General features: G+C 45.1%; 4 protein-coding genes across 4 annotated transcripts; 2 read left to right on the forward strand and 2 right to left on the reverse strand.

The window, feature by feature from the left end:
• The first annotated feature begins 19,866 nt into the window (after positions 1–19,866).
• On the forward strand, positions 19,867–20,688 carry LOC128136270 (uncharacterized). Its single transcript, XM_052775520.1, has one exon. It carries the CDS (start codon positions 20,065–20,067, stop codon positions 20,686–20,688), a length of 624 nt encoding a protein of 207 aa, XP_052631480.1. The 5' UTR covers positions 19,867–20,064.
• Positions 20,689–21,513: 825 nt separating this feature from the next.
• On the forward strand, positions 21,514–22,545 carry LOC128136271 (protein NYNRIN-like; the record flags this gene model as incomplete). Its single annotated transcript, XM_052775521.1, is given in 1 exon segment — positions 21,514–22,545. A coding segment is annotated over 1 exon segment (990 nt), but the record flags the coding sequence as incomplete, so codon positions are not given.
• A 21,172-nt stretch (positions 22,546–43,717) lies between these two features.
• On the reverse strand, positions 43,718–44,745 carry LOC128136272 (protein NYNRIN-like). The gene is given in 2 exon segments (XM_052775522.1): positions 43,718–44,280; positions 44,283–44,745. Coding segments are annotated over 2 exon segments (846 nt in total). The 5' UTR covers positions 44,608–44,745; the 3' UTR covers positions 43,718–43,759.
• A 572-nt stretch (positions 44,746–45,317) lies between these two features.
• Positions 45,318–46,158, reverse strand: LOC128136274 (ribonuclease H-like). Its single transcript, XM_052775523.1, has one exon. The coding sequence runs from the start codon at positions 45,943–45,945 to the stop codon at positions 45,571–45,573; it is 375 nt and encodes a 124-aa protein (XP_052631483.1). The 5' UTR covers positions 45,946–46,158; the 3' UTR covers positions 45,318–45,570.
• Positions 46,159–72,089: the final 25,931 nt, after the last annotated feature.

Below are 72,089 nucleotides of genomic sequence, written 5' to 3' on the forward strand. Positions count from 1 at the left end.
CTTTCTCTAGGCTTCTGTCAATACAAGTCTGCCACATTCTGCAGCTGGATCTGAGTATAGTCTTGCATTGATATTGAGTCTCGCGCTGATATTGTATGCTGTGGTGCCCAAGGAGAGTGTGTGCGCACGCGCACGTGTGTACTTTTGCTTTCTTAAAAACCAAAAGGCACATGGGGATGGGACCACTCTAACATTTACGTCCTCAGAGCCTTCAGTCCATTCCTTGGTAGAGGAATCCCAGCTGCCACCATCCCAATAATGACTGGGGTAACTCACTACTCAAACCCTGTGCCCCTGTCACCCAGCACAGGCACTCTGCCCCTTCCTCGCTGTGCATACTTGGGTTTCCAATATATCACCCTGTGCCAGGGCTTTCAGTTTATCCAAGAGCAACCGGGTCTCCAGACTTTCCACTTGTGCTTGGAATTCCCTTGTTTTCATTTGATCACTTTCTAAGGTCTCCCCCTGTAGCCAAAGGCAGGTTAAAAATAACCTGATACTACTTAGATCTCATTGCCTCTGCCCCATTCTACCCCTTGCTTCACTAAACATTTCTTAACATCCACAGGAGTGGGGCACTGGGGCAATTCCTTCTCAGTTTTTCAAATCACTGGGGGAGTCATTGTTGTGGTTTAAATCCAGCCAGCAAAAAAGCACCACGCAGCCACTCACTCACTTCCCCCCGAACCATCAAGGGTTTACAATCAGACTGTAATTTGGAATATGCATTCTCCAAAAACCCACAACACCTAAGAAGGCCTGTGTTTCCTTTTTATTAGTCGGTGGAGACATAGCTGCTATTTGGTTGATCACATCCATTGGGATCTGACAACGTCCATCTTGCCATTTTATTCCTGAAAACTGGATCTCCTGTACAGGACCCTTGACCTTACTTTCTTTTATGGCAAAACCGGCTTTCAGAAGGATTTGGATTATTTTCTTCCCCTTCTCAAAGACTTCTTCTGCCGTGTTGCCCCATACAATGATGTCATCAATGTATTGCAGGTGTTCCAGAGCTTCACCTTTTTCCAGTGCAGTCTGGATTAGTCCATGGCAAATGGTGGGGCTGTGTTTCCACCCCGGGGCAGTTGATTCCAAGTGTACTGGGCGCCCCCCAAGTAAAAGCAAATTGTGGCCTGCACTCTGCTGCCAGAGGGATTGAGAAAAACGCATTAGCAATGTCAATTGTGGCGTACCACTTGGCTGCCTTTGATTCGAATTCGTATTGAAGTTCTAACATATCTGGCACAGCAGCACTCAGCAGTGGCGTGACTTCATTCAGGCCACGATAGTCAACTGTTAGTCTCCACTCTCCAATAGACTTTTGCACTGCCTCTCCAGTCGACGAATCAACTTGTGGATGGGAATCAGGGAGTCTCGGTTAGCGCGATATTGCCGCCGGTGCACCGTTGTGGTAGCAATTCGCACTTGTTGTTCTTCAACCCTCAGCAACCCCACAATCGAAGGCTCTTGAGAGAGACCAGGCAGGGTAGACAGCTGTTCAGTGCCCTCCATCTCCAAGGCAGCCCTTTGGGTCCTTAAAATACCCTTTACTGAGGTAGTCTATGCCAAGGATGCACAGAGCCTCTGGGCCGGTCACAATGGGGTGTTTATGCCACTCATTCCCAGTTAGGCTTACTTCAGCCTCCAATACAGTTAACTCTTGGGATCCCCCTGTCACACCAGAAATACAGATGGGTTCTGCCCCTTTATAACTTGATGGCATTAGAGTACACTGTGCACCGGTGTCTACTAAAGCCTTGTACTCCTGTGGGTCTAACGTGCCAGGCCATCGAATCCACACAGTCCAATAGACCCAGTTGTCCCTTTCCTCCACCTGGCTGGAGGCAGGGCCCCTCTAATCCTGGTCAGAGTATCCATTACCCACTTCTTGTAAAATTGACTTAGAAGCCCCTTCAAGAGGATCAGAAGTAAGATCAGCCCTTCTACTCTGTTTGGAAACTGGAGTGGCATTTTTCCTGGTAGAATCCCCTTTTGTGGTGGTTTTTCATCTCAACTCACGTACCCGTGCTTCTAGGACCGAGGTAGGTTTTCCATCCCATTTCCTCATGTCATCTCCGTGGTCACATAGGTAAAACCACAGGGCACCTCGTGGTGTGTACCTTCTATATTCCCTCTCTTGGGCAGAGGAATGCTCACTCCTAATAGCCGAGACACTGGTCCTTACAGGTGGGCAATAGGACATATCCTCTTTCAATTGCTGGAAAGCCCGGGACAGCATCTCCACAGCCGAAATGCAGGCTTGTAGGGAAGAAGAGAGATTTTCTTCATACTGCCGGAGTTGGCGAGCCATTTCATCCACCGTCGGTGCCTCTTCGTCTTTCCAGGTCGGTATTGCCAGTGGGTTGGCATAGGACGATGGCGCGCTCTGTACAAACTTCCGCCACATGGGTCGTGTGCGTTGGACTTCGTCTGGATCTTTGGGTAATTGTGGGTTGTCCGGGTCATAATAAATCATCTCTAGCACGGCTAATTCCCTCAAATATTGGATACCTTTTTCCATGGTGGTCCACTTGCTTGATTGACATATAACATCTTCCTTGAAGGGGTACCTTTCCTTCACTCTTGACAGGAGTCGCCTCCAGAGGCTGAGGGCTTGTGTCCCTTTTGCAATTGCCTTGTCAATGCCACCTTCCCTGGCAAGCGATCCCAGCTGCTTGGCTTCCCTACCTTCTAATTCCAGGCTACTAGCCCCATTGTCCCAGCATTGGAGGAGCCAGGTGATAATATGCTCACCTGGATGACGGCTGAAATCTTTTTGCATATCCCGCAGCTCACTCAGGGAGAGGGATTGGGTAATTACCTCTGGTTCCGCCTTTTCCTCCTGTTCCCGTGATGACCCTGGTTGATCTTCATCCTTTGCTAAGCAAACTGATTTTTTTCTTTTATAATTCTTCTTCTGTATTGGGGCAACTGATACTGGTGTGGGTTGGTTTGCTGGTTCAGCTGCAGTGCCGATCGCTGGGGTTGGAGGGGCCGCAGTGCCTGTTGCCTTGCTGTTAGATCCAGAGACCTTCTCTTCCCCTTGAGGGTACTGAGTGGTGTTGAACAGGGCTCGATAGGCATGGGCAAGGCCCCAGCACATTGTAGTGATTTGTGTCTCCCTGGAATTGTCACCGTGACAGCATACTTTTTCCAAATGTTCTACTAGTTTTTCAGGATTCTGCACTTGTTCAAGGGTGACATTCCAAAACAGTGGAGGTGCCCACCGCCCTAGGCATTTGCCCATACTACCCCACACACCCTGCCACTCATAATTATCCAGCCTCGGGGCAGATCTCTGGGTGATCTTCTTAAATAGTTGTTTAAGCCTAAACAAGACCTGAACCACATTCAGGAACATGCTAGTTCCTAGCAATAGGACCATGCTGGTCTCCACATGCCAAGGGTATTGAAAGTTTTCAAAATTCTCAAATGCCATTGTAATTAGACTGGAGCTGAAGGGAAAGGGGAGGAAAGGTGTCTCGCCCATAGATTGGCTTTCCGAGGAGGAAAGGTAAAGGGTGTAATTATTTATAGTTTCCCACAGATGGCTCCCGAAGTATAGAGGTGACGACAATGCTGAGTGCAAATAGTGGATTAGTCCCAAGACCGATAATTTTATCATACCATAAGCCAGTGTTACACAGTACATCAAAGCAAAAACCTTAATCCACCTCCCATGGGTGATAAGCATCAGCACAGGGACTACATACAGCAAGTGAGGTGATACCTCACAAAACTCTAAAAATGAGCGCCACAACTCTAATGGCCAATAAATCAACATTGTGACCAGCGACTATTAAACTAATATAATGAATGCTTGTAACAAATTTGTTTTAACAAGCTCTGGTCAGATCTGTCGTTATCTCAACCCTTCGTGCCCCACGTTGGGCGCCAAAATGGATTGTCGTGGTTTAATCCCAGCCAGCAACTAAGCACCACGCAGCCGCTCACTCACTCCCCCCACACCCAGTGGGATGGGGGAGGAAATCGGGGAAAAGAAGTAAAGCTCGTGGGTTGAGATAAGAACAATTTAATAGAACAGAAAAGAAGAAGAAACTAATAATGATAATGATCACACTAATAAAATGACAACAGTAATAATGAAAGGATTGGAATATGCAAATGATGCACAATGCAATTGCTCACCACCCGCCAATCGACGCCCAGTTAGTCCCCGAGCGGCGATCCCCCTGCCCCCACTCCCCCTAGTTTCTATACTAGATGTGACGTCACATGGTATGGAATACCCCGTTGGCCACTTTGGGTCAGCTGCCCTGGCCGTGTCCCATCCCAACTTCTTGTGCCCCTCCAGCTTTCTCGCTGGCTGGGCATCAGAAGCTGAGAAATCCTTGACTTTAGACTAAACACTACTTAGCAACAACTGAAAACATCAGTGTTATCAACATTCTTCTCACACCTAACTCAAAACATAGCACTGTACCAGCTACTAGGAAGACAATTAACTCTATCCCAGCTGAAACCAGGACAGCTGAGTCGCTTTTGTAACCCCCCCCCATGAGTCGCCTGTGTGCACTAGACATGGTGAAACTCGTTTGTGAACTATGAGCCGGACAATCCATACAATTCACCCTGTGACCTGAGTCACAATTCAACCACATGTATGTCATCATTGACCGATGTATTGGTATAAGTTTCATCTGTGCTATGTATTCCTCAGTTTCTGGGTGAACCCTTACCTGAGAGAGAGATTTTACAATCATTCTTTTAACACAACTAACGGCAATGCATAGTACAATAATAGAAATGATAATCACTACTATCCTGTGATTTCCTTTTCTCATCCCTTCATTCTACATTTACCAGATTCCCCTCTGGGACCAACATCTGCACATCTTCAGCCTCCCCACCATCCTTAACACACTTCCTTTTACATTCTTTTTCTTTCCCTTTCCATTAATACTTTCTGCTAATACATTCCATCAGCATCATCCATCAACAATCTACATTTTTACAGTTTTCATGATCACGTCTTAAAATGAAAAACGAATCAACATACGCAACTTCACCCCATTTATCATCCTTCTACAAAACCACATCAATTGTAAAATAGTATTATAATTCAGCCATCCATTCTCTGGTCATTTTCTCCATCCTCCAATTCATACATCAGCCACCATTGTGCACAATAAGCTTTTAATTTATCTTTCTTTAGGGGATCCCCTCCAAACTTTTCCCAATTTTTCAGGATGCATCCTAAGGGAGAACCAAGGGGAGTCTCCTGGGAAGCAGCATTGCCCATATCGGTACCGATTCTAAACCAGCATTCCGTACACCAAATGAGGGACGTCTCCCTTCATTACAGAAACGATGTGTAGAAACAAACCCAGTGTTTCATACACCAAAATGAGGGACGTCTCCCTTCGTTACAAATCAATGTGTAGGAACGAAATTATGCTCCTGCTGCGTATCTTTCCTGATGCGTCTTACACAGAGCCCAAACGGGACAAAATGTCCCCAAATGCTTGCTACTCCCCAAAAGACATTTCCCTCTTCCCTTATTTATCTATCAGAAAATACCTCTTTTCCAATAGCGTTGCACCATTGTGTCGCTTACTGCCCAACCGCAGGAGAGGAGCCGATGGAGTCCCCGATCAACAGGTCAGTGCACGCTGGAGTCCGCTCGGTTCCCTTCTCCCCATCGGGTGCAGCAAGACGATCCAGGCAAGGCTGTCAGTGCAGTCCCATCCGGGTTGCCAAAACTGTTGTCCCAAAAGTGGGGTCATTTACCTGGTGTACATCAGGAGCTCTCCCCCCCATTACCATCCACCCTTTCTGTGTGACACCTCAAAGCCAGTTTACAATTCACGGGCCTATTGGCTGATTCTTATAGTTCGAGTGGTCTTTTTGGCATTCACTTCAGGTTTTTTTCTTATCATCCCCACGCACATGTTCTTCTGAAGTTAGCATTTTGTTCTGGTTTTCCATTTTTGCAGACAGTGTTGCCTGTGTCTTGCAGCACCCTGCAAAGCCCAAAGTCTGCCCCAGTAATACTGCATGGTTTAGTGATCCTGACTGGGAGACTGTTGTACATCGAGGAGTTAGTGATCCGCAATGCAGTTAACCTGAGTAGGCCCAGGCCTGTGCTGCCCTGTGCTGCACATTACAGCGTGACCTTCAGGCCTGTGTTGTGCTGCACATATCCCTTGGCCACAGGATAAACTCAGCCAGCTCACTGTACCAGAGGAGCCTGCAGGCAGCTCCAACTTGGTACCGGCGATTAGGCCACCTGTGTGGCCTTCCTTATATCTGAAAGTGCAGCAAGAAGTTCTCATGCAAACATCCTTTATGAACAGAGTTGTTTTCTTGTAAGGAAATTATGTAATAGCTTGAATGACCAAAAAGGAGGAGCTTCTCTTCATGGATGGGATCTGTGCAGCATGCCATGGGGAAATCCATCTGAGGTCCATCCAATGCGGCATGAATGCATGGTTCCCAGCATCTGAAGGGATGTAAGATTTGCTTGCTATCTCTATTCCTCTTCTTATTCTGTTTCATTAAAAGAGTTATTTTTTTAAGCCATTTGTTGTTGGGCCTTTCTTATTAAGATCTAGAAAGAACCTTATACCATGTCTCTCTCTCTCTCACCTCACCCCACACCCCCCTCCCCACTGGTGTAGAATATTTGGCATAGTCGGCAGGATCTCAATAAGAAAGGCCATTTTGGAAGAAGGATAGCAGAGAGCAGGAAAAGCTCGAATGGGTGCCAGGCTGGCCCAGCAAGTAGATGTGGGGGCCAGTTGCAGAGTTTTTAGCCTGGGTGACGCCGTCCGGTGAGTTGGGAAACTGAGAAGGAATTACCCCAGCGCCCCACCCCTGAGCATATTAAGAGATATTTAGAGAAGCAAGGGGTAGGAGGGGGCAGAGCACAAGATATAAGTAGCATCTGGTTGTTGTTAACTTGCCTTCGGCAACTATAGGAGACCCTAGAAGGTGAATGGGAGAAAAACCAGGCAATTGCAAACACAACTGGAAAGTCTGGAGACGCAATTGTGCTTGGATAAACTGGAAGCCCAGGCACAGGGGGCTATGCCAGAGACCCAAGTATGCACAGTGAGGAAGGAGCAGAGTGCCTGCACTTGGTGATGGGTGCATAGGAGTCAAGTGGTTAGTTTCCCCAGTGATTATGGGGACAGTGGCAGCTGGGATTCCTCTACCGAGGAATGGACTGAAGGGTCCGAGGATGAAAATGGTGGAGTGATCCCTGTCATCCCTTTGGTTATTAACAAAGCAAAAGGACCCCCCCGGGGCACCGCAGCATGTGATATCAGTACAGGACTACACTCAGATCAAGCTGCAGAATGTGGCAGACTGTATTGGCAGAAGCCTGGGGGGCGATTAGGACAGTGGTTACTGCGAGTGTGGGACCAAGGAGGGTGTTACTTGATCATAAAGTAACTCCCGAAACACACGAAGTCTGTTTAGAGAGGAGACATTGCTTTATTCTGCGTGTGATAATAGATAAGCGTTTGTTAATCAAATCTTGCTTATGTTAGTAGAAAAACCAGATGTCGGCCTTAAAACAGGAAGGAGGGGGTCTTGCATTAACTACAGATAACTGGTAATGTAAACAATGTTTGTGCAAGCCTTGTGTTTATACAAAAGGTAATAAAACATGTATGTGTCAAGTGAGGGGCCCAGGGTGGTCACAGGAGGAAGACTTGGGGCCTATAAAAGGTAATAAAACACGCATGTGTCAAGTGAGGGGCACAGGGCAGTCGCAGGAGGAAGACTTGGGGGCCTTCATCCCAGCAATCACCAGGAGGCAGAAAAAGACCCCCCTAGCAACAGATCGGCGCAGATGCGGAGTACACCAAGGAAGATACGTATACCGAAAATGACACATATACCGGAAATAGAGGACTATAAGAACTGTGGCTACGGGAAGGGGGGTTGCGAGCCGTTGGTAGAGCAGTGGCTCCCCGGCCGCCCAGCGCTGTTTTGCCTATTTACCGCTTGCTTAATAAATTACTTCTAATTATTCACCACAGTCGGCTCCTGGACCTTTGTCCAAACTTATAACATGCGCAGGGTGCAAGGTGGAAGATTTCCACAAATCGAGCACACCTACTGAGGTTTTCAGTCCATGCTTGTACACTACAGTTAAAACACCACGCCTATCTAATACATATGTTCCACCTAACAATTGCATATTCATTATGTTGAGTAAGCATGATGTGTTGTTCTCTTGAGCAATCATCCCAGAGTCTTCTACGCCTGCGTGGGGGTCTCTGGTGGTCGTTTGGTCACCCGTCATCTGAGGACACCAGGGTCTTTGTTTCTCTTGCCAACCCCTTGTTTCTCAATGCTGAAGGAGGATGTATGTCCTTAATTAGCAAGTCTGTGACTCTTTAAGCATCCTCTATTATAAGCAGAATCTTAAACTAGATAAGCTTTACCTTGAGTACACATAATCTAAACAGTCCTTGAATAGCAAACATACCACACTTCTCATGTTTTAGGTTTTTTTCTTTAAACTGTCACCTCCTTATTTGTTAATCAGTCTTTTGAAGGCTTGAGACAACAAGGGGATGGTGGACAACTGAGCCTGCCAGAAGTTAAGTGTCTGGGAGCAGTTTCCCAAAATTCAGTGGTGATGCAACACTTAAAAGGGGCCTGGGCAAATGGAAATGTGATTTATTCTCTTTGGGAATGGTTGCAGGGGGCAGTAAAGCTACAGCACCCCTGCCCATTTGGTTGGAATGATAGAACGTTGGCATGGAGGTTTATAGATAAGAGAGGGGGCAGTATTTGAGAGAACTGGCTATTCAACAGGGTGTTTACAACCCTGCCTTCACTAGCCCCAACTTAGAGGTATTCACCTCAGGAATTCAGTCCAGACTGTTAGCTGGAGCACCTTTTAATCTTAAAGCAGTGATCCTGTCACTCCTGGGAGCTGCCCAGGGAAAAGCGGTCAAGGATGTAATTCTTGTGCTGAGGCAGTTAAGAGAATACCAAATCAAAAGGGAAGAGAGGAGATTACACTTTGCACATAAACTGCAAAAGAAAAAAGTTACCTGAAAGGAAATGTTCATAGCTTTACTCTGGTCTGGAGTCCCAAAAGTCAAAATTGATGGGAAACCTACCCCTATTTATGGGAAAAATATAAGCAATTAAAAGGGAAAGGGAGATCACAGAAAGGAATTTAGAACGATGGATAAACCGATTACACTCTCTGCTCCCCACTGCTTCAGTGAATGTATTGGGTTGATGTGGTTGATGCGATGTTTTGGTAGCGGGGGGGGGGGGGGGGCTGCGGGGGGGGGGGCGCTTCTGTGAGAAGACACCAGAAGCTGCCCCCATGTTGGAAAGAGCCAGTTCCAGCTGGCTCCAAGACAGACCTGCTGCTGGCCAAAGCTGAGCCAATCAGCAACGTTGGGGGAAAAACCGCTGTGCAACAGCAGCTGGGAGAGAGGAGTGAGAACACATGAGAGAAACAACTCTGCAGACACCAAGGTCAGTGAAGAAGGACGGGGAGGAGGTGCTCCAGGCGCTGCAGCAGAGATTCCCCTGCAGCCTGTGGTGAAGACCATGGTGTGGTGGTGCAGCCATCCACCACCACCACCCCCCCACCCCCGGGCCAGTCTGAGATCTCAGGATAAGTCATGCATGCTTTGGGAAAACCTCCCATTGTGCTGTTATCTTGATTACAAGTGCAGAGACTTTTGGGCGTCAGGCACTCTTTGGCCACACCTGGGCCAGCTGGTGCCTGAATTGTATATCAGAATGACTCAGCACAAATTGTGGCCAGAATGTAAAATAATGACCAAAGCCAATCATCTCAAGACCCTATAAATAGCGATCTAAGGAGAGACCTTTGGAGCTCTTCAGGACTGCAGTGGGCTGTGTGGCCTGGTATCTCCCCTGAGCTGGGACGCCTCTCAGGGTAGATTTTGTGGGGATTGAAAGATCATCCGTCGATGATTTCGCGAGGACTTAAAGGCCGGATTTCACGAGGTTTACTGACCATCCGTTGATGAATGCCAGCACACAGAAGTAATTCGTGAAACTCACGAGAGGGAAATTTTAATCATAGGTTAACATCTGTGTGTGTGTGTGTGTGTGTGATTTGATTTAACCTCCATCTGTGTGCAACCCTGCTGTAAGTTTTGGGTGATCCTTGCCATTTTTGAATCTTTAACTAAGTTGCAAATTTGATTGTAACAAATTCCATTGAATCACTCTGTTAAATTGGCTCATAATTAAGTACTGTTAAAGTCATACAATCTAATCTTGTGATCTATCTCAAAAATATTAATAAATCTTAAATTGCTGCTAAACCACAGCTGTGTAACAAAATCCCATTCACGACACATGGTGATGCAGGCTGTCCCCCTGCAGCCCATGGAGGTCCATGGTGGAGCAGATATTCACCCTGCAACCTGTAGAGAAGGATGTAAGATTTACTCGCTATCTGTATTCCTCTTCTTATTCTGTCTTATTAAAGCAGTTATCTTATTAAGCCATTTGTTGTTGGGCTTTTCTTACTGAGATCCAGAAAGAACCTGTGAGAGACTGAAAGAGTTAATGTCTCAAACATTGTGGTGGGGCAAGTTCTGCTTAAGGATGAACTCTGCATAACAACGAACCCTGCATAGCAACGAACCACAGGTGAAAAGAAGCCAGTCAGCACAGATCAGCACAGGACATCAGCAACAGGACAGGGAGGGCGTGCAGGAGGGTGTGCAGCTCCGTGTTCTGATACGCTGTTCTGATATGCTGAGCAGGGCAGCTCACCATGCATGGCCAAAGATCAACCAATGGTCACGTCTGCAGGTGTTACCGAAAAAGCCGGTCGAGGAAACGCTCTAAGACTCGATTTAAGAGTTTTAGAAAGCAGGCATTGTTTATTGCAGCGCTGGGCGCACACGTGAATCGTTTCGCAAAGGTGGCGCCCCATGTTCGAAAACTAAACAGTTCTTATCTTTACATTATCTACATATTCATTAGACATCCGAGAACTACTTAACATATGCTAATCTATCTGACGCATGCTCTTTCTTATTCCAGGAAAAGAGTCAGTGGTCTTCTGAGGGTCCCTGGTGGTCGTCGGTAGTCCCTCTGGGCTGTCCTCTGCATGAACCCAGACCTTTGAGCATGCATCCTTCTAAGCAGGCACTGTTTATCTAGGCTAGACCCTGAGGAGCCAGTTAGAAGCAGTCTGATTCCCTTTACTCTCTTTCTTATCTATTACAGAGTCACCAAGTCTATACTTTATAGCCTAAACAAGGTTGCACTAAAATTCTTCAGCGAGCATCTTATCTCTGCTAATTTTGCAGGGAGCAGTTTTTGCAGAAAAGCAGCTGCAAGCTATCAATCCCTCCTTTTCTTTTGAAGGTATAGTGCTTTTAAGCTCTATCCTTCATTTTAGAATGCAAGCAATGATATGTAAACAGTTTCTTTGGTATAACAAATCCAGTCACTAGAGGTGAGTTTACTTCAAATTTCTTCAAATCCCCAGAATGTCGAGGCTACTATTCTTTAGTAGCCTCATGTTAATGGAATAAAGGTGTTCATTAACATCCATTTAAGGCAAGTTACCGTGATACATATCACAATTATAACAACTACAATGACAATGAGGCTCTGCAAAAGGCCTGCCAGCCAGCTAGTCAGTGAGAATCCTAGTCTCTGGAGTATTTTGTTCAACCACAAATTCTCTAGTTCTGCTCTTAATTCTTTGCTACTTTGTGCCACTTGTTTGATCTTATCCAGTTGTTCATTTAGGCCCCCTGTTACATTTGGGATATGAATACAACATGAATCATTTTGCAAATTTAAGTATCCACAGACCCCGTGTTCTTTGAGGAGGAGTAGGTCGAGGGTCAAACGATTCTGCAATGTCATTTTAGTATTGGCTTGCACTTGTATGTTTAAATCTCGTAATCCCTCTTCTGTAGCATTAGCCAAGCTTTCTACCTGTAAAGTCAGGTTATGGAGGGTCATCCGATTTTGATAGCTGGTAATACTTGGCAAAAAGATGGACTCTAATACCCACCCTACTCTTGTTCCTACACCAGGTGGCTGCCAAGGGTAATTTCTCCTAGTTCTTGTCCTTGTCCACCACCTGGTTTGCAATGGAGATCTCTTCCATATGGGACATAAAGTCAAAAGTCCTAGGGTCCACTGCTTACTGCTACCTCTCACCAGTAGATGGGTAGTCCACTCACCATCATTACTGACCCACACGGTTGGTCCAAGGCCCTCCACCAAACCTTTTGTACAATCTATTTTTGGCCAAGTATCATTGTTAGTTAAAGGAGACCAGGTATCATTCAGTGGGGTTGTATAGTTTCTACAAACGCATCCTAGTCTAAGTGCCTTAGCTACAGGATATAGTCGTCGTACCTCGGGGTAGGATGTGCTGCAGTTATAAACCTTAGTACAATTCCAATTCCACCTTGATTGCCAATTTTGCCATCTATCTTGGTTAATGTTTCCATAAATAATGGGTGCCTGAGGAGGATCATTAGGTGCCCCTGGGTTTCCTGAGAATTCTAGACACCATATTCTACCCTGAATTTGTTCCCATTTTCCCTTTTGGGGAGCATACCATACTTTTGGTAATTGACATCCCCATGGGATGTTGGTACACTCATTTCCGGAAGGTCTATAGATTGTTTCTTTTGCCCATGCGGGTCCAGGTTTTGTGATATTACACTTAGAGATTGTACCATTTTGTTTTTGATAATTTAGAGAGTAGTTCCCTTCCTCATTTGTCCATCTTAAGTTACTCGTATCACCAGCCCACATTTGTTCCCAAGCTCGGCTTAAATTTACCATAAGAACTCCCCAGGGAATAGGATCTTCAGCTGACTTTGGCAAGGGCAGGCATGCAGTAACGGAGGTTAAATTTTGAACTCTTCCAAACCCTTGTATTAACCATAAAACCAAGTTATTTTCCAATGAGTCTATCTTAACCACACATACCATAAAACATTTCTGGTTTTTGTCCATTTCTGGACAAAATTTAACCTAAACATGATTAGAATCTAAGCTTTGCCATAGTAGAATAAAATCCTAACATGTCCTTTTACTAAATTTAAGCCTGAGTGGTGCAAGTTGCTCAGTACTCCAAGGAGCAGGAGCCTTCTTTATTCTGGAGTAGTGAATCCATGGTCCTTTCTTGTCTAGTTTCACAGCAGTATAAGTGGTAAGTAGAATCTGGAATGGCCCCTTCCTCTTCTCCTGTAGTGGTTCTTCAGTCCACGATTTTAGGTACACCCAGTCTCCTGGCTGAAAAGGGTGCGCTGGGGAATCAAGACTTAGAGATTTATTTCTTACCACATTCCTTTTCATTTCCTGCAAAACTCTCCCCAATGATATTAAATATTTACGCAAATCCAACTGCCCCCTAATATTCATATCCTCTGGAAATTTAGGAACTTGGTACGGATGAGCATAAAGCAATTCATATGGACTCAAACGATGCTTTCCTTTTGGTTGTATTCTTACTCTCAATAGAGCCAAGGGTAATGCCTGAGTCCATATCATTGATGTTTCCTGGCATATTTTACTTAATTGCAATTTCAAAGTCTGGTTCATTCGCTCCACTCTGCCACTGGACTGTGGTTGGTAGGGGGTATGTAATTCCCAAGTAATTTGTAAAGCTTGACTAACCTGTTCTATAATTTTTGCTATGAAATGAGGACCTCTATCTGATGAAATTCCCAATGGAATACCATATCGTGGTATTCTTTAAGCAAAATTCTAATTGCTTCCCTTGCTTTGTTGGTACGACATGGAAAGGCTTCAGGCCACCCTGTGTAAGTATCAACCATTACTAACAGATATTTCAGCCCTCCTTTTCTTGGTAATTCAGTAAAATCAATTTGCCAATGTTCCCCAGGGACATAACCTTCCTTGGTTACTCCAAATATTATTTTGTTCTGAGTCTTAGGGTTATTTCTTGCACAAATTTCACATCGTTCAGTAATGGACCGAACAATTTCGGTCATGTTCCGACGGATTACTGATTTTTGTAAATGTTTTAATAAATTCTCTGTACCCCAATGTGCGCTATTATGTTCGACCCTTGCTAATTCACGCATTAAAATGTAGGGTACTACTATTTGCTCCATATTAGTTACTGCCCACCCATCCTCCCGTACCTTTGCTTTCAATGTCTCAATTAAATTTCTATCTTGCTTATCATATTGGGGAGGCTCCTTTAAGATTATGTCTCTTTCAGGTACTATTGCTAAGACTTCTTTGCCTTTTTCTGCAGCCTCTTTGGCAGCCAAATCAGCTAAACAATTGCCCTTCTCCTGGGGAGTTTGTCCGGTCTGGTGTGCTTTGCAATGAATTACAGCGACTTCTTTTGGTTTCTGTACACTTTCCAGCAACTTCAAGATCTGCTCAGCATGCTCAGTCCTGGTTCCCTGAGTTGATAACAGTCCTCTTTCTTTCCAAATAGCTCCATGTGCGTGCAGCACCCCAAAGGCATACTTTGAATCAGTCCAAACGTTCACTCTTTTTCCTTCACTTGGCTCCAAAGCCCTAGCTAGGGCTATTAGTTCTGCTTTTTGAGCTGAGGTTTTTGGTGGCAGTGCCTTTGCCTCCACCACTGTATCAGTAGTAGTTACAGCGTATCCCGACAGCCGCGTTCCTTCCCTCACAAAACTACTTCCGTTGGAATACAATTCCCACTCTGGGTCAATCAAAGGCATGTCCTTCAAATCCGGCCTACTAGCATACGCTTCTTCCACAGTGCGCAAGCAATCATGCACAAGTTCCTTTTCAACCTGTTGAGCTGATAGAAAAGTTGCAGGATTCGCAACTGCCATTGTTTTTAAGGTAACATCATCCTGTTCAAGTAACACAGCCTGATACTTCAATATCCTGCTCGGGGAAAGCCAATGTCCACCTTTTTGGTCCAGAACCGTAGCAACCATGTGCGGGACATAAACTGTCATCCTCTGTCCCAATGTTAACTTTCGTGCCTCTTGGATTAATAATACAGTAGCCGCCACTGCCTTTAGGCATCCTGGCCATCCTTTACTGACATTATCCAATTGTTTGGAAAAGTAGGCAACAGCTCGTCTACTGCCTCCCAATGTTTGAGAGAGAACTCCCAAAGCCACAGCTTGCCGCTCATGTACAAACAGTTCAAAAATTTTAGTTAAATCAGGCAGTCCCAAAGCTGGAGCTTTCATTAAAGCTCTCTTTGTTTGTATAAAGGCATTCCTGGTGTCGTCTGTCCATTCCAAATGTCCAGGTGGCAAGGACTTCAATAGTTCATATAGAGGTTTTACCATAAGTCCGTAATTTTCTATCCACAGACGACACCAGCCCACCATTCCAAGGAATGTTTGCAATTCATAGGCACTTTTAGGTTCTGGAAGTTGACAAATAGCTTCCTTTCGTTCTGTACCCAATCTCCTTTGTCCTTTCAGAATTTCAAATCCCAAATAAGTTACAGACGTTTGCACTACTGAGACAAGGGGAGTCAAAAGAATCTCAGTAGATATAATAAAGGGGGATGAAAGATGATGTTTAGCGCTTACATTGTTGAAATTAGCTGAGGCAGAGACAGTCCTTGATAAGAAGAGCTGGTCCCAAGAACCAGCCAATGAGGCAGAGACAGTTCCTGATAAGAAGCAGGAGCTGGCCCCAAGAGCCAGCCAAGACTGGTCTTGCGGCTGAGGTGAATGCCAAGAAACCACTGAGCCTGCGCAAGAAAAGAGGTTACTAGCGGTGATGAAGAGGAGTCGTCTATCTTCATCTCTGCGACCACCAGACGACCACCATAAAGAGGCACTGCGCAAGCGCAGTTGAGAGGAGACTATGGAAATGACCTCTCGGAACTCATTTTAATATGAAGCGGGGATAGGTCATGCATATGTATAGGCGTATTGTGAATATGTAACACTTGATTGTATAAATTTGAAGCAAACTGCCGAGTCAGGCGCGCACGACTTTGGTGGGACTACCCCCTGTGCTGCCCAGCGCTGAATGAACATACCTACTTTACAGTCTCACTGATTGTGGAGTCTGTTTTCCGCACGTCAGTTTTGGCGAGCCAGCCAGGAGACTGTCTGCTCGGCTGCGGGAGCGACTGCGGAGCGGACGCCCCTAGGCGCGCCCCGAGCACTTTCCTCGGAGGAGCCTCCGCTGCCAGCCGCTCACCGCGGGAGCAGACAACAACCTCCTGAAGCCGCGACCAAACGGTATGTGTCACAAAGGGAGCCTGTAAATCGTACGGGCCGGGGCAGCTGGTAAATCGCGCAGAGACGTCTGGCGTGCAGCGTAGTCCCCGTATGGGAGGAGGGTACCCTGTATGGTAACAAGGGGGGGATTTGCTGACCGATAGAGCGGCCGCTAGCGATCTTGGGGGTAGATCGAGCAAATCCAGGGTGACCGCTACATCCCAGAATTGGGAGCCAGGACGGACCTGTCGATGACTGGTATATAAGAGGCAGGAGAAGGGTAAGCGCACCCCCTCGCAATTGCGCTTGGTACGTTTTTGCAGCTGCTGAAAGGTTGTCAACTGGAGCGATGATTGTATGATGTGAATGTTTGGAAATTTTATGTTAAAGATTTTGTGTGGGTGTGTGGAAATGATATGTTGAAATTTATAGGTGTATGTATGTTTGTAAATGTGTGAATGTCTTTACGTATTAATAGGGGTGATTCCCTGCTTTGTATGTGGGCTTGCAACTGGACTATATAATAATTGGCATCCGGCTTGGGTTTTGTTGAAGTGTAAATCTTGTGGGAGAAGGTGGTACTGTACATCTAGCAGACGGAAACCAGACTGCCTTGAGTGTTTTCCTCAAATTCCACACTTTTATGATTGGGAAAGAGCTCACCAAGAATCCGAAATAGTGAGATTGGTGTGTGTAAGGGAAAATTTAATTCCAGAAATTTGGGACGTGTGGGAGGAAAACTGGGAGAAGACTATAAAGAAGTGTAAGGAACAATTTGCATGGAAGCTTATTAAAAGGAGAAGCCAAAATCAAACTTAAGAATCATTAGGAGAAGTTATAAAATGGGAAACAATCAAGGAGGAGTATTGAGGAAGAGTCCTCTGGGTTGTGTAATTGCCCACTGGAAAGATATTGTTGGGACCAGAGGTATGGAAAGTAAAAAGAACCTTATTAAATATTGCAATCAGTGGTGGCCGTTGTATAAGTTAGAAGGTGATGCTAAGTAGCCACTTAATGGGTCAATAGATTATAATATTCTATTACAACTAATGCTGTTTTTAAGGAGAGAAGGAAAACGAGATGAGGTTTCGTATGCAGACATGTTCTTCACCCTCCGAAACCATCCGGAGTGGCAAAGGGACTGTGGAATGGTACCCCCACAGGACCCCATGGTGCTTGCACTTGAGCGAGAAAACAACAAGGAGCTTAGGGGTAAACTGAGGCGGTGTTGTTCGGCATGTAATATTGGACAAAGATGTACAAAGACAAATAAAATCCATCAGGTACCAGAACAAGATCTAACTGATTTGTTTAAGCCTCCCCCTCGACCACAGGAACAGGATGCAGACTCGGATAGAACTCCGACCCCCCCGAACAGACAAGCACCTCTCCGAGAGGCGGTGGGGCCGGATGGTGGGACAATGTTAATCAAAGTACCCTTTTCTACTGCTGACCTAGGGGAATGGAAAAAGGTTGCAAAAGATTATAGGAGTGATCCGATAAGTGTAACTAAGCATTTCCAATTTATTGTAAAACAGCATAACCCTGATTGGAAGGATATACAGCTATTATTGGAATAGATGACTGAGACAGAGAAACAGCTGATTTTAAAAACAGCAGGGAACCTTGCTGAAGATCATGATAAGATTACAGGAGGGGACATTAAGGAATATTTCCCTCTCCAAGACCCAAAGTGGGATGTTAATAGATCTGCACATATGGAAAGATTGCAGGGGTATCAGGAGTGAATTACAAAAGGAATGGAGAGAGCAATCCCCAAAACTATAAATTGGTCAGCTTTATATGCAGTCAAACAGAGTCCTTCCGAGTCTCCATCCGAATTCCTGGATCGACTGAGGGATGTGATGCGCCACAGCACACCGCTGGATCCTGGGTCAGAGGTAGGAGTACAACAATTGGTCTCCCTGTTTTTGGGTCAACCTACAGGGGATATAAGGCGCAAACTTCAGAAATTACGCCCTACAGAGGGTAGGAATTTAGAAATATTGTTGGATGAAGCATGGAGAGTATTTAGTAACAGAGAAGAAGGATATAGGCAAGGGCAAAGGAAATTAATGGCTGTTATCCAGGAAGAAAGAGGAAGAGGGCCTAGACGAGACTTGCCCCGACTGGGCAAGGATCGATGCGCTTTGTGTAAGAAATTCGGTCATTGGAAAAAGGAATGCCCAAGGAACAAGAAGGAGGATCAGAGGGCTCAAACAGGAGGAACGGTAGCCCATGTGAAGGGAGATTGACGGGAACCTGGGGAATCTACCCTAGCGGATCCACTGGTTATAATTAAGCTAGGGAAAACACAACAAGAGGTAGAATTTTTGGTAGATACAGGAGCAACATACTCGGTTCTGAATCAAGCTTTGATGCCCCGGGAGATGATTATGTCATGGTGAAAGGAGCGACTGGCCAAAGTGAAAAGGCATATTTTTGTAAACCTTTAGAATATAAATTAGGAAAACAGTGGGGCATTCATAAATTTTTATATATGCCCAACTCCCCAAAGGCACTTTTGGGAAAGGACTTGTTGGAACAATTGGGAGCAAAAATTGTATTCGAAAAGGGAGAAATTACTCTGGAGGTAAAAGATCAGCAATATATTCAAATATTGAGCCTAACCTTAACCAGTGTCCCCCTAGAAGGAAGCATTAACGAGGACATCTTAAACCAAGTGTACCCAGGGGTATGGGCTACCGATGCACCCGGAAGAGCGAAAAGTGCTCCACCTGTTGAAGTCAGGATCAAGGAAGGCCGAAAGCCGGTAAGAATTAAACAATATCCCCTAAAGAAGGAAGACAGAGAAGGAATCCGGCCGGTGATAGAAAAATTTTTGCAGTTGGGATTATTAAAAGAGTGTGAGTCTGAATTCAATACCCCTATATTACCTGTTCGGAAGCCCGATGGGTCATATCGGGTGGTCCAAGACTTACGGGCGGTGAATAAGATAACTGAAGATCTTTACCCAGTAGTGGCGAACCCATATACCCTGTTGACCGTGTTAACACCTGAATTGACTTGGTTTACTGTTTTAGATTTGAAGGATGCTTTCTTTTGCCTCCCTCTCCATGAGGCCAGCCAAAAACTATTTGCATCTGAATGGGAAACCCCCAAGAGTGGTCGAAAGACCCAGCTCACTTGGACGGTGTTGCCACAAGGATTTAAGAACAGTCCTACCATTTTCGGCAATCAGCTTGCGAAAGACTTAGAATCCTGGGAAACCCCGTCTGAGGAGGGAAAGCTGTTGCAGTATGTGGATGATATCCTGATCGCCACCAAAACAGAGAAAGATTGTATGACATGGACGGTGAGTCTGTTGAATTTCCTGGGACTCCAGGGGTACCGGGTATCCAAGAAGAAAGCCCAAGTAATGCAGCGTAAAGTGAATTATTTGGGCTATGAAATTAGTGCGGGACAAAGAACTTTGGGACAGGCCCGTAAAGAGGCAATATGCCAAACTCAGACACCTCAGACAGTAAAAGAGTTGCGGACTTTTCTGGGAATGACGGGGTGGTGCCGATTGTGGATCTATAATTATGGATTGCTTGTTAAACCACTGTATGCGCTGACAGCCACTGAGCAGAAACACCTTGAGTGGAACAAGGAGACCGAACGAGCCTTTGAGCTACTGAAAAAGGCTTTGATGTCGGCCCCGGCCTTAGGACTCCCAGATGTAAGCAAGCCGTTTCTTCTTTACTCCCACGAGAAGCAGGGCATTGCCCTGGGAATATTAGCACAAAACCTGGGTCCATATTGACGGGCAGTTGCCTACCTCTCTAAGCAGTTAGACACGACTGCAAAAGGTTGGCCTGGATGCCTGCGGGCGGTTGCGGCTGTGATACTGAACATACAGGAAGCTCGAAAGTTTACTCTGGGCCAGAAAATGACTGTTTTGGTGTCTCACACAGTATCAGCAGTACTGGAAGCAAAGGGTGGACATTGGCTCTCTCCGCAAAGATTCCTGAGATATCAAGCTATATTGGTAGAGCAGGATGATGTGGAGATTGTAGTCACTAACATTGTCAACCCAGCTTCTTTTCTCAGCGGGAACACAGGAGAACCGGTACATCATGACTGCCTGGAAACCATCGAAGCAACCTACGCCAGTCGCCCAGACCTGAAAGACAGCCCCATGGAAAACGGGGAAACTTGGTTCACAGACAGAAGCAGTTACGTCCTAAATGGTAATCGACATGCGGGATACGCCGTCACCACCAGCCAAGAGGTAGTAGAATCAGGGGCTTTGCCCATGAACACCTCCGCACAGAAGGCAGAAATAATTGCTCTAACCCGCGCCCTGGAATTGGCCCAGGGCAAAGTTGTGAACATTTATACAGACTCAAAATATGCCTTTGGAGTTGTACACGCACATGGAGCAATTTGGAAGGAGAGAGGACTATTGAATTCCCAAGGGAAAAATATCAAACACGCAGAAGAAATTCTGAAGTTACTGGAAGCTGTCCAGCTCCCTAAGAAAGTGGCAATTATGCATATTAAGGCACACTAGAAAGTGAGCTCAGATTTGGAAAAAGGGAATGAGCTGGCGGACAGAGAGGCAAGACAAGTGGCCAAAACAAAGGTAAAAATAGAAGGGGCCTTAATTCCTGATAGGCAGATCTCCCTAGAAGGTAAGCCAGAATACACCAAGGAAGATCAGAAGCTCATTACAGATTTAGAAGGGTCATATAATGAAGAGGGGTGGGCTCATACCCCACAGGGAAAGCTAATCGTTCCCTCTTGCTTATTATGGCATTTGATACGGGAGGAACTGTGGGATACTTGGAAAGTAATGGGCACACAGTGAACAATCCAGACTCGATAGAATTGATCAATTTGTGAGCCAAGGATGTTTTGTAGGCAGCAGACTTCAAGGATGCTTTGCTTGTGGACACATATTTAGCTAACGGTAGTAAGAGCATTCCAGATGCCTTTAGAAGGCCTTGAACAGAATAAACAAGAAGACAAAAAAAGAAAGATGCCAATTAGAAGAACACAGGTGCGCATTCCACGATAAAGGGAACTTGGCAAAGAACCTCAATTCCACAGCTTATCTTGACCAATTAGACTGAGACAAGTTTCGCATGTTTTAGTTAATACAACCAATTATGCCTTATGTTTATGCGTGTGTACAGTGTTGTTATAACCAATCACTAGGTGTAACTAGGCGCGTGGACAGCTCATGCTAACCAATCTCTAATTTGCTTATGCGTGAACAGTAACTAGAATGAACATATAAACTGAGCTATCTTGGCAATAAAGTGGCATCTGCTTGATCATATTGATTGTGTGCAGTGTCCGTGACTTCCGCGTCAACAAGGAACATAGGAAAAGACATTGGGGAACAGAGGCTCTGTATAATCATTTGATAAGAGAAATCGTGGCTAGAAATTTATACACCACGGTGAGACAGGTGACTCAACAGTGTGATCTTTGCCTCCAGACTAATCCTAAGAATACCCCCAAGCCGGAAATGGGCCAGATTGGAAAAGGCAATGGGCCTGGACAACAATGGCAAATTGATTTTACAGAACTTCCAAGAAAAGGGGGGTATCGATATTTATTGGTATTAACTGATACCTTCTCAGGTTGGCCAGAAGCATTCCCAACAAGAACGGCTAAAGCTCGGGAGGTAACTAAAATACTGGTGCAAGAGATAATACCACGTTTTGGGGTTCCAGCAACCATGTCCTCTGACAGAGGACCACATTTTGTCTCAAAAATAATACAACAAATTAGCTGCCATTTGGGTATAGATTGGCAGCTTCATACTCCATATCACCCCCAGTCGAGTGGTCAAGTGAAAAAATGAACCACTTACTTAATCAAACAGCAAATTGTGAAATTAGGACAAGCAGCAAATTTGACATGGCCTCAGTCTCTCCCTTTAGCCCTTTTGCGTATACGAACAAGACCAAGGGCGAAAGAAGGACTGAGCCCCTTTGAAATCCTGTATGGACAACCCTATGGGATACAGAGAGGGGTGTCTGTACAAGCGGGGGATGAAATTATGACTTCTTACATGGTAGCATTAGGTAAGCAACTTAATAAAATCAGGAAGCATGTGGCTGGGACTCGAGGGAGAGGTTTGGATGGACCTGTACATAATATACAACCAGGAGATTATGTGTATATAAAGTCTCTTACAGAAAAAACTCTGGAGCCACAGTGGGAAGGACCATTCCAAGTACTACTCACCTCCTTTACTGCAATCAGAATCAAGGAACAGAACGCCTGGATTCATCACACCAGAGTGAAAAAGACACCCAAAACTCCATGGAAAGTCACCACAAAACCCGATGGACACTTAGTTTTTACGCGGTAATATGGGCAACTGTGGGGACAAGGAGCGTAGCATGGGATGGGAATGTGTATTCAACTCCACGAGAGTATTGCAAAAATAGCGAATCAAACTGCTGGATATGTTCACATTTTCCTAAGGGTCTCGGACGGGGCTACCCCATAATTGCTACAGTCTTTTCTAACACCTCTGTGATAGCAGCAGCTTTTAATAACACGTCCCTCGTAATGAACGCTGCTGCACCTATGTTAACCAAGAGAGACGAATAGAAACAGACCTCTCTCAAATTTGGAAACAAACCCAACTTTTACATTTAATGTCACAAGATGACACTTCATGGGGATTCACTGAGATATGGGAAAAATTAACCTCCTGGTTGCCAAATTTGGCATGGTTGAAGCAATTGTTTGTCACTGTAATAATCATCATTCTCTTGTCTGTGGTCCTTTGCATAGTGGTTCGATGTGGCTTTTGGTGCTGTAAGAGTACAGGAGACTTACAGTGAATGGAAGAAGAATCAATTACAACGGAAGCTGGAGTCCAACAAATATTTTGAGAGGATGCTAGATAGGGAAACAATGTATTAGAAGTACTAGGATTAGATATAGTAAAAGAATTTACTATTTTCTAGAGAAGGGGGGACTGAGACAAGGGGAGTCAAAAGAATCTCAGTAGATATAATAAAGGGGGATGAAAGATGATGTTTAGCGCTTACATTGTTGAAATTAGCTGAGGCAGAGACAGTCCTTGATAAGAAGAGCTGGTCCCAAGGACCAGCCAATGAGGCAGAGACAGTTCCTGATAAGAAGCAGGAGCTGGCCCCAAGAGCCAGCCAAGACTGGTCTTGCGGCTGGGGTGAATGCCAAGAAACCACTGAGCCTGCGCAAGAAAAGAGGTTACTAGCGGTGATGAAGAGGAGTCGTCTATCTTCATCTCTGCGACCACCAGACGACCACCATAAAGAGGCACTGCGCAAGCGCAGTTGAGAGGAGACTATGGAAATGACCTCTCGGAACTCATTTTAATATGAAGTGGGGATAGGTCATGCATATGTATAGGCGTATTGTGAATATGTAACACTTGATTGTATAAATTTGAAGCAAACTGCCGAGTCAGGCGCGCACGACTTTGGTGGGACTACCCCCCGTGCTGCCCAGCGCTGAATGAACATACCTACTTTACAATCTCACTGATTGTGGAGCCTGTTTCCGCACGTCACTACTTGTGCTTTTTCTCTTGAAACTTTATAACCGCTCAGTCCCAGGTAATTTAATAAACTGATTGTTGTTTGTATACATTCCTTTTGAGTTTCTGCAGCTATCAATATATCATCCACATATTGTAATACAGTTCCTTCTTTGTGATCTAACTTCCAGGTTTCTAATTCTTTAGCTAATTGATTTCCAAATATTGTAGGGCTGTTCTTGAAGCCCTGTGGCAAAATAGTCCAAGTATATTGTGCTTTTCAACCAGTTTCCGGATTTTCCCATTCAAAGGCAAACAAAGTTTGACTCTCCAATTCAAGAGGTGTGCAGAAGAAGGCATCTTTTAAGTCTAGAACAGTAAACCACTCTTGATTCTCAGTTAAAGTGGTTAACAAAGTATAGGGGTTTGCTACTACTGGATATATGTCCTGTGTAATCTGATTAACAGCCCTTAAATCCTGAACTAATCGGTAACTCTTTCCACCTGCCTTTTTAACTGGCAGAATTGGGGTATTATATTCAGATTCACATTCTTTCAGTAAACCGTATTTCAAAAATTTCTTAATAATTGGCATTAACCCAATTCTAGCCTCTAGTTGTAAGGGATATTGTTTTTGTCTTACCACAGTCGCTTCTGACTTGAGCTCAACCTTTACCGGACTGGCATTTTTGGCTCTTCCCGGCACTTCCCCTGCCCAAACGAGGGGTATCACTGCGTCCTCTACCTCGGGAGGAATTTTCCCACTTACATGTTCATTTTCTGTCAAGAAAAACACAGTTGCTTGGACAAATTTAGATTCAGGTATTATCACATCAACTTCCTTTCCTTTAAACTTTATTTCTGCCTCAAACTTTTCCAATAGATCTCTCCCTAGTAAAGGTTTCAAAGCTCCTGGTAAATATAAAAATTGGTGAGTTACCCATTGTTTCCCATTTTTAAATCTGAGGGGCTTGAAAAAGGGTCTGGTTTCAGCTTTCCCTGTCGCACCAACAACCTTAATTTCTTTGTTACTGAAGTCAAATCCCCGAGTATTTAAGACTGAATAAGTTGCCCCTGTATCCACTAAGAATGCTACTTCAGTTTGATCTTCCCCCAGCTTCATTTTAACCAGAGGCTCCGCTGGGGAAGATCCCTCCGGTTCCCTTCATTCGACATTATTAACAGGTAACACTGGAGTGGTTTCTCTGCCTCTTAGGGGACAACGGGGACACTCGTTTCCAATGTCCATGCTCCTTACAATATGCACATTGAGTTCCCCCTAGTGGGGATCTAGCCATTCCCAACAGATTCGGACCTATTTCCTGTCCTTGTCTACTTCCCCTGATTCCAGACCTGAATTCTCCTTGAAATCCGCCCTGATTCCCCGAGGACCCTTCCAACACTGCCACTAACCGAGCATTAACTCTATCGTTAGTCTGATCCCTATTTCTATAAGCCTTCCATGCCACATCTAACAGTTTTCCCCAGTCTCTAGCATCAGCCCCTTGTAGTTTTTGCAATTTTCTCCTAATATCATCGGCTGATTGTCCAATAAACAGAGGTGCCAACTGGTTTTTCCCTTCCTCGGAATCAGGATCTATAGTGGTATATTTCCGAGCAACCTTTTTTAATTTATTTAAAAAGTCTATGGGAGATTCTTTCCGATATTGCCTTATTTCATATAGCTTAGACATATTTATTGCTTTCGGCATTGCATTTCTAATACCAAATAGAATCCATTTCTGGTAATTTATTAAAAGTCCTCTTGGACCAGGCTCATTTGGATCCCACCTAGGATCTGCTGAGGGAAGATTTTGTTCCACTGCCCCCTGTAACACCCCCGAGGCTATCTGCGCCTCCACATGGGTTCTAGCAGCCCTCCGAATCATATCCTTCTCCGTACTATCAAAAAGCACCTGCATTATTGCTTCAATGTCCCTCCAATCGGGATCCTGCATTTTTATCATCATCTCAAAAGCATTCGCTGCTTTCTCCGGATCCTCTCTATAGCTACCGGCCGCCATTTTCCAGTTAGTAAGATCCACAATTGAAAACGGCACCTTCACTGTCACCGGACCCTCATTCCCGACAGCCTGACGCAGGGGAGCTTGTAGCACTCCCCCTTGTCGGTTCCGAGTCCTTTCTGCCATAGGTGTTCCTCCTACAGCCCCTCGTTCAGCTTCCCCAACAGGATCTTCACCCCCCGCTGCCCCAAGACATCTGTTATTCAGTCTGCGCCTGGGAGCTACTAATGATTCTAAATCCTCCTCCTTATTTTCCTCCGTAAGCTTCAAACATCTTTGCCCAATACTACATGCCGAACAACATCTTTTTAAGATCGCATTTCCTTTCCTATCCTTTTCCAAAGCTAAGACCAAAGGATCACTAGGGGCTAAGTTAATTCCGCACTTTTTCTGCCATTCTGGGTGGTTTCTCAGAGTGAAAAACATATGCTACTTCATCCCTTTTTCCTTCCCTTCTCAAGAAGAGATGTTTTCCCACAATGCGACAGGACCCATCAGTGAACAGGGCATATTGCCTCTCATTTTCTGGCAGTTTATTATACAGTGGGGCCTCTTCAGCCCGTGTCACCTCCTCCCCTGGCGACATTCCAAAATCTTTGCCTTCTGACCAGTCCATGATCACTTCCACAATTCCTGGGCGATCGGGGTTTCCTATGCGAGCCCGTTGTGTGATCAGTGCAATCCACTCACTCCACGTGGCATCAGCTGCATGATGCGTAGAGGAGACCTCCCATTTGAACATCCAGCCCAGCACTGGCAGTCGGGGTGCTAAGAGGAGCTGTGTTTCAGTACCAACCACTTCTGAGGCAGCTCGAACTCCTTCATATGCTGCCAATATTTCTTTTTCAGTTGGAGTATAGCGAGCCTCGGATCCTCGATATCCTCAACTCCAAAACCCCAGGGGTTGGCCTCGGGTCTCCCCAGGTGCCTTCTGCCAGAGGCTCCAGGTAGGGCCATTCTCCCCGGCTGCAGTATAGAGCACATTTTTAACATCTTGTCCTGCCTGGACTGGCCCAAGGGCTACTGCATGAACAATCTCCTGCTTCATTTGTTCAAAGGCTTGTCATTGTTCAGGGCCTCATTTAAAGTCGTTCTTCTTCCGGGTCACTTGATAGAGAGGGCTTACAATCAGACTGTAATTTGGAATATGCATTCTCCAAAAACCCACAACACCTAAGAAAGCCTGTGTTTCCTTTTTATTAGTCGGTGGGGACATAGCTGCTATTTTGTTGATCACATCCATTGGGATCTGATAATGTCCATCTTGCCATTTTATTCCTAAAAACTGGATCTCCTGTGCAGGTCCCTTGACCTTACTTTCTTTTATGGCAAAAGCGGCTTTCAGAAGGATTTGGATTATTTTCTTCCCTTTCTCAAAAACTGCTCCTGCCATGTTGCCCCATACGATGATGTCATCAATGTATTGCAGGTGTTCTGGAGCTTCACCTTTTTCCAGTGCAGCCTGGATTAGTCCATGGTAAATGGTGGGTCTGCGTTTCCACCCCTGGGGCAGTCGATTCCAGGTGTACTGGACGCCCCTCCAAGTGAAAGCAAACTGTGGCCTGCACTCTGCTGCCAAAGGGATTGAGAAAAACGCATTAGCAATGTCAGTTGTGGCGTACCACTTGGCTGCCTTTGATTTGAATTCGTATTGAAGTTCTAACATATCTGGCACAGCAGCACTCAGCAGTGGCGTGACTTCATTCAGGCCACGATAGTCAACTGTTTGTCTCCACTCCCCATTAGATTTCCGCATGGGCCATATGGGACTATAAAAGGGTGAGCGAGTCTTGCTGATCGCTCCTTGGCTCTCCAATTGGCAAATCAGCTTATGAATGGGAATCAGGGAGTCTCGGTTGGTGCAATATTGCTGCCGGTGCACCGTCGTGGTAGCAATTGGCACGTGTTGTTCTTCAACCCTCAGCAACCCCACAACCGAAGGGTCCTCAGAGAGGCCGGGCAAGGCGGACAGCTGTTCAGTGCCCTCCGTCTCCAAGGCAGCTATACCAAAGGCCCAACGGTACCCCTTTGGGTCCTTAAAATACCCTCTCCTGAGATAGTCTATGCCAAGGATGCACGGGGCCTCTGGGCCAGTCACAATGGGGTGTTTATGCCACTCATTCCCGGTTAGACTCACTTCAGCTTCCAATACGGTTAGCTCTTGGGATCCCCCTGTCACACCAGAGATACAGATGGGTTCTGCCCCTTTATAACTTGATGGCATTAGGGTGCATTGTGCACCAGTGTCTACTAGAGCCTTATATTCCTGTGGGTCTGATGTGCCAGGCCATCGAATCCACACTGTCCAGTAGACCCCGTTGTCCCTTTCCTCCACCTGGCTGGAGGCAGGGCCCCTCTAATCCTGGTTAGAGTATCCATTACTCACGTTTCGCACACATGAATCAGAAGTCCCTTCAAGAGGATCAGAAATGAGATCAGCCCTTCTACTGCGTCTGGGGGACTGCTCATGGGAAACTGGAGCAGCATTTTTCCAAGAAGAATCCTCTTTTCTGATTGCTTTTTCTCGCAACTCCCGTACCCGTGCATCCAGGACTGAGGTAGGTTCTCCATCCCACTTCCTCATGTCCTCTCCATGGTCACGCAGGTAAAACCACAGGTTAGCCTGTCATGTGTACTTTCTATCTCCTCTCTCTTGGGCAGAGGAGTGCTCACTCCTAATAGCTGCGATGCGGGCCTGTACAGGTGGGGAGAAGGACATATCCACTTTGAATTGCTGGAACTCTCGGGACAATTCCTCTACAGCTGAGACACAGGCCCATAGGGAGGAAGAGAGACTTCCTTCGTATTGCCGGAGTTGGACAGCCAGTTCGTCCACCGTTTGTCCATAGCCTTCTTTCCAGGACATTACTGCCAATGAGTTGGCATAGGTTGGTGGTGCACTTTGTAGAAACTTCCGCCACATGGGCTGTGTGCATTGGACTTCATCTGGATCTGTGGGTGACTGCCCATTTTCTGGATCATTATAAATCATCTCCAGCACAGCTAATTCCCTCAGGTACTGGATACCTCTCTCCATGGTGGTCCACTTGCCTTGGTGACATGTAACATCATCCTTGAAGGGGTACCTTTCCTTCACACCTGACAGAAGTTGCCTCCAGAGGCTGAGGACTTGTGTTTTTCTCCCAATCGCCTTGTCAATGCCCCCTTCCCTAGACAGGGATCCCAACTGCTTGGCTTCCTTACCCTCTAATTCCAAACTACTGGCCCCATTATCCCAGCATCGGAGCAGCCAGGTAACAATGTGCTCACCTGGGTGGTGGCCAAAATCTTTTCCTATGTCACACAACTCACTCAGGGATAGATATCAGGTGATTATTTCAGGTTCTGCCTCTTCCTCCTGTTCTCGTGATGACCCTGGTTCACTTTCATCCCTGCCTAAGCAAACCGATTTCTTTGTGTGTTTCTTCTTCTGTACAGGGGCGACTGATACTGGCACAGGTTGGTTCTCTGGTTCAGCTGCAGTGCCTGTCGCCAGGGTAGGTGTAGCCACGGTGCCTGTAGCCCTGTTTTCCATCTTTTCCCCCTGAGGGTGCTGCCTAATATCAAGCAGTGTTTGGTAGATACTGGCCAGGGCCCAGCACAGTGCAGGAAGTTGTGCATCTCTGGAACAGCCACAGCATTTTCCTTTCAAATATTCTACCACTTCATGAGGGTTCTGTAGTTGTTCGGGAGTGAACTTCCAAGCCACTGGAGGTGAGAAGTTCTCTAGATACCTGCCCATATCCTCCCACATGCCGTGCCACCCATGAATATCCAGCTTTGGGGCAGATCTCTGGGTGGTATTCTTAAAAAACCTTTTTGTAGCCCTAAACAAGACCTGAAACATATTCAGGAGACATAGCACTAACAGCATGCTGGCTTGTGCATCCCAAGGATATTCAAAAGCCTCAAAAGCTGTTGTAATTAGCTGGAAGGAGAAAAGGGAGGTGAACGAACGGGGGGAAGCATCCCCCCCGACTTCCCCATGGATTGGGTGTGATTACCAATAAATTCCGATAGAAGGCGCCCGAAGTATGGAAATGATATCACTGCTGCATACAGATACCAGCTTAACCTCATGACCAGTGATGTAATCATTTCATAAGTTGACATTGCCCAGTACAGCAAAATGATAATCTTGATCCCTCTCCCAGAGGTGATAAACGTAACCGCAGGGAATACACAGAGCATATAAGAACTTACACAACGCCACCATGTGAACAAATGAACCAACATTGTGACTAGCAACTATTTATCTAATATATGACAAATTTGTTTCAACACGCTCTGGCCAGATCTGTCGTTATCTCAACCCTTCGTGCCCCGCGTTGGGCGCCAGAAAGGACTGTCGTGGTTTCAACCTAGCCGGTAACAAAGGACCACGCAGCCGCTTGCTCACTCCTCCCCGCCCCCCTCCGGTGGGATGGGGAGGAGAATCAGAAAGGAGAAAAGAAAAAAAACCGGAACCTCGTGGGTTGAGATAAGGACAATTTACTGGGACAACACAAAAAGAGAAGTTAGAACAACAACAACGGTACTAATAAAAGAATATACAAAATGAGTGATGCACAGTGCAACTGCTCACCACCCAGAACCCGATGCTCCACCACTTCCCCCACCAAAAGCCGAGAGCTCCCCTCCTAGCCCGCTCCCCATTTATATACTGAGCATGATGTCACATGGTATGGAATAGCTCCTTGGCTAGTTCAGGTCAGCTGTCCTGGCTGTGCCCCCTCCCAGGTTCCTGTGAAAATTAACTCTATCCCAGCTGAACCCAGGACACAAAGGATTGTTATGCTCCATTGGGGGCTCTGATGATGCTGTTATAATACTGTCAACCTGCTTTTTGACAAATGTATTAAGTATTCATTTAGCTCTTGAGCTAAAGCTCAGATGATACTCAGGGTTAGGGGTTGGGGAGAGATAAAGCATAGAGCTGCAAGAGAAGAGGGATGGGAAAGGGGATCCTGTAAGGAAGGGGGAGATATTGCAAAAAGAATTCTCCACTGAGAACTTTTTCTTATGAATCATCTGACAGAACACAAGTCAACATTATTACAACAGCAATGTCAGAGTCCCCATCTGAGTATAACAGTCCATTGTCCCAGAAGCTATTTAAAACACTGAAATAAAGCTGTCCTTTCCCTTGATAATCTGCATTCCAGAACAAACTGGCAAAATATAAACAGTGGAATGAATAAATAAGCAATATGGGGTGGAAGCAAAGATCAGATAATGCTTTATGCAGGGGGAAGAAACAATTTGATACAGGCTTATACCTTGCTCTGAATTACAATTTCATATTCATCATAGGTATATAGTTGCTGAAAATTGTCATGGTAACTAAGCTGAGGATAGGATGTGTAGTGAGTGTTTTGTGATTAAATCATTAATGGCCAAATGATCATCCTACAAAACATTAGCTGATGCTGTCTTCAGTACTTACTGTAATAGCACAATAACTATTCCTTTGGGGAAACAGTCTTATTTAATGGAACAGTCACTTCAAAGCAAGATAAATCAGAGTAGTGTTTACTTAAGTTTCAGTTGCCTGAACCTTTCCTTTTACCTATGTGACGGGTACCCCCTGCTCCCGACCCCTGGTAATATAGTTAGCATAACTAACACCATTTTATGAGGCAAGCAGCCTTTCTTTGTGACCGAGCGGGTCACGTATTGCTTCCCTTCCCCCTCATTCTCAGGCCCTGAAGGTCCTGTGAACCAAGTAGACAAAACCAAACAGATTTCTTCTTCCCCTTCCTACCGGCCTCGAGATTCCTGGGCGCTAGGCCAATTACTCCCTTCCTTGCTGGCCTTGAAGGTCCAGGGCACCTGGCCAACCAGGTGGTGGTGATGACCCCATCACAGAACAGGGAAGTGTAACAGCACACAGAGCACTGTCTATAAAATCAAGCAGTTACACGTCCTAAGGGGGGGAACTTGGACCAGAACTGCTGCTGGACAGTGAGACCCATGACCTGACACCCCCCCCCCCCCCCCCGGCCAGGGATGCCTCCACCATTGTCTGCTTCCTCTGAGGATTGAGTGACTCGTATTCTTTTATATGATTTTTGAGTCTAAATTATGATTGTTATATTGATACAGAAAACTGTGTATTAAGATTTGACCCAATCTGCAGAGGGTCCAGGTGATTAGAAATTATAAGTTAGGTTGCATTATAAATTCTGTATTACACTACTTATAAATTGTGCTACATTGATTCTGCTTGTAGAAATCCTATGCTATTCTAATCATAAATTCTATGCTATACAAATCATAATATCCTGTTAAGAAAATAAAGCTTTAATATTAACTATGATTTAGTGTCGTCATTATTCTGCCAAGGATCCCTAAAAGAACCTGTCTGTCCCCTTAGTGTCAGGTGATACCTACTAATTTGCTGACACTAAAGGGACTAAAAATTCTACTCATTAGTCCATATTAACTGTAAAAGTATAATGGTAGTGGGTACCTGTAAAATATCAAAAAATAGGCAGTAAACATATAGGCCGTAGATACTTAGAAGCAGTAGGTGACAATAATTTGATTATGAGACAGACTGAATAAGAGGTTTTTCAAGACCAGAAATTTGGGAAGCTTTTCTCCATATAACTTCTTTTAAAGAGATAAGGCATAGTAGCTAGATATTGCCTTACCCATTTGTATGGTTATGTGTATTGTCACGTTTTATTTAAATTATCACAATGGAGGCCATTTATATTTGATCTAGACTTACTCCACCTCCAGCCAACTTGCAATTAGCTTGAATTATGGTAACTTTTCTGTGAATCTTACTGAAGTACAACTGGGAGGGGAAATATGGGCTATTTGAACATATAGAACTTTAGCTAATTGAAAGGATGGATTCATATGGGATTGTCACAGCCAAAACCTATCATCTTTAATTCTTTGCTGATAATTCAATCTTTTCCTTTATAACTGCTGTGGAATAATTGCTGGAGGTGACTTATTGATATGTCCCCTTCTTAAGGGAAGGTAAACCTCCAGGGTGGAATGCAGTGGATATGCACAAAATCTGTTACATAATAATTCCCTAAGCAACATAACCTGCAACCTTAGATGTTAGCAACACCAGGGGAGCTTGGTATGCTGACTTTGAGGAACAACACGGAGGGTGGAGCAGAGTGGAGACACTGCGGCCAGGCTCTGTGATATCATCACAGGGATAGGGAACTGGAACAATAGGAACAAGAATGGAAGGTCCCTGCACTGAATCCACTGAAGCAAGGAGGTGAAATAATGGGGGTTCTGTCAACCTACTGCCTTACTTCTGATTTATATCATAAGTGCCCAGTTCTGGAGTAGTGACACACTAAATCATGTCCTCTGGGTGAACTTTGCTCATTATAATCTCATTATAATACCAAAACACACCTCCATCCCAAAAGCTACCCACCTTCAAGGTGTGACCACCCCTCACTGAGCATGCGCTCTGATTTTTCTCTAGCATATACCTTTAAAAGTAAAGCGAGGAGATTTTACACCAATCATAATAAAGGTATGTATGACTAGAGTCACTCAAGCTCCACCTAAAAATAAGAAAATAGTATAAAAGGGCTTAAGAGAGGAGGAATGCTAGGGAAGATATCATCATGGACAGGTCAGGAGGACATTGCTGACTTCTGGGATCAGTTGACGGGATGAACCTCTCTTCCCCCCCCATAGGGATGCCTATTGGGTGAGATTTGAACCCTCGGTCATACAGAGTGCTTCCCCGGGAAACTTAGAAATCTCTAGAGTTTTTTTTCCATAATTTAACGCTTTTGTAGTTGACTGTATTATTCATATTCTTGGTACTTGCACGTGCTTTGCAGACAGTGTATTTATTACTGGCAATCCAAAAGAACCTGTACTCCTGTTGCTTTAATAAACTGTACTGTTCATTAAATCTAGCCATGATAGTTCGTTGAACACGACCAAACTCCCTAAGTCTGGTAATTCTAGTTCGTTGAACGCGACTAGATTGAAAGTACAGTGCGCTATTTGTGCATCCATAATCGTGGTGGTACAATATATTGAATGCGACTGGACTTATAGCTTCGAATTGGGCATCACTCAGAATCTAAGCCTAGCCGCCCCCAGCCCCTCTGATATCTGAGGACAAGCTGGAATGCAAGGGGGTTTGTTTTCTGCCAAACTTCGTTACGTTTTAATGCAACAGGAGTCTACCTAGCCAACGTAGTTCCTGGGCCAACATACTAAGTTGTTTGGGAAGAACGAGCCCTGGCTTAGACTGTTGCCTGTGAGGCAAAAAAGGCAGCTTGGACTTTGACAAACTAATATGCTTGTTATGCAGAGCTTCGGTGCACAGCACACTGTACTTAGTGACTGCTGTGAGATCAATGGGCCAAGAATGGCTGGTATGGGACTAGATGGTTTCAACCACCACCTGAATTCTAGTAGGAGATTTCAGTGGTCTTAATCAGTGATAATATTAAGGTGGTAAAGTAAATCAGACCCAATTCTGGTTTTCAGTCCTTGTTCCTATTGCTGTTTAATGTAAAACAGTTATGGGATTAGAAAAAAAGGAGTGAACTTGAGAATAGATGGTGAAACCTGGAATTCTTTTCATCATCCCAGATAAGCATGTTGATGTAATGAGTTATGACTTGTCCTTGTTGCTCCTCTTGCTTCTGTACATATTGCTTTTTTTTGCTGAAGGTTTTTATCATAGACATCCATGAGAGATGGAAGATATGGGCGATATTCTAATTTTCAGTTATTTTGTGGAGACCTGGCCATGGGTAATTAGACCTGCTCAAGCAAGAAATTTGAAGTGCTGCACTGTTTAATATCTGGACATGAGAGACTGAAAGAGTTAATGTCTCAAACATTGTGGTGGGGCAAGTTCTGCTTAAGGATGAACAAACCCTGCATAGCAACGAACCACAGGTGAAAAGAAGGCAATCAGCACAGATCAGCACAGGACATCAGCAACAGGACAGGGAGGGTGTGGGGAGGGTGTGCAGCTCTGTAGTGGGTTGACCCTGGCTGGATGCCAGGTGCCCACCAAAGCCGCTCTATCACTCCCCCTTCTTAACTGGACAGGGGGGAAGAAAATATAACAAAAGGCTCGTGGGTCAAGATAAGGACAGTTTAATAAACTGAAAGCCAAGGTCGCGCGCAAAAGCAAAGAAAAACAAATGATATTATTCTCTACTTCCCATCAGCAGGCGATGTCTAGCCACTTCCTGGGAAGCAGGGCTTCAGTACATGTAGTGGTTGCTCCGGAAGACAAAAAATGCCCCCCTTCCGTCTCCCTTTACTTAGCTTTTATATCTGAGCTGATGTCATATGGTATGGAATATCTGTTTGGTTAGTTTAGGTCAGCTGTCCTGGTTATGTCCCCTCCCGAGATCTCGCCCTGCCCCAGCCTGCCGTTGAGGGGGGGGCAAAAATGTTGGAGAGACAGCCTTGATGCTGTGCCAGCACTGCTCAGCAGTAGCCAAAACACTGGTGTGTTATCAACACCTTTCTAGCTACTGATGCAGAGCACAGTGCTATGAGGGCTGCTATGGGGAGAATTAACTAACTCCATCTCAGCCAGACCCAATACAATCTCCACCCCTTATTCCATACCATTTGCATCATGCTCAGGTCCCACATAATTTAATACAGATATCTTCTAACCATGCCATTGTATTTAATTCTCATTACTGAAATCCCTTCTTACCAACACTTACAACTGAAACTACATACCTAAACCACTTTTATACCCAACATACAGATTTATACATTCTTATTAATTACTATCCCCTGTCCTTTAACAGATAGATATTCCATGGGCTTCTTCCACTCCTCCAGATGTTCACACACAGGTTATGATTTGGGCCCCATCCATCAAGATGAGTGGTCAGGACAGGAGAAGCAGTATGTTTGATCGTTGGGCACCAACACCGGCTTGGTTTGGGTCACCGATGCACTTGTCTGGTTCCTTATGAAGTTCACTCCTCTGCAGTTCAGATCATTCCTGCTACATTACTTCCTACAACATACAACTCACATCACAGATTATTTTTCCCTCAAGGTTAAATGTCCTTGAGGCACACACTGGGTCTCCCCATCCTTCCGCATTACCCACCAAGTACACCCAGGTCCCTGAGCAAAGACAATCCCACGAATGGGTTTGCCTTTTCCCATGGGAGGAGAAATCCACACTGCCTTCCCCAGCCACTTCCCCATGTGCACTACGGGGACCTTATCTCCTCCCACAGTATGTAGGGGTTTTGTTTGGGCAGGACCAGGACGGTTAGCAGACCCTCTGGTGTTAACTAGCCAAGTGGCTTCTGCTAAATTTGTATCCCAATGCTTCCATGTCCCACTGCCTAGCGCTCTCAACATAGTCTTCAACAGTCCATTATATCTCTCAATTTTTCCAGATGCTTGTGGGTGATAGGGTATGTGGTACACCCACTCGATGCCGTGTTTCTTTGCCCAGGAGCTTATGAGGTTATTTCGGAAATGAGTCCCATTGTCTGATTCAATTCTTTCCGGGGTACCATGTCGCCATAAAATTTGCCTTTCGAGGCCCAAGAAAGCAATCAGCGATCCTCCAGGCATAGAAGAACTGAAACGACCTCCCTTGACTCTGGTGAGGGGACTTCTGTTCTGATACGCTGTTCTGATATGCTGAGCAGGGCAGCTCACCATGCATGGCCAAAGATCAAACAATGGTCACATTGTCCCGATCCGTCAGGGAAGGTTTCGATATGATCCCAAGGGCGAGATTAAGACACAAACGAGGTCAAATGCCATATACCCAAAAGAGCTTTTATTATCAAAAGTAGAAAACAGTAGTGATAGGATAGAATGGAAGAAAAGGCAGTCGGAATAGAGTTGCAAGATTAGTCACCACCATGGATCCAGCGGCATCCCGTTGGTCCTCAGTCTTCAATTCTTCGGTGGTGGGTGCACACCATGGCTTGTTGCCACAGTTTTTTATAGGGTATAGTCCGATGCATGCACATACGTACTGTTCATGCACTGTTCACGCGCTGCAAGTTTCGTCTATCACACCACCTTCGGGTGATCAACACCAGAAACCAGTATCTTATCTCAAAGACTACAGTTTCCGTGAGAATGGTAGTCTCCACATTCCTGCATGCTTCGCCAGCTCCGGCCTGTCTCCTTCCCTGGAGGCCTCAGTGGCCTGATAATCTGTCTTTATGGACAGAGGAGTGTCCTGCTTAAACAAGCCATCTCTGGGATAAGTGGCTAGTCACAGCAAACAATCCTTGAGACGAATGGCTTGAGATGATAGTCCAGTCTCTCACAACAAACAATCTTTGAGACAAATAGCTCGAGATAACAATTCAGTCTCTCACACCACCCCTTGGCTCAAAGATTGCTTCGGGACCCATGGCGGTTTTGAGAAAAGATAGTTACATAGAAAAGGCCAGAAAAGAGCATCTCATATAATTCGTACTACTGACGGCATGGTTTGATGCACAGCGCGAATTTGTTTAACACCGTCAGGTGAAACAGTAGTTACAAATTGCATATTAGTTACAACATGTTGAATCAATTGTATAAAACATGGAATGATACATGGTAAAAACAACAACATGGCAAAACCACACAACAAATAAAATAGGATTTGTTTAACCCATGGACCACCAGGGAGCCAGGAAAACATACCAATGTCCCAGCCTTTCCATGTCTGGACAGGAACATGGGCCAGCTTTCGTATTCCCATGGTAATTTGTTTAACAATTTGCCCACTGTCATCAATTTTTAAGCAACAGTTAGAATCATTTAGTTTGATGTCACATGATGTCACATGGTATGGAATAGCTCCTTGGCTAGTTCAGGTCAGCTGTCCTGGCTGTGCCCCCTCCCAGGTTCCTGTGAAAATTAACTCTATCCCAGCTGAACCCAGGACAAAACTGCATACAACAGAAATGTTTATTCCTTCTCCAACCTCTTCCTTATTCCAGTATAGAGGGGAAAATGGAGTATAGTTCAAGGCTTCAAGAAGAGGTATATTGAAAATAACAGCCACAGATGAAGTTTCTTTGTCCACTTCAACTCCTCACTTCAGGCTCATGTATGTTCTGTCAATAAATTGGCTCAAAATGGCAGAACTCCCTGTATTCTGATTTAATGCACACAGAACTTGCCACATGCTGCATTCTACAGTTCAGGATTAAAATCCAAAACAACCATTTAAAAATAAAGAAAACAAAACTATTTCCAGATAAGAGTGTAAACCAACACAGTTTTGTATCTGCAGCTAGCCTGTAACCAACACTATCAACTATTGGACACACAGGGGGAGCAGTAAAGAGAGAGGAGCTCAGATCATTCCCCATGTCTGAGAACTATTTCTGGAGAAAGAGAGCAGGTCAAGAAAGTTCTGTTCTTCAAGGCTTTGTAACAACACTATGGTATTACAGTACTATAGGGACAACTTCTATCCAAGATAAGAAGTGACACGTACCCCACCCCCAGCTTCTGGTGGATGTCTCCTCCCCCTGCAGGGAGCCACGTGTTCCGTTTGACCTGTAAGTCACTCCCCTTTTCCAGTCACATTCACATGGTCTGTTTTGACAGGCTGACAGGACCAGCCACCCTTTCCAGTTTACCCAAAAGTACATCAGACCAAGAAGTCCTTTCCCCCTACATGCATGTATGGCCACCATTTTGTTTCAGCCAACGTTTTATGGGAGACAGCTGTCATTTTGTTAAATATCATAACCCATGTGTTTTCATACTGCTCTGTGATTAGCTGACAGCCATTTCTTGACATCATCATGTCCATGTGCTCCCCGGTCACCCTGTGATTGGCAGGCAGAACTAGCCACCCCTACCAGCATCATAGAATCATAGAATCATTTAGGTTGGAAAAGACCCTTAAGATCATCGAGTCCAACCGTAAACCTAACACCACCAAGTCCACCACTAAACCATGTCCCTAAGTGCTATGTCTACATGTCCTTTAAATACCTCCAGGGATGGTGACTCCACCAAATAGATTAGCATATGTTAAGTAGTTCTCGGATGTCTAATGAATATGTAGATAATGTAAAGATAAAAACTGCTTAGTTTTCGAACACGGGGCGCCACCTTTGCGAAACAATTCATGTGTGCGCCCAGCACTGCAATAAACAATGCATGCTTTCTAAAACTCTTAAATCGAGTCTTAGAGAGTTTCCTCGACTGACTTTTTCAGTAACTGTGGGAGAAATTGTGGGAGAACGAAGGAAACTGCATAAGGCACTGAAACTGCATAAGGCACAACTGTTATTCTTTGTTTGCTAGCACAAGACACCACTGTTCTTTGTTATAAGTTTGCTGAAGTAAGCACAAAAAGTAGAACAAGGTCGGGCATACGTGACTGATAACAGGAGGGCAACGTGACCGAAGACAGGGTGCAAGACAGCATGCAGGCAGAGGAAACTATTAGCGTGATAAGAAGACTTTATCCAATTAGACTATTGTTTAAGCGCGTGAACGGCACATGTTAACCAATCAACAAATGGCTTATGTGTGAGTAGATATTAGAAACATATATAAGCGAGTGTTGCGCAGTTAATAAACGGAGAAACCGTTTGATCCACAGTATCTGTGTTGGTCCGTTTTCTCCCCAGGGCGAGTCCCTGGCGATGCGTTGTTTTCCCTAGATTGTCGCAGCAGAGAAAGTGCGGCAAGTAACATTTTGGCACCCGAGATGGGACTTTGCTTCTGAATCTTGACGGATCCGTGGGATCGCAGGACCTCCAGCCGGCACCGAGGGATTCTGGGGGACAACCTCCGATCCCCGGACCGAAGAGCTCGGAGCAACAAGATCCCCTGGTAAGACAATGAAAAGGCATTTTTCTGGTTATTGTTTCTGGTTCTGGATCTGGAAAAGCCCGTAAAACGGATATATGTTTTAATCCCATGGGGTATTTTAATATTATTTCTGTTCAGGAAGTGTGCACACTCTGGTTCTGGTTATTGGGGTTCAAGTCCCCATCTGGTTTTGAAAATTGGGGTTCGAGTCCCCTCTTTGGGAAACATCGGTTTATTCCTGGATTTATGAATGAATTATGTTCTGTTGTCATGTATTGGAATTCCTTGTCTATTGTTGATATTTGTCTGTGTTCTGTATTTTTGTGCTAAAAAGAACTGTTTTATTCCTTGTGTATGTCCTGGTTTCAGCAGGGATAGAATTAATTGTCTTCCAGGACAGTGTATAATGGGGGCGGGTTTGTCAAAAGACGGAATTCTGAAAAAGTCCCCGCTGGGTTGTATACTTCAGCACTGGAAGCAGATAGGGGGATCACCTGGTGGGTCAACTAAAAGGGAGGACCTAGTTAAATATTGTAATCAGTGGTGGCCACTCTATAAATTGGATGAAGGGGTAAAATGGCCGGTTAATGGGACTTTGGATTACAACACTCATTTACAGTTAATATCTCTTTTTGAGAAGGGAAGGAAAAAGGGATGAAGTAGCATATGTTTTTCACTCTGAGAAACCACCCAGAATGGCAGAAAAAGTGCGGAATTAACTTAGCCCCTAGTGATCCTTTGGTCTTAGCTTTGGAAAAGGATAGGAAAGGAAATGCGATCTTAAAAAGATGTTGTTCGGCATGTAGTATTGGGCAAAGATGTTTGAAGCTTACGGAGGAAAATAAGGAGGAGGATTTAGAATCATTAGTAGCTCCCAGGCGCAGACTGAATAACAGATGTCTTGGGGCAGCGGGGGGTGAAGATCCTGTTGGGGAAGCTGAACGAGGGGCTGTAGGAGGAACACCTATGGCAGAAAGGACTCGGAACCGACAAGGGGGAGTGCTACAAGCTCCCCTGCGTCAGGCTGTCGGGAATGAGGGTCCGGTGACAGTGAAGGTGCCGTTTTCAATTGTGGATCTTACTAACTGGAAAATGGCGGCCGGTAGCTATAGAGAGGATCCGGAGAAAGCAGCGAATGCTTTTGAGATGATGATAAAAATGCAGGATCCCGATTGGAGGGACATTGAAGCAATAATGCAGGTGCTTTTTGATAGTACGGAGAAGGATATGATTCGGAGGGCTGCTAGAACCCATGTGGAGGCGCAGATAGCCTCGGGGGTGTTACAGGGGGCAGTGGAACAAAATCTTCCCTCAGCAGATCCTAGGTGGGATCCAAATGAGCCTGGTCCAAGAGGACTTTTAATAAATTACCAGAAATGGATTCTATTTGGTATTAGAAATGCAATGCCGAAAGCAATAAATATGTCTAAGCTATATGAAATAAGGCAATATCGGAAAGAATCTCCCATAGACTTTTTAAATAAATTAAAAAAGGTTGCTCGGAAATATACCACTATAGATCCTGATTCCGAGGAAGGGAAAAACCAGTTGGCACCTCTGTTTATTGGACAATCAGCCGATGATATTAGGAGAAAATTGCAAAAACTACAAGGGGCTGATGCTAGAGACTGGGGAAAACTGTTAGATGTGGCATGGAAGGCTTATAGAAATAGGGATCAGACTAACGATAGAGTTAATGCTCGGTTAGTGGCAGTGTTGGAAGGGTCCTCGGGGAATCAGGGCGGATTTCAAGGAGAATTCAGGTCTGGAATCAGGGGAAGTAGACAAGGACAGGAAATAGGTCCGAATCTGTTGGGAATGGCTAGATCCCCACTAGGGGGAACTCAATGTGCATATTGTAAGGAGCATGGACATTGGAAACGAGTGTCCCCGTTGTCCCCTAAGAGGCAGAGAAACCACTCCAGTGTTACCTGTTAATAATGTCGAATGAAGGGAACCGGAGGGATCTTCCCCAGCGGAGCCTCTGGTTAAAATGAAGCTGGGGGAAGATCAAACTGAAGTAGCATTCTTAGTGGATACAGGGGCAACTTATTCAGTCTTAAATACTCGGGGATTTGACTTCAGTAACAAAGAAATTAAGGTTGTTGGTGCGACAGGGAAAGCTGAAACCAGACCCTTTTTCAAGCCCCTCAGATTTAAAAATGGGAAACAATGGGTAACTCACCAATTTTTATATTTACCAGGAGCTTTGAAACCTTTACTAGGGAGAGATCTATTGGAAAAGTTTGAGGCAGAAATAAAGTTTAAAGGAAAGGAAGTTGATGTGATAATACCTGAATCTAAATTTGTCCAAGCGACTGTGTTTTTCTTGACAGAAAATGAACATGTAAGTGGGAAAATTCCTCCCGAGGTAGAGGACGCAGTGATACCCCTCGTTTGGGCAGGGGAAGTGCCGGGAAGAGCCAAAAATGCCAGTCCGGTAAAGGTTGAGCTCAAGTCAGAAGCGACTGTGGTAAGACAAAAACAATATCCCTTACAACTAGAGGCTAGAATTGGGTTAATGCCAATTATTAAGAAATTTTTGAAATACGGTTTACTGAAAGAATGTGAATCTGAATATAATACCCCAATTCTGCCAGTTAAAAAGGCAGGTGGAAAGAGTTACCGATTAGTTCAGGATTTAAGGGCTGTTAATCAGATTACACAGGACATATATCCAGTAGTAGCAAACCCCTATACTTTGTTAACCACTTTAACTGAGAATCAAGAGTGGTTTACTGTTCTAGACTTAAAAGATGCCTTCTTCTGCACACCTCTTGAATTGGAGAGTCAAACTTTGTTTGCCTTTGAATGGGAAAATCCGGAAACTGGTTGAAAAGCACAATATACTTGGACTATTTTGCCACAGGGCTTCAAGAACAGCCCTACAATATTTGGAAATCAATTAGCTAAAGAATTAGAAACCTGGAAGTTAGATCACAAAGAAGGAACTGTATTACAATATGTGGATGATATATTGATAGCTGCAGAAACTCAAAAGGAATGTATACAAACAACAATCAGTTTATTAAATTACCTGGGACTGAGCGGTTATAAAGTTTCAAGAGAAAAAGCACAAGTAGTGACGTGCGGAAACAGGCTCCACAATCAGTGAGATTGTAAAGTAGGTATGTTCATTCAGCGCTGGGCAGCACGGGGGGTAGTCCCACCAAAGTCGTGCGCGCCTGACTCGGCAGTTTGCTTCAAATTTATACAATCAAGTGTTACATATTCACAATACGCCTATACATATGCATGACCTATCCCCACTTCATATTAAAATGAGTTCCGAGAGGTCATTTCCATAGTCTCCTCTCAACTGCGCTTGCGCAGTGCCTCTTTATGGTGGTCGTCTGGTGGTCGCAGAGATGAAGATAGACGACTCCTCTTCATCACCGCTAGTAACCTCTTTTCTTGCGCAGGCTCAGTGGTTTCTTGGCATTCACCCCAGCCGCAAGACCAGTCTTGGCTGGCTCTTGGGGCCAGCTCCTGCTTCTTATCAGGAACTGTCTCTGCCTCATTGGCTGGTCCTTGGGACCAGCTCTTCTTATCAAGGACTGTCTCTGCCTCAGCTAATTTCAACAATGTAAGCGCTAAACATCATCTTTCATCCCCCTTTATTATATCTACTGAGATTCTTTTGACTCCCCTTGTCTCAGTCCCCCCTTCTCTAGAAAATAGTAAATTCTTTTACTATATCTAATCCTAGTACTTCTAATACATTGTTTCCCTATCTAGCATCCTCTCAAAATATTTGTTGGACTCCAGCTTCCGTTGTAATTGATTCTTCTTCCATTCACTGTAAGTCTCCTGTACTCTTACAGCACCAAAAGCCACATCGAACCACTATGCAAAGGACCACAGACAAGAGAATGATGATTATTACAGTGACAAACAATTGCTTCAACCATGCCAAATTTGGCAACCAGGAGGTTAATTTTTCCCATATCTCAGTGAATCCCCATGAAGTGTCATCTTGTGACATTAAATGTAAAAGTTGGGTTTGTTTCCAAATTTGAGAGAGGTCTGTTTCTATTCGTCTCTCTTGGTTAACATAGGTGCAGCAGCGTTCATTACGAGGGACGTGTTATTAAAAGCTGCTGCTATCACAGAGGTGTTAGAAAAGACTGTAGCAATTATGGGGTAGCCCCGTCCGAGACCCTTAGGAAAATGTGAACATATCCAGCAGTTTGATTCGCTATTTTTGCAATACTCTCGTGGAGTTGAATACACATTCCCATCCCATGCTACGCTCCTTGTCCCCACAGTTGCCCATATTACCGCGTAAAAACTAAGTGTCCATCGGGTTTTGTGGTGACTTTCCATGGAGTTTTGGGTGTCTTTTTCACTCTGGTGTGATGAATCCAGGCGTTCTGTTCCTTGATTCTGATTGCAGTAAAGGAGGTGAGTAGTACTTGGAATGGTCCTTCCCACTGTGGCTCCAGAGTTTTTTCTGTAAGAGACTTTATATACACATAATCTCCTGGTTGTATATTATGTACAGGTCCATCCAAACCTCTCCCTCGAGTCCCAGCCACATGCTTCCTGATTTTATTAAGTTGCTTACCTAATGCTACCATGTAAGAAGTCATAATTTCATCCCCCGCTTGTACAGACACCCCTCTCTGTATCCCATAGGGTTGTCCATACAGGATTTCAAAGGGGCTCAGTCCTTCTTTCGCCCTTGGTCTTGTTCGTATACGCAAAAGGGCTAAAGGGAGAGACTGAGGCCATGTCAAATTTGCTGCTTGTCCTAATTTCACAATTTGCTGTTTGATTAAGTGGTTCATTTTTTCACTTGACCACTCGACTGGGGGTGATATGGAGTATGAAGCTGCCAATCTATACCCAAATGGCAGCTAATTTGTTGTATTATTTTTGAGACAAAATGTGGTCCTCTGTCAGAGGACATGGTTGCTGGAACCCCAAAACGTGGTATTATCTCTTGCACCAGTATTTTAGTTACCTCCCGAGCTTTAGCCGTTCTTGTTGGGAATGCTTCTGGCCAACCTGAGAAGGTATCAGTTAATACCAATAAATATCGATACCCCCCTTTTCTTGGAAGTTCTGTAAAATCAATTTGCCATTGTTGTCCAGGCCCATTGCCTTTTCCAATCTGGCCCATTTCCGGCTTGGGGGTATTCTTAGGATTAGTCTGGAGGCAAAGATCACACTGTTGAGTCACCTGTCTCACCGTGGTGTATAAATTTCTAGCCACGATTTCTCTTATCAAATGATTATACAGAGCCTCTGTTCCCCAATGTCTTTTCCTATGTTCCTTGTTGACGCGGAAGTCACGGACACTGCACACAATCAATATGATCAAGCAGATGCCACTTTATTGCCAAGATAGCTCAGTTTATATGTTCATTCTAGTTACTGTTCACGCATAAGCAAATTAGAGATTGGTTAGCATGAGCTGTCCACGCGCCTAGTTACACCTAGTGATTGGTTATAACAACACTGTACACACGCATAAACATAAGGCATAATTGGTTGTATTAACTAAAACATGCGAAACTTGTCTCAGTCTAATTGGTCAAGATAAGCTGTGGAATTGAGGTTCTTTGCCAAGTTCCCTTTATCGTGGAATGCGCACCTGTGTTCTTCTAATTGGCATCTTTCTTTTTTTGTCTTCTTGTTTATTCTGTTCAAGGCCTTCTAAAGGCATCTGGAATGCTCTTACTACCGTTAGCTAAATATGTGTCCACAAGCAAAGCATCCTTGAAGTCTGCTGCCTACAAAACATCCTTGGCTCACAAATTGATCAATTCTATCGAGTCTGGATTGTTCACTGTGTGCCCATTACTTTCCAAGTATCCCACAGTTCCTCCCGTATCAAATGCCATAATAAGCAAGAGGGAACGATTAGCTTTCCCTGTGGGGTATGAGCCCACCCCTCTTCATTATATGACCCTTCTAAATCTGTAATGAGCTTCTGATCTTCCTTGGTGTATTCTGGCTTACCTTCTAGGGAGATCTGCCTATCAGGAATTAAGGCCCCTTCTATTTTTACCTTTGTTTTGGCCACTTGTCTTGCCTCTCTGTCCGCCAGCTCATTCCCTTTTTCCAAATCTGAGCTCACTTTCTAGTGTGCCTTAATATGCATAATTGCCACTTTCTTAGGGAGCTGGACAGCTTCCAGTAACTTCAGAATTTCTTCTGCGTGTTTGATATTTTTCCCTTGGGAATTCAATAGTCCTCTCTCCTTCCAAATTGCTCCATGTGCGTGTACAACTCCAAAGGCATATTTTGAGTCTGTATAAATGTTCACAACTTTGCCCTGGGCCAATTCCAGGGCGCGGGTTAGAGCAATTATTTCTGCCTTCTGTGCGGAGGTGTTCATGGGCAAAGCCCCTGATTCTACTACCTCTTGGCTGGTGGTGACGGCGTATCCCGCATGTCGATTACCATTTAGGACGTAACTGCTTCTGTCTGTGAACCAAGTTTCCCCGTTTTCCATGGGGCTGTCTTTCAGGTCTGGGCGACTGGCGTAGGTTGCTTCGATGGTTTCCAGGCAGTCATGATGTACCGGTTCTCCTGTGTTCCCGCTGAGAAAAGAAGCTGGGTTGACAATGTTAGTGACTACAATCTCCACATCATCCTGCTCTACCAATATAGCTTGATATCTCAGGAATCTTTGCGGAGAGAGCCAATGTCCACCCTTTGCTTCCAGTACTGCTGATACTGTGTGAGGCACCAAAACAGTCATTTTCTGGCCCAGAGTAAACTTTCGAGCTTCCTGTATGTTCAGTATCACAGCCGCAACCGCCCGCAGGCATCCAGGCCAACCTTTTGCAGTCGTGTCTAACTGCTTAGAGAGGTAGGCAACTGCCCGTCAATATGGACCCAGGTTTTGTGCTAATATTCCCAGGGCAATGCCCTGCTTCTCGTGGGAGTAAAGAAGAAACGGCTTGCTTACATCTGGGAGTCCTAAGGCCGGGGCCGACATCAAAGCCTTTTTCAGTAGCTCAAAGGCTCGTTCGGTCTCCTTGTTCCACTCAAGGTGTTTCTGCTCAGTGGCTGTCAGCGCATACAGTGGTTTAACAAGCAATCCATAATTATAGATCCACAATCGGCACCACCCCGTCATTCCCAGAAAAGTCCGCAACTCTTTTACTGTCTGAGGTGTCTGAGTTTGGCATATTGCCTCTTTACGGGCCTGTCCCAAAGTTCTTTGTCCCGCACTAATTTCATAGCCCAAATAATTCACTTTACGCTGCATTACTTGGGCTTTCTTCTTGGATACCCGGTACCCCTGGAGTCCCAGGAAATTCAACAGACTCACCGTCCATGTCATACAATCTTTCTCTGTTTTGGTGGCGATCAGGATATCATCCACATACTGCAACAGCTTTCCCTCCTCAGACGGGGTTTCCCAGGATTCTAAGTCTTTCGCAAGCTGATTGCCGAAAATGGTAGGACTGTTCTTAAATCCTTGTGGCAACACCGTCCAAGTGAGCTGGGTCTTTCGACCACTCTTGGGGGTTTCCCATTCAGATGCAAATAGTTTTTGGCTGGCCTCGTGGAGAGGGAGGCAAAAGAAAGCATCCTTCAAATCTAAAACAGTAAACCAAGTCAATTCAGGTGTTAACACGGTCAACAGGGTATATGGGTTCGCCACTACTGGGTAAAGATCTTCAGTTATCTTATTCACCGCCCGTAAGTCTTGGACCACCCGATATGACCCATCGGGCTTCCGAACAGGTAATATAGGGGTATTGAATTCAGACTCACACTCTTTTAATAATCCCAACTGCAAAAATTTTTCTATCACCGGCCGGATTCCTTCTCTGTCTTCCTTCTTTAGGGGATATTGTTTAATTCTTACCGGCTTTCGGCCTTCCTTGATCCTGACTTCAACAGGTGGAGCACTTTTCGCTCTTCCGGGTGCATCGGTAGCCCATACCCCTGGGTACACTTGGTTTAAGATGTCCTCGTTAATGCTTCCTTCTAGGGGGACACTGGTTAAGGTTAGGCTCAATATTTGAATATATTGCTGATCTTTTACCTCCAGAGTAATTTCTCCCTTTTCGAATACAATTTTTGCTCCCAATTGTTCCAACAAGTCCTTTCCCAAAAGTGCCTTTGGGGAGTTGGGCATATATAAAAATTTATGAATGCCCCACTGTTTTCCTAATTTATATTCTAAAGGTTTACAAAAATATGCCTTTTCACTTTGGCCAGTCGCTCCTTTCACCATGACATAATCATCTCCCGGGGCATCAAAGCTTGATTCAGAACCGAGTATGTTGCTCCTGTATCTACCAAAAATTCTACCTCTTGTTGTGTTTTCCCTAGCTTAATTATAACCAGTGGATCCGCTAGGGTAGATTCCCCAGGTTCCCGTCAATCTCCCTTCACATGGGCTACCGTTCCTCCTGTTTGAGCCCTCTGATCCTCCTTCTTGTTCCTTGGGCATTCCTTTTTCCAATGACCGAATTTCTTACACAAAGCGCATCGATCCTTGCCCAGTCGGGGCAAGTCTCGTCTAGGCCCTCTTCCTCTTTCTTCCTGGATAACAGCCATTAATTTCCTTTGCCCTTGCCTATATCCTTCTTCTCTGTTACTAAATACTCTCCATGCTTCATCCAACAATATTTCTAAATTCCTACCCTCTGTAGGGCGTAATTTCTGAAGTTTGCGCCTTATATCCCCTGTAGGTTGACCCAAAAACAGGGAGACCAATTGTTGTACTCCTACCTCTGACCCAGGATCCAGCGGTGTGCTGTGGCGCATCACATCCCTCAGTCGATCCAGGAATTCGGATGGAGACTCAGAAGGACTCTGTTTGACTGCATATAAAGCTGACCAATTTATAGTTTTGGGGATTGCTCTCTCCATTCCTTTTGTAATTCACTCCTGATACCCCTGCAATCTTTCCATATGTGCAGATCTATTAACATCCCACTTTGGGTCTTGGAGAGGGAAATATTCCTTAATGTCCCCTCCTGTAATCTTATCATGATCTTCAGCAAGGTTCCCTGCTGTTTTTAAAATCAGCTGTTTCTCTGTCTCAGTCATCTATTCCAATAATAGCTGTATATCCTTCCAATCAGGGTTATGCTGTTTTACAATAAATTGGAAATGCTTAGTTACACTTATCGGATCACTCCTATAATCTTTTGCAACCTTTTTCCATTCCCCTAGGTCAGCAGTAGAAAAGGGTACTTTGATTAACATTGTCCCACCATCCGGCCCCACCGCCTCTCGGAGAGGTGCTTGTCTGTTCGGGGGGGTCGGAGTTCTATCCGAGTCTGCATCCTGTTCCTGTGGTCGAGGGGGAGGCTTAAACAAATCAGTTAGATCTTGTTCTGGTACCTGATGGATTTTATTTGTCTTTGTACATCTTTGTCCAATATTACATGCCGAACAACACCGCCTCAGTTTACCCCTAAGCTCCTTGTTGTTTTCTCGCTCAAGTGCAAGCACCATGGGGTCCTGTGGGGGTACCATTCCACAGTCCCTTTGCCACTCCGGATGGTTTCGGAGGGTGAAGAACATGTCTGCATACGAAACCTCATCTCGTTTTCCTTCTCTCCTTAAAAACAGCATTAGTTGTAATAGAATATTATAATCTATTGACCCATTAAGTGGCTACTTAGCATCACCTTCTAACTTATACAACGGCCACCACTGATTGCAATATTTAATAAGGTTCTTTTTACTTTCCATACCTCTGGTCCCAACAATATCTTTCCAGTGGGCAATTACACAACCCAGAGGACTCTTCCTCAATACTCCTCCTTGATTGTTTCCCATTTTATAACTTCTCCTAATGATTCTTAAGTTTGATTTTGGCTTCTCCTTTTAATAAGCTTCCATGCAAATTGTTCCTTACACTTCTTTATAGTCTTCTCCCAGTTTTCCTCCCACACGTCCCAAATTTCTGGAATTAAATTTTCCCTTACACACACCAATCTCACTATTTCGGATTCTTGGTGAGCTCTTTCCCAATCATAAAAGTGTGGAATTTGAGGAAAACACTCAAGGCAGTCTGGTTTCCGTCTGCTAGATGTACAGTACCACCTTCTCCCACAAGATTTACACTTCAACAAAACCCAAGCCGGATGCCAATTATTATATAGTCCAGTTGCAAGCCCACATACAAAGCAGGGAATCACCCCTATTAATACGTAAAGACATTCACACATTTACAAACATACATACACCTATAAATTTCAACATATCATTTCCACACACCCACACAAAATCTTTAACATAAAATTTCCAAACATTCACATCATACAATCATCGCTCCAGTTGACAACCTTTCAGCAGCTGCAAAAACGTACCAAGCGCAATTGCGAGGGGGTGCGCTTACCCTTCTCCTGCCTCTTATATACCAGTCATCGACAGGTCCGTCCTGGCTCCCAATTCTGGGATGTAGCGGTCACCCTGGATTTGCTCGATCTACCCCCAAGATCGCTAGCGGCCGCTCTATCGGTCAGCAAATCCCCCCCTTGTTACCATACAGGGTACCCTCCTCCCATACGGGGACTACGCTGCACGCCAGACGTCTCTGCGCGATTTACCAGCTGCCCCGGCCCGTACGATTTACAGGCTCCCTTTGTGACACATACCGTTTGGTCGCGGCTTCAGGAGGTTGTTGTCTGCTCCCGCGGTGAGCGGCTGGCAGCGGAGGCTCCTCCGAGGAAAGTGCTCGGGGCGCGCCTAGGGGCGTCCGCTCCGCAGTCGCTCCCGCAGCCGAGCAGACAGTCTCCTGGCTGGCTCGCCAAAACTGACGTGCGGAAAACAGACTCCACAATCAGTGAGACTGTAAAGTAGGTATGTTCATTCAGCGCTGGGCAGCACAGGGGGTAGTCCCACCAAAGTCGTGCGCGCCTGACTCGGCAGTTTGCTTCAAATTTATACAATCAAGTGTTACATATTCACAATACGCCTATACATATGCATGACCTATCCCCGCTTCATATTAAAATGAGTTCCGAGAGGTCATTTCCATAGTCTCCTCTCAACTGCGCTTGCGCAGTGCCTCTTTATGGTGGTCGTCTGGTGGTCGCAGAGATGAAGATAGACGACTCCTCTTCATCACCGCTAGTAACCTCTTTTCTTGCGCAGGCTCAGTGGTTTCTTGGCATTCACCTCAGCCGCAAGACCAGTCTTGGCTGGCTCTTGGGGCCAGCTCCTGCTTCTTATCAGGAACTGTCTCTGCCTCATTGGCTGGTTCTTGGGACCAGCTCTTCTTATCAAGGACTGTCTCTGCCTCAGCTAATTTCAACAATGTAAGCGCTAAACATCATCTTTCATCCCCCTTTATTATATCTACTGAGATTCTTTTGACTCCCCTTGTCTCAGTAGTGCAAACGTCTGTAACTTATTTGGGATTTGAAATTCTGAAAGGACAAAGGAGATTGGGTACAGAACGAAAGGAAGCTATTTGTCAACTTCCAGAACCTAAAAGTGCCTATGAATTGCAAACATTCCTTGGAATGGTGGGCTGGTGTCGTCTGTGGATAGAAAATTACGGACTTATGGTAAAACCTCTATATGAACTATTGAAGTCCTTGCCACCTGGACATTTGGAATGGACAGACGACACCAGGAATGCCTTTATACAAACAAAGAGAGCTTTAATGAAAGCTCCAGCTTTGGGACTGCCTGATTTAACTAAAATTTTTGAACTGTTTGTACATGAGCGGCAAGCTGTGGCTTTGGGAGTTCTCTCTCAAACATTGGGAGGCAGTAGACGAGCTGTTGCCTACTTTTCCAAACAATTGGATAATGTCAGTAAAGGATGGCCAGGATGCCTAAAGGCAGTGGCGGCTACTGTATTATTAATCCAAGAGGCACGAAAGTTAACATTGGGACAGAGGATGACAGTTTATGTCCCGCACATGGTTGCTACGGTTCTGGACCAAAAAGGTGGACATTGGCTTTCCCCGAGCAGGATATTGAAGTATCAGGCTGTGTTACTTGAACAGGATGATGTTACCTTAAAAACAATGGCAGTTGCGAATCCTGCAACTTTTCTATCAGCTCAACAGGTTGAAAAGGAACTTGTGCATGATTGCTTGCGCACTGTGGAAGAAGCGTATGCTAGTAGGCCGGATTTGAAGGACATGCCTTTGATTGACCCAGAGTGGGAATTGTATTCCAACGGAAGTAGTTTTGTGAGGGAAGGAACGCGGCTGTCGGGATACGCTGTAACTACTACTGATACAGTGGTGGAGGCAAAGGCACTGCCACCAAAAACCTCAGCTCAAAAAGCAGAACTAATAGCCCTAGCTAGGGCTTTGGAGCCAAGTGAAGGAAAAAGAGTGAACGTTTGGACTGATTCAAAGTATGCCTTTGGGGTGCTGCACGCACATGGAGCTATTTGGAAAGAAAGAGGACTGTTATCAACTCAGGGAACCAGGACTGAGCATGCTGAGCAGATCTTGAAGTTGCTGGAAAGTGTACAGAAACCAAAAGAAGTCGCTGTAATTCATTGCAAAGCACACCAGACCGGACAAACTCCCCAGGAGAAGGGCAATTGTTTAGCTGATTTGGCTGCCAAAGAGGCTGCAGAAAAAGGCAAAGAAGTCTTAGCAATAGTACCTGAAAGAGACATAATCTTAAAGGAGCCTCCCCAATATGATAAGCAAGATAGAAATTTAATTGAGACATTGAAAGCAAAGGTACGGGAGGATGGGTGGGCAGTAACTAATATGGAGCAAATAGTAGTACCCTACATTTTAATGCGTGAATTAGCAAGGGTCGAACATAATAGCGCACATTGGGGTACAGAGAATTTATTAAAACATTTACAAAAATCAGTAATCCGTCGGAACATGACCGAAATTGTTCGGTCCATTACTGAACGATGTGAAATTTGTGCAAGAAATAACCCTAAGACTCAGAACAAAATAATATTTGGAGTAACCAAGGAAGGTTATGTCCCTGGGGAACATTGGCAAATTGATTTTACTGAATTACCAAGAAAAGGAGGGCTGAAATATCTGTTAGTAATGGTTGATACTTACACAGGGTGGCCTGAAGCCTTTCCATGTCGTACCAACAAAGCAAGGGAAGCAATTAGAATTTTGCTTAAAGAATACCACGATATGGTATTCCATTGGGAATTTCATCAGATAGAGGTCCTCATTTCATAGCAAAAATTATAGAACAGGTTAGTCAAGCTTTACAAATTACTTGGGAATTACATACCCCCTACCAACCACAGTCCAGTGGCAGAGTGGAGCGAATGAACCAGACTTTGAAATTGCAATTAAGTAAAATATGCCAGGAAACATCAATGATATGGACTCAGGCATTACCCTTGGCTCTATTGAGAGTAAGAATACAACCAAAAGGAAAGCATCGTTTGAGTCCATATGAATTGCTTTATGCTCATCCGTACCAAGTTCCTAAATTTCCAGAGGATATGAATATTAGGGGGCAGTTGGATTTGCGTAAATATTTAATATCATTGGGGAGAGTTTTGCAGGAAATGAAAAGGAATGTGGTAAGAAATAAATCTCTAAGTCTTGATTCCCCAGCGCACCCTTTTCAGCCAGGAGACTGGGTGTACCTAAAATCGTGGACTGAAGAACCACTACAGGAGAAGAGGAAGGGGCCATTCCAGATTCTACTTACCACTTATACTGCTGTGAAACTAGACAAGAAAGGACCATGGATTCACTACTCCAGAATAAAGAAGGCTCCTGCTCCTTGGAGTACTGAGCAACTTGCACCACTCAGGCTTAAATTTAGTAAAAGGACATGTTAGGATTTTATTCTACTATGGCAAAGCTTAGATTCTAATCATGTTTAGGTTAAATTTTGTCCAGAAATGGACAAAAACCAGAAATGTTTTATGGTATGTGTGGTTAAGATAGACTCATTGGAAAATAACTTGGTTTTATGGTTAATACAAGGGTTTGGAAGAGTTCAAAATTTAACCTCCGTTACTGCATGCCTGCCCTTGCCAAAGTCAGCTGAAGATCCTATTCCCTGGGGAGTTCTTATGGTAAATTTAAGCCGAGCTTGGGAACAAATGTGGGCTGGTGATACGAGTAACTTAAGATGGACAAATGAGGAAGGGAACTACTCTCTAAATTATCAAAAACAAAATGGTACAATCTCTAAGTGTAATATCACAAAACCTGGACCCGCATGGGCAAAAGAAACAATCTATAGACCTTCCGGAAATGAGTGTACCAACATCCCATGGGGATGTCAATTACCAAAAGTATGGTATGCTCCCCAAAAGGGAAAATGGGAACAAATTCAGGGTAGAATATGGTGTCTAGAATTCTCAGGAAACCCAGGGGCACCTAATGATCCTCCTCAGGCACCCATTATTTATGGAAACATTAACCAAGATAGATGGCAAAATTGGCAATCAAGGTGGAATTGGAATTGTACTAAGGTTTATAACTGCAGCACATCCTACCCCGAGGTACGACGACTATATCCTGTAGCTAAGGCACTTAGACTAGGATGCGTTTGTAGAAACTATACAACCCCACTGAATGATACCTGGTCTCCTTTAACTAACAATGATACTTGGCCAAAAATAGATTGTACAAAAGGTTTGGTGGAGGGCCTTGGACCAACCGTGTGGGTCAGTAATGATGGTGAGTGGACTACCCATCTACTGGTGAGAGGTAGCAGTAAGCAGTGGACCCTAGGACTTTTGACTTTATGTCCCATATGGAAGAGATCTCCATTGCAAACCAGGTGGTGGACAAGGACAAGAACTAGGAGAAATTACCCTTGGCAGCCACCTGGTGTAGGAACAAGAGTAGGGTGGGTATTAGAGTCCATCTTTTTGCCAAGTATTACCAGCTATCAAAATCGGATGACCCTCCATAACCTGACTTTACAGGTAGAAAGCTTGGCTAATGCTACAGAAGAGGGATTACGAGATTTAAACATACAAGTGCAAGCCAATACTAAAATGACATTGCAGAATCGTTTGACCCTCGACCTACTCCTCCTCAAAGAACACGGGGTCTGTGGATACTTAAATTTGCAAAATGATTCATGTTGTATTCATATCCCAAATGTAACAGGGGGCCTAAATGAACAACTGGATAAGATCAAACAAGTGGCACAAAGTAGCAAAGAATTAAGAGCAGAACTAGAGAATTTGTGGTTGAACAAAATACTCCAGAGACTAGGATTCTCACTGACTAGCTGGCTGGCAGGCCTTTTGCAGAGCCTCATTGTCATTGTAGTTGTTATAATTGTGATATGTATCACGGTAACTTGCCTTAAATGGATGTTAATGAACACCTTTATTCCATTAACATGAGGCTACTAAAGAATAGTAGCCTCGACATTCTGGGGATTTGAAGAAATTTGAAGTAAACTCACCTCTAGTGACTGGATTTGTTATACCAAAGAAACTGTTTACATATCATTGCTTGCATTCTAAAATGAAGGATAGAGCTTAAAAGCACTATACCTTCAAAAGAAAAGGAGGGATTGATAGCTTGCAGCTGCTTTTCTGCAAAAACTGCTCCCTGCAAAATTAGCAGAGATAAGATGCTCGCTGAAGAATTTTAGTGCAATCTTGTTTAGGCTATAAAGTATAGACTTGGTGACTCTGTAATAGATAAGAAAGAGAGTAAAGGGAATCAGACTGCTTCTAACTGGCTCCTCAGGGTCTAGCCTAGATAAACAGTGCCTGCTTAGAAGGATGCATGCTCAAAGGTCTGGGTTCATGCAGAGGACAGCCCAGAGGGACTACCGACGACCACCAGGGACCCTCAGAAGACCACTGACTCTTTTCCTGGAATAAGAAAGAGCATGCGTCAGATAGATTAGCATATGTTAAGTAGTTCTCGGATGTCTAATGAATATGTAGGTAATGTAAAGATAAGAACTGTTTAGTTTTCGAACATGGGGCGCCACCTTTGCGAAACGATTCACGTGTGCGCCCAGCGCTGCAATAAACAATGCCTGCTTTCTAAAACTCTTAAATCGAGTCTTAGAGCGTTTCCTCGACCGGCTTTTTCGGTAACACCTGCAGACGTGACCATTGGTTGATCTTTGGCCATGCATGGCGAGCTGCCCTGCTCAGCATATCAGAACAGCGTATCAGAACACGGAGCTGCACACCCTCCTGCACGCCCTCCCTGTCCTGTTGCTGATGTCCTGTGCTGATCTGTGCTGACTGGCTTCTTTTCACCTGTGGTTCGTTGCTATGCAGGGTTCGTTGTTATGCAGAGTTCATCCTTAAGCAGAACTTGCCCCACCACAATGTTTGAGACATTAACTCTTTCAGTCTCTCACAGGTTCTTTCTGGATCTCAGTAAGAAAAGCCCAACAACAAATGGCTTAATAAGATAACTGCTTTAATAAGACAGAATAAGAAGAGGAATACAGATAGCGAGTAAATCTTACATCCTTCTCTACAGGTTGCAGGGTGAATATCTGCTCCACCATGGACCTCCATGGGCTGCAGGGGGACAGCCTGCATCACCATGTGTCGTGAATGGGATTTTGTTACACAGCTGTGGTTTAGCAGCAATTTAAGATTTATTAATATTTTTGAGATAGATCACAAGATTAGATTGTATGACTTTAACAGTACTTAATTATGAGCCAATTTAACAGAGTGATTCAATGGAATTTGTTACAATCAAATTTGCAACTTAGTTAAAGATTCAAAAATGGCAAGGATCACCCAAAACTTACAGCAGGGTTGCACACAGATGGAGGTTAAATCAAATCACACACACACACACACACACAGATGTTAACCTATGATTAAAATTTCCCTCTCGTGAGTTTCACGAATTACTTCTGTGTGCTGGCATTCATCAACGGATGGTCAGTAAACCTCGTGAAATCCGGCCTTTAAGTCCTCGCGAAATCATCGACGGATGATCTTTCAATCCCCACAAAATCTACCCTGAGAGGCGTCCCAGCTCAGGGGAGATACCAGGCCACACAGCCCACTGCAGTCCTGAAGAGCTCCAAAGGTCTCTCCTTAGATCGCTATTTATAGGGTCTTGAGATGATTGGCTTTGGTCATTATTTTACATTCTGGCCACAATTTGTGCTGAGTCATTCTGATATACAATTCAGGCACCAGCTGGCCCAGGTGTGGCCAAAGAGTGCCTGACGCCCAAAAGTCTCTGCACTTGTAATCAAGATAACAGCACAATGGGAGGTTTTCCCAAAGCATGCATGACTTATCCTGAGATCTCAGACTGGCCCGGGGGTGGGGGGGTGGTGGTGGTGGATGGCTGCACCACCACACCATGGTCTTCACCACAGGCTGCAGGGGAATCTCTGCTGCAGCGCCTGGAGCACCTCCTCCCCGTCCTTCTTCACTGACCTTGGTGTCTGCAGAGTTGTTTCTCTCATGTGTTCTCACTCCTCTCTCCCAGCTGCTGTTGCACAGCGGTTTTTCCCCCAACGTTGCTGATTGGCTCAGCTTTGGCCAGCAGCAGGTCTGTCTTGGAGCCAGCTGGAACTGGCTCTTTCCAACATGGGGGCAGCTTCTGGTGTCTTCTCACAGAAGCGCCCCCCCCCCGCAGCCCCCCCCCCCCCCGCTACCAAAACATCGCATCAACCACATCAACCCAATACATTCACTGAAGCAGTGGGGAGCAGAGAGTGTAATCGGTTTATCCATCGTTCTAAATTCCTTTCTGTGATCTCCCTTTCCCTTTTAATTGCTTATATTTTTCCCATAAATAGGGGTAGGTTTCCCATCAATTTTGACTTTTGGGACTCCAGACCAGAGTAAAGCTATGAACATTTCCTTTCAGGTAACTTTTTTCTTTTGCAGTTTATGTGCAAAGTGTAATCTCCTCTCTTCCCTTTTGATTTGGTATTCTCTTAACTGCCTCAGCACAAGAATTACATCCTTGACCGCTTTTCCCTGGGCAGCTCCCAGGAGTGACAGGATCACTGCTTTAAGATTAAAAGGTGCTCCAGCTAACAGTCTGGACTGAATTCCTGAGGTGAATACCTCTAAGTTGGGGCTAGTGAAGGCAGGGTTGTAAACACCCTGTTGAATAGCCAGTTCTCTCAAATACTGCCCCCTCTCTTATCTATAAACCTCCATGCCAACGTTCTATCATTCCAACCAAATGGGCAGGGGTGCTGTAGCTTTACTGCCCCCTGCAACCATTCCCAAAGAGAATAAATCACATTTCCATTTGCCCAGGCCCCTTTTAAGTGTTGCATCACCACTGAATTTTGGGAAACTGCTCCCAGACACTTAACTTCTGGCAGGCTCAGTTGTCCACCATCCCCTTGTTGTCTCAAGCCTTCAAAAGACTGATTAACAAATAAGGAGGTGACAGTTTAAAGAAAAAAACCTAAAACATGAGAAGTGTGGTATGTTTGCTATTCAAGGACTGTTTAGATTATGTGTACTCAAGGTAAAGCTTATCTAGTTTAAGATTCTGCTTATAATAGAGGATGCTTAAAGAGTCACAGACTTGCTAATTAAGGACATACATCCTCCTTCAGCATTGAGAAACAAGGGGTTGGCAAGAGAAACAAAGACCCTGGTGTCCTCAGATGACGGGTGACCAAACGACCACCAGAGACCCCCACGCAGGCGTAGAAGACTCTGGGATGATTGCTCAAGAGAACAACACATCATGCTTACTCAACATAATGAATATGCAATTGTTAGGTGGAACATATGTATTAGATAGGCGTGGTGTTTTAACTGTAGTGTACAAGCATGGACTGAAAACCTCAGTAGGTGTGCTCGATTTGTGGAAATCTTCCACCTTGCACCCTGCGCATGTTATAAGTTTGGACAAAGGTCCAGGAGCCGACTGTGGTGAATAATTAGAAGTAATTTATTAAGCAAGCGGTAAATAGGCAAAACAGCGCTGGGCGGCCGGGGAGCCACTGCTCTACCAACGGCTCGCAACCCCCCTTCCCGTAGCCACAGTTCTTATAGTCCTCTATTTCCGGTATATGTGTCATTTTCGGTATACGTATCTTCCTTGGTGTACTCCGCATCTGCGCCGATCTGTTGCTAGGGGGGTCTTTTTCTGCCTCCTGGTGATTGCTGGGATGAAGGCCCCCAAGTCTTCCTCCTGCGACTGCCCTGTGCCCCTCACTTGACACATGCGTGTTTTATTACCTTTTATAGGCCCCAAGTCTTCCTCCTGTGACCACCCTGGGCCCCTCACTTGACACATACATGTTTTATTACCTTTTGTATAAACACAAGGCTTGCACAAACATTGTTTACATTACCAGTTATCTGTAGTTAATGCAAGACCCCCTCCTTCCTGTTTTAAGGCCGACATCTGGTTTTTCTACTAACATAAGCAAGATTTGATTAACAAACGCTTATCTATTATCACACGCAGAATAAAGCAATGTCTCCTCTCTAAACAGACTTCGTGTGTTTCGGGAGTTACTTTATGATCAAGTAACACCCTCCTTGGTCCCACACTCGCAGTAACCACTGTCCTAATCGCCCCCCAGGCTTCTGCCAATACAGTCTGCCACATTCTGCAGCTTGATCTGAGTGTAGTCCTGTACTGATATCACATGCTGCGGTGCCCCGGGGGGGTCCTTTTGCTTTGTTAATAACCAAAGGGATGACAGGGATCACTCCACCATTTTCATCCTCGGACCCTTCAGTCCATTCCTCGGTAGAGGAATCCCAGCTGCCACTGTCCCCATAATCACTGGGGAAACTAACCACTTGACTCCTATGCACCCATCACCAAGTGCAGGCACTCTGCTCCTTCCTCACTGTGCATACTTGGGTCTCTGGCATAGCCCCCTGTGCCTGGGCTTCCAGTTTATCCAAGCACAATTGCGTCTCCAGACTTTCCAGTTGTGTTTGCAATTGCCTGGTTTTTCTCCCATTCACCTTCTAGGGTCTCCTATAGTTGCCGAAGGCAAGTTAACAACAACCAGATGCTACTTATATCTTGTGCTCTGCCCCCTCCTACCCCTTGCTTCTCTAAATATCTCTTAATATGCTCAGGGGTGGGGCGCTGGGGTAATTCCTTCTCAGTTTCCCAACTCACCGGACGGCGTCACCCAGGCTAAAAACTCTGCAACTGGCCCCCACATCTACTTGCTGGGCCAGCCTGGCACCCATTCGAGCTTTTCCTGCTCTCTGCTATCCTTCTTCCAAAATGGCCTTTCTTATTGAGATCCTGCCGACTATGCCAAATATTCTACACCAGTGGGGAGGGGGGTGTGGGGTGAGGTGAGAGAGAGAGAGACATGGTATAAGGTTCTTTCTAGATCTTAATAAGAAAGGCCCAACAACAAATGGCTTAAAAAAATAACTCTTTTAATGAAACAGAATAAGAAGAGGAATAGAGATAGCAAGCAAATCTTACATCCCTTCAGATGCTGGGAACCATGCATTCATGCCGCATTGGATGGACCTCAGATGGATTTCCCCATGGCATGCTGCACAGATCCCATCCATGAAGAGAAGCTCCTCCTTTTTGGTCATTCAAGCTATTACATAATTTCCTTACAAGAAAACAACTCTGTTCATAAAGGATGTTTGCATGAGAACTTCTTGCTGCACTTTCAGATATAAGGAAGGCCACACAGGTGGCCTAATCGCCGGTACCAAGTTGGAGCTGCCTGCAGGCTCCTCTGGTACAGTGAGCTGGCTGAGTTTATCCTGTGGCCAAGGGATATGTGCAGCACAACACAGGCCTGAAGGTCACGCTGTAATGTGCAGCACAGGGCAGCACAGGCCTGGGCCTACTCAGGTTAACTGCATTGCGGATCACTAACTCCTCGATGTACAACAGTCTCCCAGTCAGGATCACTAAACCATGCAGTATTACTGGGGCAGACTTTGGGCTTTGCAGGGTGCTGCAAGACACAGGCAACACTGTCTGCAAAAATGGAAAACCAGAACAAAATGCTAACTTCAGAAGAACATGTGCGTGGGGATGATAAGAAAAAAACCTGAAGTGAATGCCAAAAAGACCACTCGAACTATAAGAATCAGCCAATAGGCCCGTGAATTGTAAACTGGCTTTGAGGTGTCACACAGAAAGGGTGGATGGTAATGGGGGGGAGAGCTCCTGATGTACACCAGGTAAATGACCCCACTTTTGGGACAACAGTTTTGGCAACCCGGATGGGACTGCACTGACAGCCTTGCCTGGATCGTCTTGCTGCACCCGATGGGGAGAAGGGAACCGAGCGGACTCCAGCGTGCACTGACCTGTTGATCGGGGACTCCATCGGCTCCTCTCCTGCGGTTGGGCAGTAAGCGACACAATGGTGCAACGCTATTGGAAAAGAGGTATTTTCTGATAGATAAATAAGGGAAGAGGGAAATGTCTTTTGGGGAGTAGCAAGCATTTGGGGACATTTTGTCCCGTTTGGGCTCTGTGTAAGACGCATCAGGAAAGATACGCAGCAGGAGCATAATTTCGTTCCTACACATTGATTTGTAACGAAGGGAGACGTCCCTCATTTTGGTGTATGAAACACTGGGTTTGTTTCTACACGTCGTTTCTGTAATGAAGGGAGACGTCCCTCATTTGGTGTACGGAATGCTGGTTTAGAATCGGTACCGATATGGGCAATGCTGCTTCCCAGGAGACTCCCCTTGGTTCTCCCTTAGGATGCATCCTGAAAAATTGGGAAAAGTTTGGAGGGGATCCCCTAAAGAAAGATAAATTAAAAGCTTATTGTGCACAATGGTGGCTGATGTATGAATTGGAGGATGGAGAAAATGACCAGAGAATGGATGGCTGAATTATAATACTATTTTACAATTGATGTGGTTTTGTAGAAGGATGATAAATGGGGTGAAGTTGCGTATGTTGATTCGTTTTTCATTTTAAGACGTGATCATGAAAACTGTAAAAATGTAGATTGTTGATGGATGATGCTGATGGAATGTATTAGCAGAAAGTATTAATGGAAAGGGAAAGAAAAAGAATGTAAAAGGAAGTGTGTTAAGGATGGTGGGGAGGCTGAAGATGTGCAGATGTTGGTCCCAGAGGGGAATCTGGTAAATGTAGAATGAAGGGATGAGAAAAGGAAATCACAGGATAGTAGTGATTATCATTTCTATTATTGTACTATGCATTGCCGTTAGTTGTGTTAAAAGAATGATTGTAAAATCTCTCTCTCAGGTAAGGGTTCACCCAGAAACTGAGGAATACATAGCACAGATGAAACTTATACCAATACATCGGTCAATGATGACATACATGTGGTTGAATTGTGACTCAGGTCACAGGGTGAATTGTATGGATTGTCCGGCTCATAGTTCACAAACGAGTTTCACCATGTCTAGTGCACACAGGCGACTCATGGGGGGGGGTTACAAAAGCGACTCAGCTGTCCTGGTTTCAGCTGGGATAGAGTTAATTGTCTTCCTAGTAGCTGGTACAGTGCTATGTTTTGAGTTAGGTGTGAGAAGAATGTTGATAACACTGATGTTTTCAGTTGTTGCTAAGTAGTGTTTAGTCTAAAGTCAAGGATTTCTCAGCTTCTGATGCCCAGCCAGCGAGAAAGCTGGAGGGGCACAAGAAGTTGGGATGGGACACGGCCAGGGCAGCTGACCCAAAGTGGCCAACGGGGTATTCCATACCATGTGACGTCACATCTAGTATAGAAACTAGGGGGAGTGGGGGCAGGGGGATCGCCGCTCGGGGACTAACTGGGCGTCGATTGGCGGGTGGTGAGCAATTGCATTGTGCATCATTTGCATATTCCAATCCTTTCATTATTACTGTTGTCATTTTATTAGTGTGATCATTATCATTATTAGTTTCTTCTTCTTTTCTGTTCTATTAAATTGTTCTTATCTCAACCCACGAGCTTTACTTCTTTTCCCCGATTTCCTCCCCCATCCCACTGGGTGTGGGGGGAGTGAGTGAGCGGCTGCGTGGTGCTTAGTTGCTGGCTGGGATTAAACCACGACAATCCATTTTGGCGCCCAACGTGGGGCACGAAGGGTTGAGATAACGACAGATCTGACCAGAGCTTGTTAAAACAAATTTGTTACAAGCATTCATTATATTAGTTTAATAGTCGCTGGTCACAATGTTGATTTATTGGCCATTAGAGTTGTGGCGCTCATTTTTAGAGTTTTGTGAGGTATCACCTCACTTGCTGTATGTAGTCCCTGTGCTGATGCTTATCACCCATGGGAGGTGGATTAAGGTTTTTGCTTTGATGTACTGTGTAACACTGGCTTATGGTATGATAAAATTATCGGTCTTGGGACTAATCCACTATTTGCACTCAGCATTGTCGTCACCTCTATACTTCGGGAGCCATCTGTGGGAAACTATAAATAATTACACCCTTTACCTTTCCTCCTCGGAAAGCCAATCTATGGGCGAGACACCTTTCCTCCCCTTTCCCTTCAGCTCCAGTCTAATTACAATGGCATTTGAGAATTTTGAAAACTTTCAATACCCTTGGCATGTGGAGACCAGCATGGTCCTATTGCTAGGAACTAGCATGTTCCTGAATGTGGTTCAGGTCTTGTTTAGGCTTAAACAACTATTTAAGAAGATCACCCAGAGATCTGCCCCGAGGCTGGATAATTATGAGTGGCAGGGTGTGTGGGGTAGTATGGGCAAATGCCTAGGGCGGTGGGCACCTCCACTGTTTTGGAATGTCACCCTTGAACAAGTGCAGAATCCTGAAAAACTAGTAGAACATTTGGAAAAAGTATGCTGTCACGGTGACAATTCCAGGGAGACACAAATCACTACAATGTGCTGGGGCCTTGCCCATGCCTATCGAGCCCTGTTCAACACCACTCAGTACCCTCAAGGGGAAGAGAAGGTCTCTGGATCTAACAGCAAGGCAACAGGCACTGCGGCCCCTCCAACCCCAGCGATCGGCACTGCAGCTGAACCAGCAAACCAACCCACACCAGTATCAGTTGCCCCAATACAGAAGAAGAATTATAAAAGAAAAAAATCAGTTTGCTTAGCAAAGGATGAAGATCAACCAGGGTCATCACGGGAACAGGAGGAAAAGGCGGAACCAGAGGTAATTACCCAATCCCTCTCCCTGAGTGAGCTGCGGGATATGCAAAAAGATTTCAGCCGTCATCCAGGTGAGCATATTATCACCTGGCTCCTCCAATGCTGGGACAATGGGGCTAGTAGCCTGGAATTAGAAGGTAGGGAAGCCAAGCAGCTGGGATCGCTTGCCAGGGAAGGTGGCATTGACAAGGCAATTGCAAAAGGGACACAAGCCCTCAGCCTCTGGAGGCGACTCCTGTCAAGAGTGAAGGAAAGGTACCCCTTCAAGGAAGATGTTATATGTCAATCAAGCAAGTGGACCACCACGGAAAAAGGTATCCAATATTTGAGGGAATTAGCCGTGCTAGAGATGATTTATTATGACCCGGACAACCCACAATTACCCAAAGATCCAGACGAAGTCCAACGCACACGACCCATGTGGCGGAAGTTTGTACAGAGCGCGCCATCGTCCTATGCCAACCCACTGGCAATACCGACCTGGAAAGACGAAGAGGCACCGACGGTGGATGAAATGGCTCGCCAACTCCGGCAGTATGAAGAAAATCTCTCTTCTTCCCTACAAGCCTGCATTTCGGCTGTGGAGATGCTGTCCCGGGCTTTCCAGCAATTGAAAGAGGATATGTCCTATTGCCCACCTGTAAGGACCAGTGTCTCGGCTATTAGGAGTGAGCATTCCTCTGCCCAAGAGAGGGAATATAGAAGGTACACACCACGAGGTGCCCTGTGGTTTTACCTATGTGACCACGGAGATGACATGAGGAAATGGGATGGAAAACCTACCTCGGTCCTAGAAGCACGGGTACGTGAGTTGAGATGAAAAACCACCACAAAAGGGGATTCTACCAGGAAAAATGCCACTCCAGTTTCCAAACAGAGTAGAAGGGCTGATCTTACTTCTGATCCTCTTGAAGGGGCTTCTAAGTCAATTTTACAAGAAGTGGGTAATGGATACTCTGACCAGGATTAGAGGGGCCCTGCCTCCAGCCAGGTGGAGGAAAGGGACAACTGGGTCTATTGGACTGTGTGGATTCGATGGCCTGGCACGTTAGACCCACAGGAGTACAAGGCTTTAGTAGACACCGGTGCACAGTGTACTCTAATGCCATCAAGTTATAAAGGGGCAGAACCCATCTGTATTTCTGGTGTGACAGGGGGATCCCAAGAGTTAACTGTATTGGAGGCTGAAGTAAGCCTAACTGGGAATGAGTGGCATAAACACCCCATTGTGACCGGCCCAGAGGCTCTGTGCATCCTTGGCATAGACTACCTCAGTAAAGGGTATTTTAAGGACCCAAAGGGCTGCCTTGGAGATGGAGGGCACTGAACAGCTGTCTACCCTGCCTGGTCTCTCTCAAGAGCCTTCGATTGTGGGGTTGCTGAGGGTTGAAGAACAACAAGTGCGAATTGCTACCACAACGGTGCACCGGCGGCAATATCGCGCTAACCGAGACTCCCTGATTCCCATCCACAAGTTGATTCATCGACTGGAGAGGCAGTGCAAAAGTCTATTGGAGAGTGGAGACTAACAGTTGACTATCGTGGCCTGAATGAAGTCACGCCACTGCTGAGTGCTGCTGTGCCAGATATGTTAGAACTTCAATACGAATTCGAATCAAAGGCAGCCAAGTGGTACGCCACAATTGACATTGCTAATGCGTTTTTCTCAATCCCTCTGGCAGCAGAGTGCAGGCCACAATTTGCTTTTACTTGGGGGGCACCCAGTACACTTGGAATCAACTGCCCCGGGGTGGAAACACAGCCCCACCATTTGCCATGGACTAATCCAGACTGCACTGGAAAAAGGTGAAGCTCTGGAACACCTGCAATACATTGATGACATCATTGTATGGGGCAACACGGCAGAAGAAGTCTTTGAGAAGGGGAAGAAAATAATCCAAATCCTTCTGAAAGCCGGTTTTGCCATAAAAGAAAGTAAGGTCAAGGGTCCTGTACAGGAGATCCAGTTTTCAGGAATAAAATGGCAAGATGGACGTTGTCAGATCCCAATGGATGTGATCAACCAAATAGCAGCTATGTCTCCACCGACTAATAAAAAGGAAACACAGGCCTTCTTAGGTGTTGTGGGTTTTTGGAGAATGCATATTCCAAATTACAGTCTGATTGTAAGCCCTCTCTATCAAGTGACCTGGAAGAAGAATGATTTTAAATGAGGCCCTGAACAATGACAAGCCTTTGAACAAATGAAGCAGGAGATTGTTCATGCAGTAGCCCTTGGACCAGTCCGGGCAGGACAAGATGTTAAAAATGTGCTCTATACTGCAGCCGGGGAGAATGGCCCTACCTGGAGCCTCTGGCAGAAAGCACCTGGGGAGACCCGAGGCCGACCCCTGGGGTTTTGGAGTCGAGGATATCGGGGATCTGAAGCTCGCTATACTCCAACTGAAAAAGAGATATTGGCAGCATATGAAGGAGTTCGATCTGCCTCAGAAGTGGTTGGTACTGAAACACAGCTCCTCTTAGCACCCCGACTGCCAGTGCTGGGCTGGATGTTCAAAGGGAGGGTCTCCTCTACACATCATGCAACTGATGCCACATGGAGTAAGTGGGTCGCACTGATCACACAACGGGCTTGCATCGGAAAACCAAGTCACCCAGGAATTTTAGAAGTGATCATGGACTGGCCAGAAGGCAAAGATTTTGGAATGTCACCAGAGGAGGAGGTGGCACGTGCTGAAGAAGCCCCACTGTATAATAAACTGCCAGAAAATGAGAGGCAATATGCCCTGTTCACTGATGGGTCCTGTCACACTGTGGGAAAGCATCGGAGGTGGAAGGCTGCTGTATGGAGTCCTACACGACAAGTTGCAGAATGAGAAGGTGAATCAAGTCAATTTGCAGAGGTGAAAGCCATCCAGCTAGCGTTAGACATTGCTGAAAGGGAGAAGTGGCCAGTGCTCTATCTCTATACTGACTCATGGATGGTGGCAAATGCCCTGTGGGGGTGGTTACAGCAATGGAAACAGAGCAACTGGCAGCGCAGAGGTAAACCCATTTGGGCTGCCGCACTGTGGCAAGATATTGCGTCCCGGCTAGAGAATCTGGTTGTAAAAGTACATCATGTAGATGCTCACATACCCAAGAGTTGGGCCACTGAAGAACATCAAAACAACCAACAGGTGGATCAGGCTGCCAAGATTGAAGTGTCTCAGGTGGACCTGGACTGGCAACATAAGGGTGAGCTATTTATGGCTCAGTGGGCCCATGATACTTCAGGCCATCAGGGAAGAGATGCAACATATAGGTGAGCTCATGATCAAGGGGTGGACTTGACCATGGACACTATCGCACAGGTCATCCATGAATGTGAAACGTGCTGCAATTAAGCAAGCCAAGTGGCTAAAACCCCTGTGGTATGGAGGGCGATGGCTGAAATATATATATGGGGAAGCCTGGCAGATTGACTATATCACACTCCCACAAACTCGCCAAGGCAAGCGCTATGTGCTCATAATGGTGGAAGCAACCACTGGATGGCTGGAAACATATTCTGTGCCCCATGCCACTGCCCAGAACACTATCCTGGGCCTTGAAAAGCAGGTCTTGTGGTGACACAGCACCCCAGAAAGAATTGAGTCAGACAACGGGATTCATTTCCGAAACAACCTCATAGACACCTGGGCCAAAGAGCATGGCATTGAGTGGGTATATGATATCCCCTATCATGCACCAGCCTCTGGGAAAATTGAATGATACAATGGACTGTTAAAGGCTACAGTGAGAGCAATGGGGGGGGTGGAACCTTCAAACATTGGGATACACATTTAACAAAAGCCACCTGGTTAGTGAACACCAGAGGATCTGCCAATCGGGGTGGCCCTGCCCAGTCAGAATTTTTACATACTGTAGAAGGGGATAAAGTCCCTGTAGTGCGCATGAAGAATATGTTAGGGAAGACTGGGTTACTCCTGCCTCAGGCAAAGGCAAACCCATTCATGGGATTGCTTTTGCTCAAGGGCCTGGGTGCACTTGGTGGGTGATGCGAAAAGATGGGGAAGTCCGATGTGTGCCTCAAGGGGATTTGATTTTAGGTGAGAATAGCTAGAATTAAACTTTATGATATTGCTATATAACCCCGCTACTGTATTCTATCATTACTATAATTGTTATATGCTATATCAATGGTATTACAGTAAGAATCAGTTCAAGCAAGAATGAACTGTGATAAAATTGAGGGATGCGCTGTAGTGATGGAACCAGAACTGACTCCAGCATGCAACAATCCAACGGTGCACACCATCCTCCTGCTGCATCCAATGTCACCTGCTCGTTCCACTGCACTGACGCCCAGTCCTGCTCTGCCGACTGAGAGGACTTTGCACCATCCCTCCTGCCCAGAGGAGGATGTAAAACCCACGAGTTTTACTTCTTTTCCCGATTTTCTCCCCCATCCCACTGGGTGGGTGGGAGTGAGTGAGCGGCTGCGTGATGCTTAGTTGCTGTCTGGGGTTAAACCATGACTCCAGCCTAGGATTGCCTTGAGGCACTGTCTCTCTGCAGAGACAGGTCACGGGGAGCTGTGTAGACAGCTTAGCCCTGGATTGTCTTATAAACCCTAAACTAAACAGGGCAGTGGCTGCGCCATTCAAAGAACCAAAACCTGAACTGAGCCTTGAAATCCCTTAACAAATAGTATGCCCTGAGTCTCAATCCAACCACTATTCAGTTGCCTGAGGAAGAAGAAAAAAAAAAAAATATGGGAAAGGTAAAGGTATCCTGTGCACTATTTTTGGAGCATGTCTAACTTGTGCACAGGAGGAGGCACTGAAATCTGAGACGGCAAAGATAATGGGTGCAGCCGATCTCATTGAAGCTGTTGCAAATATTTTGGTAAAGAATGCATATTGTAGGGAGGATGGACATTGGAAAAAGGATTGCCCTAAATTGCAAACAAATCAGCAAGAGGCTGCGAAAATGATGACTTCAAATGAATGAAGGGGACTGGAAGGGAACCCAGCTGAACCTCTGGTTACAATTAAGCTGGGAAATGATAAAGTTGAATTTTTAGTAGATACGGGAGCAGTATATTGTTTTCAATACTTATAAAGGGAAATTAGGAAATAAAACAGCTAACATAATTGGAGCAACTGGGAAACAGGAAAATAGACCATTCTTTCAACCCCTTGATTTAAAATTTAGAAATAAGGCAATTACACATGAATTTTTGTATGTGCCAGAATGTCCGATACCCTTGTTGGGTTGAGATCTGTTATCCAAATTAAATGCACAGATAGCTTTTGAGGGAGGAGAAATTCTTTTAAAAATACCAGAATCAAAGACAGGAGAAATATTGATATTACAGGAGAAGGTTAAGATTCAGGAGATGCCACAAGAAGCTGATGATGCTGTGATCCCTACAGTTTGGAACACAGAGATACCTGGAAAATCTAAGATGGCACATCCTGTAAAGGTAGAACTGAAGGAAAATGTGAAGCCAGTGAGACTAAAGCAGTACCCAATTAAACCTGAGGCTAGATTGGGAATCAAGAAATTAATTGATAAATTTTTGGAATATGGAATCTTAGAGGAGTGTGAATCTGAATATAATACTCCAATTTTACCAGTGAAAAAGCCATCAGGAGAATATAGATTAGTACAGGATCTAAGGGCGATAAATCAGATAGTGAAAGATATACATCCTGTAGTGGCCAATCCATATACACTCTTAACAGCTCTAGGGGAGAATCACCAGTGGTTTACAGTGCTTGATTTGAAAGATGCTTTCTTTTGTATACCCCTGGAAGAAGGAAGTCGAAAATTATTTGCTTTCGAGTGGGAAAATCCAAAAACAGGACGAAAAACACAATTGACATGGACAAGATTGCCGCAAGGATTCAAGAATAGTCCAACAATTTTTGGGAGCCAATTAGCAAAAGAACTTGAGATGTGGAAACGAGATGGTCCCAAACCTGGACATTTGCTCCTACAGTATGTAGACGACATATTGATAGCAACAGAAGAAAGACCAGCGTGTATAAAGGTAACAATTGATCTTTTAAACTTTTTGGGGCTAAGCGGATACAAAGTCTCTAGAACTAAGGCCCAGATAGCAAAACAGACTGTGATATATCTGGGTTTTGAAATCTCACAGGGGCAAAGACAGTTGGGAACAGACCACAAAGAAGCAATTTGCAGCATCCCGGAGCCGAGAAATACCCATGAATTGAGAACCTTTTTGGGAATGACTGGGTGGTGTCGGCTATGGATAATGAACTATGGTCTGTTGGCTAAACCATTATATGAAGCTCTTAAAGGTCCACCATTTGAATGGGGTCCAGATCAGCAGAGAGCTTTCAAGAGTTTAAAACAGGCCCTGATGACAGCACCAGCCCTGGGACTTCCGGATCTGACTAAAGACTTCCAGTTATTTGTACATGAGAAACAACACATTGCACTGGGAGTGCTGACTCAGAAGATGGGAAGTTGGAAGCGACCGGTTGGATATTTTTCCAAACAATTGGACTTTGTAAGTAAGGGCTGGCCTGCTTGTTTGAGAGCGGTAGCAGCCACTGTGATGATAATACAGGAGGCTCAAAAATTGACTTTGGGAAGAATGATGGTGGTATATGTGCCACATATGGTGATATCAGTGTTGGAGCAAAAGGGGGGCCATTGGCTATCCCCGAGCAGAATGATGAAATATCAGGTAATTTTGATGGAGCAAGATGATGTGATTTTGAAAACCACTAACTTAACTAATCCTGCAGTCTTTCTGAGTTCTGTACAGGAAGAAGGACAACTGGAACATGATTGCCTGACTACCATTGAATATGTGTATTCCAGTTGAGAGGATCTGAAGGATGTACCTATGGACAATCCAGACTGGGAATTGTACACAGATGGTAGCAGTTTTGTTGAAAATGGAATCCGCTATGCAGGATATGCGGTAACAACTGAAAAATCAGTTATAGAAGCCAATGCTTTGCCAAGCACAACTTCAGCTCAGAAGGCGGAATTAGTGGCTTTGACAAGGGCTCTAGAATTGAGTGAAGAAAAGAAAGTAAACATCTGGACTGATTCGAAATATGCATTTGGTGTGGTCCATGTCCATGGGATTTTATGGAAAGAAAGAGGATTATTATCCTCTCAGGGGTCCAACATTAAATATAAAGAGGAGATTTTGCATTTATTACAAGCAGTTCAGAAACCAACTGCAGTAGCAATCATGAACTGTAAAGCACATCAATCAGGGAATACAAAAGAGATTGTAGGGAACAGATTAGCAGATAAATCAGCTAGGGAAGCAGCCAAAAGGAATGCCTTACAAATGGCATTAATTCCTACAAAAACTATTGCATTACCAAAGGAAAAACCTAAATATTCAGAGGAGGATGAGAAATTGGGGAGATTATTAAATGCAAGGAAAAATCTGGCCTGTGAATATCAGGGTGTAGATGAAGCCCTATCTAGGGAGGTGCCTAAGCCCAGTCGGGCATCCCCACGCATTCTCACATCCTCTGAAAAAAGAAAAAGGAGGGTCATTGTCGTAGGCGACTCCCTCTTAAGGGGGACAGAGGGCCCAATATGCAGACCTGACCCATCCCACAGGGAAGTCTGCTGCCTCCCTGGGGCCCGCGTAAAAGACATTACCAGGAAACTCCCTGGTCTGGTTCGGACCTCTGATTATTACCCATTGCTGGTTGTGCAGGTTGGCAGTGATGAGATTGCAGAGAGGAATCCAAAGGCAATCAAAAGGGATTTCAGGGCACTGGGACGATTAGTAGAAAGATCGGGAGCACAGGTAGTGTTTTCCTCAATCCCTTCAGTGGCAGGGAAATACACTGAAAGGAACAGGAAAACACACCTGGTTAATACGTGGCTCAGAGGCTGGTGCCATAGGTGGAATTTTGGGTTTTTTGATCATGGGGAGGCTTTCACAGCACCGGGCTTGCTAGCGACAGATGGTGTCCAGCTATCTCAAAGGGGTAAGAGAATCCTTGCTCATGAGATGGCAGGGCTCATAGAAAGGGCTTTAAACTAGGTTCGAAGGGGGAAGGGGATAAAACTAGGTGCACCAGAGATGAGCCTGGGGGCAGCGTGCCGATGTTAGGGGTGGATTCGATGACCCAGCTCAAATGCATCTATGCCAACGCATGCAGCATGGGCAATAAACAGCAGGAGTTGGAAGCCATTGTGCAGCAGGATAGATATGACTTAGTCGCCATCACGGAAACATGGTGGGATGACTCCCATGACTGGAGTGCTGCAATGGATGGCTACAAGCTCTTCAGAAGGGATAGGCAAGGTAGAAGAGGTGGTGGGGTGGCTCTTTATGTTAGGGAATGTTTGGACTGTACAGAGCTACACGATTCTGATGACAAGGTGGAGTGCTTATGGGTGAGGATGAGAGGGAAAGCCAATAAGAGAGATATTGTACTGGGAGTCTGTTATAGACCGCCCGACCAGGTTGAAGAGACGGATGAATCATTCTACAAGCGGCTGGCAGTAGTCTCAGAATCGTGTGCCCTTGTCCTTGTGGGGGACTTCAACTTTCCAGACATCTGCTGGAAATACAACACAGCAGTGAGTAAACAATCTAGGAGGTTCCTGGAGTGTGTGGAAGATAACTTCTTGACACAGCTGGTGGGTGAGCCAACCAGGGGAGGAGCCTTGCTAGATCTGTTGTTTATGAACAGGGAAG

This window comes from Harpia harpyja, chromosome W, assembly GCF_026419915.1.
Source record: "Harpia harpyja isolate bHarHar1 chromosome W, bHarHar1 primary haplotype, whole genome shotgun sequence".
Lineage (NCBI taxonomy): Eukaryota > Metazoa > Chordata > Aves > Accipitriformes > Accipitridae > Harpia > Harpia harpyja.

Bases quoted from the DNA above. Each gene is read 5' to 3' on its own strand.
- LOC128136270 (XM_052775520.1), top strand. From the start codon at position 20,065: ATGACTGTTTTGGTGTCTCACACAGTATCAGCAGTACTGGAAGCAAAG.
- LOC128136274 (XM_052775523.1), bottom strand. From the start codon at position 45,945: ATGGAAAACGGGGAAACTTGGTTCACAGACAGAAGCAGTTACGTCCTA.